Source organism: Gymnogyps californianus, chromosome 7, assembly GCF_018139145.2.
Source record: "Gymnogyps californianus isolate 813 chromosome 7, ASM1813914v2, whole genome shotgun sequence".
In the NCBI taxonomy this organism is placed as follows: Eukaryota; Metazoa; Chordata; class Aves; order Accipitriformes; family Cathartidae; genus Gymnogyps; species Gymnogyps californianus.
In genome coordinates, this window is record NC_059477.1 from 7,924,302 (window position 1) to 7,975,179 (window position 50,878).

The window sequence follows — 50,878 nt, forward strand, 5'->3', positions numbered from 1 at the left end:
ATGCTTACCTGAATCATTGTGTATTGGGGCTCAAATACTAAGGGCAAACAGTGAATTCTTACTGGTTTCCCAAATGGGTTTTTTTGTGGTTTGTTTGTTTTTTTTTTTTAAACAAGAAAAGTCTAGTATGTGTTTAGAAATATTGGGAACATAGAGGAAAGTACCTGCATGGAGACATTAAGTAGTTAGTTATTTTCATTATTTTAGTAAGATCATTGATTCTCATCGTGGGTTTGATGTCTGTTACTTTAGTCAGAAAGTTGAGATTGCTACAGACAGCTTATCTTTCAGATGTATGAAAAAACAGATCATATATGGGAGTAATGCCAAGAAAAGCAATCTAGTGCATTTTAGAGACGTAACCGTCATGAGCAGAACCTTCTTCATGACCAAAAGGCTGCCTGCTATAAAAATTGGAACAAGGTGCTGGGCATCATAGAAACACCTGCAAAAAGAAAACCCATCATAACAAACTAGTTCTCATCTCAAAGAAAACATAATCTAGGTGGACAGGATGAAGAGTTGGGGAAAAAATAAATGTTAACAGATGTGACAGTAGTTGTTCTGATATATAACAGATGTGTGATAATTATATATTTTTATTTTGTGATATTTAGAAATGGATTAAAGGTTAAAGGAAAACAGGTGAAAGATGTGTGGAGAATTCATTTTTATATTGATTGGTTCATTTTTCTTAGAAGACCTTCATTGTCCCTTTGCTCACCTTTGAAAAAGCACTTTGGTGGTTCTACTATTAAGTTGTAAATTGTTTGTGAGATAAAAACAAAATTATTCTTTTAAAGAAAAATCTGTATTGCTTTCTACGTTTTCTGGGCTACAGACATACCTGAATATCTTATTTTTTCAATTTGATATTCCTACAAATATTGTTTCACCACTGTACTGCCTGTCACTTTTTGGTATACTGATATGAATCAGGTTCTACTCTTTGCTGTGGGAATGTAATCCTGAATTGGATTTGAAAGCCATGTACACAGAACATCACGTAGCATGAAGGTCCTTTGCAAGATCATGTTTTTTAAAAGGATTAAGAGGAGGCGTTGTTTCTTTTTTTTGAGAAGTCAATGGCAAATGTCCCGTAAGGGAATGGAAGTTAAAGAAATTTGCTTATGCTATAATATCTGGAAGGTTAATTACTACATGTAATAAGGGATCAGAAACAACACTGTGAAGTCATTTAAGTGAAAAATCATGTTTGAGAACTGCATAGTTTAGCCATCATTTGCTCCATTTGCTCTGTATTAGAATAAGAAATGCTGGACAAACTCCTGGTATTACACCATTATTCTGGGTTTCCTAAGGCATCTGACAAATTAATATACCCAAAAGGAAAAAAAGGTGGAATGCATTGAAAGCTAGTGATGCTGCTAACTGTGGAAAACAACAAATGTAAAGTCTCATAGCAGCACTTAGCATCAAGTGAAGTGAAAAGACAAAGGAATAAAGAGGATGCAAAAGGCAAAAAATTTAAATACTTGCTGCATTTTTCTTCATGGTATTTTCACATTCAAAATATTTTGGATTTTTTATTTCATATCAGTTTGCTAAGGGTTTATTTTCTATAAAAGATTTGACTTTTAAGGGTAGCTTGCTGTAGGAATCATCTGTGGATGAGCCATAATGCTGACTGAATAGTAAAGTTAAACCCTTTCCATACCTCCCAGCTCCCTTGCTGGAGCAAATAAGTCATCTTCATGTGACATTTTGAGGAAGAATTGGAGGTGATGAACAGGGTTGCACTTTGATTACTTACAGTTCTTGTAGTGGCCACAGGAGCTCTAATTATCTAACCATGCTGAGATGCTCTGATTGTGGTGCTAAATTTCTCCTGCAACTGACCCATTGATAAAGGAGAAGTTAGGTGGTAGAAATCTATCTTAATTTCTGCTTCAAGCCTGCCTGAAGTAGGGTATTTCTCCTGAGAATCTGCGCTGTTCTTCCTGTGCTATTTCATTCTCATATGTTCTTCTTTAAGGTAGATTATGGCATCTACTGGGAAAGATAAAGTGCTGACAAGTAAGCCACAGTTATCATGCTATGATAAAAACGCAAACAGACTTCTGTTTGAGATAGAAATAGATGGAAAGAAAATAAATACACAGGACACTTGCAATTTAAGATATAGCTAGTTAGATTTGTGTGATACTTGCAGTAGCTTTGACCCTTCAGAGGTCATGTTTCTGGGAGAAAATATTAATACGTGATACTTTTAAGAGATCATACAGTAGTAAATAATTTAATTTGGAAACTGTTCTCATTTCTCATGTGCTATGATAACAGCATAACAAACACATGGAATCATTGTGGGTGAGAAATTGTAATATTCTCTGTTTAGCTTCTTTTTCTGTATTAGCTTAGGTTTTTGAATGACAGGAAAGCAATTCAGATCTGTGGTTTAGTGCCTATTCTCTTAAATTTAAAGCAGTAATGCCAGAGGTATACTGAAGGTTATTACATACAGCGTCTTGCACTTCCACAGTGAGTTAGGCAGACATTAACAAAAGCCAGTACAATTATGACTTTAATGAACTTTGTGAAGTAGCTTGAAATCCTTGAAAATTAATCTTGTGGTAAACTAATGTTGCAATATAGTGAACTGAGAGAACCTACTGAACTCAATGTTGCAGTTGTTAAACACTGATTAATTTCTACGGTAAATAGCAAATGGTCGGTTCTTTCTGTCTTCAGTTAAAACAGGCAAACCAAAGTATCCAGATATCTGTACGTCAAGGGACAGAGTCAGAAAATTGGGTTAGATTCATAGGTGAACTTTGTAAGTTGGGCCAACTTTGATATGAAAGAGAGAATCAAGTTGTTGTTTTTCCATAGTAAGTAATTATTGTTGTTGGAGTGGATTTGAAGCAGAGTCAATGTATGTTGTAAAGTACTCTGAAGTAAATAATGTTAGTTCGTATAAGTAACAAGGCACAGATGGAGATATTCACACCACTTATAGGCATATAATTTAAGTATGTAAATTAAGCAGCTAATCTGTCCAGGCTTCTAATATAGTCAATAGATAGAAAGAAAGGAATTGTAAATATGCCATCAGAGGGTCCAGCTCCAAAATCTCCGGCTTACAGTAACTTTACCTGTACCAGTGAATAATGACTTAACTGGGTCTCCGCTAGGTCTTCACTGCTGCTCTACAGACAGATCTGTCTAGCTTTATTCACAGGAAAGCTCCATTGAAATCAGTGAAACTGCAGTATCTGTGTACAGTCATTTCCTCAGTTTCTATTTCTTTGCTTGTCCACAGAGGATGGTGTAGATCTTGCCTTGCTAAATAGTCCTTTCATTTCAAACAACAATGATCTGTGCTTTTAGATGTATTCTGAAATTCAGATTCATATTTTGCTTCTGTCAAGATAGGAGCTGTCACACTCATAGAAGAATTTGTAGGGCTGGTGCAAGAGGGACATAGCAGAATTTATGCTTTAATGGATATTTTGTCTCTTTGCTTAGGTTGTTTGGGATTTTTACATTTTTTTAATTTTTTTTTTTTATTTCAGGAGAGATGATCACTGATGCAGTGACTAGGGTCACTAAGATTTCAGCTCTTATCTTTCATAGACCTAAAGCCAACATTTTCAAACATCTTCCCTCCATATAACATGCCTTTTTTTTTCAATTTTTATTCTCTGTTTTCAAAGAAAGCCACAGCAGTGTGTGATGGGAAGCAGACAGATGAAAATGCTATGATTTTTATTGTGGCCGAGAGCAGATCTTCACTGTCTTTTAAATGCAACACTGTATTCAAGTCTGATGCAATTCATAATGATGCTGTTATGAGCAAGTGTTTTACTATAATAGCACTGTGGTTTGGTACTAATAGGCTATATTATCAAATCTAGTCTTTCATTATATGCCTTGCTTCTGGTATGGAAAGAGATAAGAAAATCAAACTTTCTGAACAGTTGTATCAGAAAGAACCCTTTCTTCCTTCATGTAATATACCTTTCATTTCCTTCAAAGACTTGCCGGTGCTTACAGACTAACAAAGCATTGTCTTTTTTTATACTGGTTGATGGAAGCTTAATGAAACAAAAGTTGGAAATGATTGGGGTGAGGAGTGGTTTCAGTCTGTAGGTTACAGGAAAATAGAGAGTGCAGTCAAACTTGAAAAAATAACAATGTAGCAAATGAAGTTAGTGGGTATGGCAGTATTTTCTATTTTCTCTATCAAATCTCTGTAGCTGAAATCTTAGAGTGGAACAGCATTGACAGCACCAACATCAATTGCAATTGTTTCTCTAATTAAGAAATGCATTTCTCTGTGCAAAAGTTTAGTGGTATTATCTTTCACAGCTAAAATTTCTTACTATAGAATCCTAATTCAATTGTTTCTTCCACCACTGTAGCTAATGTTGCTATTGTAATTCAGGTATATTAGAGCACCGACAAGGATAAGTAGTTGGTAGCCTTATTCTGTGTCCACAACCGGAATGGTTACTCTTGTGTCTGGCCAGGAAAAAAGGGCTGTTGTTATACCAGTAAGTATTTAATAAAGACATAGAGCATTTTCATCTTGTCCTTTCAGCAGAGAAGATCAGCTACTTATCTTTACAGCTAATATCTAATAGAAGGTATATCTATGCAGTATTCTTAATTCCCTATTGTCATTCCTCTCGGACTTTGTGCTATATCTGCAACTAGGAGAGAATTTTACCAAGTGGCAATACGGGGCAGTGTCCAGCTATAACCCCTGCTGTGTTCCAGTTCCTGGGTATGGTATGTTACCCAGGAAAGTAATGTCAAGGAAGGTGAAAATTGATTTGTAAAAAAGATCATATACGCAGTTTACAAGACTTGAGAGCAACTCTGTTATCCGTTATGACATTTCAAATGTCATAGGAGAAGAGGCTTAGTAATGTTGAAAAGGAAGAACAGACAGCTTTGAATGTGGTTTGTACCTTTGCAAAAGGGGAAATGCTAACCCTGAGATTAGGGTTAGTGATAAAACTACAGACTCGACGTGTATAAAGAACTGATGTACAGAACTGGTGTTCTGTCTAATCGATCAGCTGTAAAACTTTTAGTTAAGCTTCTTTTCCCATAATCCTGACATCCTAGAAACACAGCATTTGGAGTTCTTTCTTAAGAACCACCTGACTTGGATTTGATTTTTTTTTTTTCCTGCTTCTCGTCAAGTGCATGAAGACCAGAAATAACATATTTTTTAAAGAAAAAGTAAAAGAAAGGAGAAAGCTGATTTTTTTTTTTTTTTTTTTTTTTAATTTGGGAGACTTCTTCATTGGAAAAACCCAAAGTGTTGAGGGATATGGAATATGGCTGCAAGAAATGCACCTGCTGGTTTACAGCATAGGATTTGCTTTGTGGAATGGTTTCTTGGGGGGGGAGGCGGGGCAGGGTCGGGAAAAGGTATCTCAGCTTTATTTTAGTTAGAGTTTACATCACTCGGAACCCATACCAATAGCTTTAACTATCTTGCAGAAAAGTTTGGAAGATGTTCAGTATTTGATGGAATACTAAATATGTTCTGTATTATTGCTTTCCTTTTGTATGGATAATTCATTTTGAATGACAGTGGAGTCTGCTTTTTCCCTTTTATTATGCCAAGTTGAAAGAGTCTACAGTACAAATAAAATTGGAACTTTGAAGGTCAAATATATTTTAAAATGTGGTCATTTTAGAACACTACAGATAATGTGCAGAGAGGAACATAATCTGTTAGACAGAAATCTAATATTCTGTTTGGGTAACTGTAATTTGCTGAAATTCCTGAGAGTCAAACACACTGCCTAAATCTCACTCACTGCAGAAAAAAAAAGTAAGGGAAATGCATTTGAGAACATTTTATTACAATTCTATGTGCTTTCAAAAATTATATTTGTCAAGGCTCATAGAATAATTGGAATATAGTTGAAGCCAGGCTTCTATTAGTAGTCTATGATTAGCATATATCCTCAGTGTCCTCAGTGAGTTTTAAAGCCACCGTAAATGTCTTTCTAAGTAGAAAAGATTTGAATTTTTAATGTAGGAAGCAAACTTTGCCTGAGAAAAATACTGTGGGATATTTTGTACATAATAATAACATCAGACTGATTTATTTTTTTCCTTCATGGTTGTCTTTCAGGGAGAAAATAGTCTGAAGGCAGAAGCCTCATCTACTTCTCCAAGAAAATAAATCAAAACTTTGTGAAAAAAATTCATAAACACCCTTGTAAGTGGAAACACGGTTTCCGGCCTCCTACCTGGATTGCTCCCAAATAGGGCAGAGAGCATCTTGGACACGGGAAAGGTAATTAACATTTCTGAGAAGACTATATGCTCCAATGAAAAACTCTTTGCTTTGCTAAGGTTCCTGACAAGGCTGTATCCTTTTCTGTCCCTCACCATCCTTGTTTGTTACCCCAAGGGTACATTTCCTCTTCTCTGCAAGCAGTAGATTTAATGCTTTGGAAAGATTTCTGTATTCCTGACCAGAGATTTAAAAGCAGGGCTTGTTAGAAGCTTTCCAGCTCATTAAACAAATTGAATTAACTTATTTAGTCCTCAGGCCTGGGGATGGCAAAATTCAATTCTGTGGAGGTGGCAGCCTGGTCAATCTTCAGCCTCCCCTTCCGTGTGTTTCCACTTCTTCTCCTTCTTTATGCCCAGCCCTTTTGGAGGGATGCCTGACAGCTGCATGGTCTTTTTCCCCTGAGCTTCTCACAAAGCCTCTGCTTTTATGGTGATTTTTGCTGTCCCGTTTGAGGCCTTAGGCAACTGCCTTCTTTGCTGACTGTTAAAACTGATGCACAGGATCAGCCCTGTTTAGAACAAAATTCTCCTACTAGAAAATGATTATTTGAGATACAAGGTGTGCTGGGAGAATATTTCTCAAGAGATGAAGGTGAATACCCAGCTTCCATGTAAATCTGTCTGATACCATGTGTTAATTAAATGTTTCTATTGAGAAGGAACATATGGTATTGTTTGGTAGCATGAATTAACTACTCAAATGAAACAAATAAAAGGAATTACTTTTCATTGCTGCATGTCTGCATGCATGCACATTTTAAAGATACATTTTAATCAAGGGTTTAAAATAAATGTAGATAACTGTGGCCTAGACAAAAGCTGACCCAGCCAAAAGCATTCTGTAGCTTGTCACAAGACAGTGACATCATTCACAGCATACAAATACATCCCTGCCAAAATTTTTCAAAACACAACAGCTGCAAGTTTTCTTTTAGATGAGAAAGTTATTGAAATAATATCTTAAGGAAATTTATAGCTAGGGGAGCTTCTATCACAAATCCTTTGATAAATCTTTAAAATAGAGAGTGAAACAAATTGCTCCATTAAACTATTTGTTAGTTTAAATATATAACAAATAACTAAGATGGTTTTAGCTAAACTATTTTACAAATCTATTTTTATTTAATTTGAGTACAAATAGAGGTTGCATGCTGGTGGAAATTCAAATCTTATTGCAAAGAAGGGGACTGACATTTTCTTTTAGGAGCACAGTAATTAAGATGTCCAAGACTTGATAATAAGGAATATTACTGCTCTATTGTTTCTCTAGATTTTTCACCTGGATGACCATTTCTTTTGGATTTTAAAATGCTAATTTCCCATGCCATTTAGATTTATTTCTTGGCTCAGCATACACATTTAAGTAAGACATCCATAGATAAATGGATTTTGCAGAAACTTCATAGATTTCATCAAAACTCTAAATAAGTATGTGTATCCAACTCACATTTGCTTCAGGTCATGGTTTTCAGTCAAAGGATCCTTGATGTATTTCATGGCTAACAGCATACTCAAAAACAAAAAAATGCCATACTGTGTAAAGCCAGTGGTCTGTCTAGCCCATCAATGCCTCCAACAGTGTAAAGGAGAGGCTAGTCAGGACGAACGTGAGATTGGACAGTTCCTGCTATCCCTGTGTATTCAGCATATTTGGCAGGAGTTCGGTAGCAGGGGGACTGCAGGGAGACCTCTATGCATGTAGGTCAGAGACTGTCCTGTGCCAGACACACCTGGCTCCGCAATGGACCCGCTGTGCACCAGAACTGAGCCAGCCAGGGGAGTTTGTGGTGCCTCTGCAAAAAAATATTTAAGAAAGGGCCGTAGCCACTAGGCAGAAGAAACGCAGGAGATGCAAGAGACAATGCCAGGGCAGGAGTGACACGTGAGCAGGGCCAAAGGAGAAACAAGAAGCACACCCGGGCAGGAAGAACAGGAGAGACAGAGAGAGAGAGAGAGAGAGAGATGCTGAAGGAAAGGAGGAGAAACAGGAGAGACTCCAGGGCTGGAGGGGTGCCTGATCAGGGGCAGGAATGAAAAGCTGCCTGAACAGGACTGCGGAGAAGGCATAGGAGAAGGTACAACCCCCAAAGGGACAGTGGCCAGTGGAGGAACCCACACCAGACCAGTGGAGTAAGAGTCGAGGAGCAGCAAAATAAAAGGAACCATTGTTAATTGGCAATCAATTAAATTGATTGGAATTCCCCAACTGTTTTGTTGCCTGTGACAGCATGCCCTTCCTTCTTCCTCAGCATCCAGAACTGTTGTTTTGGGCATCTTAGAGGGTACACCTCTGCCCTGCCTCTGTTTCTGTGTTTCAGATCATGAATTTGTCGAAGCTTTCTCTGAACCTTGATTATGTTGTCCCCTTTCAGCCTTCCCCTTTCCCCCTGAAGAGCCCAGCCTGTTTAGTCTGTCCTTACAAGGCAGCTATTCCATCCACTTGTTATTTTCAGTTGCCCTTCATGGGCCTTTTCTAAGTTGATTACATCCTTTTCGGAGACATCCATCCTTTCTGAGGTGACCAGACCTGCATTCAGCACTCAGGATGTGGATACAGTAAGATTTTATGAAGCACAACATGAAGCACTTTGTCTTGTTTTTCATACCCTTCCTGAATGACGTCTGATGATTTGTTGGCTTTTTTGGCTGCCACTGCCTGTTTGAGTCACTGATTTCAGAGAACAGCCAGTGATGATTCCAGTGTCCTTTTCTTAAGCTGTAACTGCCGGTCCCAATTTCAGTGTCATGTTGGCATGGTTTAGATTCTCCCCACCCCTCCCCCACCCTACAGTGCGTTCTCTTACACTTATCTACGTGGAAGTTCTTCTGCCATGTTTTTCCCTGCTCACAGTTTGGTGACTTGAGTTACTTGCTAGGGCATGGCATTTGACTACCTGAAAGAGCGTGATATCATCCACAGACTGGGAGATTTATTACTTTCTCCCTTCTCCAGGTCATTGATCAAGATGAATAAAACTGCCTTCTCTTGCCCACTCACTAGTGCACACTCCTGACCCTTCTCTGTCCTGAGAATTGTCCCTTAGTCTGTATACTTTGCTTGATGCCTTTGAAAAAGACCACAGAAGGGGACTCGAGGCCTGTGACTGCTTGACTTCTTTAATAAATTAACCACATAAAGCAAGATCTACGCAAATTACAGATATATGTTATTGTATCCACTTCTAGAGCTACAATTTAATGGATTACGCACTTATACAGCTAAGCTTCGTTTCTGATATTTGTAAGAAGAGGCAGCACACAGATATGATTAAAGAAGCAAAAACCCTGAAGACATAATATTTGAAGTTGAAGTACATAATGTATGCATTCCTAGAAGTATTTCTGACTAAAGTGGAATATGGCTGTGAGAGGATATCTTTAGAGGGTTTTTTTTTTTTCCTCTCATTAGAATTAATTTGTTAAACAGAAATAGTTATAGCATGGTATGGGGAATATAATTTCCTGTTACACTTGGAACAAACCTCAGTCAAGTAAAAACTTTATGATGATATACAGTAATTAATAAAGGGAGAGAACATTTGATGGAAGTATCTTTTATATAATATTTTTCATTCAGACACTTTTCTTGAATCACAAAAAACTGTAGTTTATAATTTATGTCCTATATCATGTGGGTGTCATGTATTATATGAACAACATACAGATAAGGTAAGAGATGAAAAGTTAGCCTGTTAAAGGTAAAAGAAGTTGGGCCATTGAGTGGAACAACCACCTTGATTGTCAGCGGTTGCAGAGACCGCTATCGTACACTCCCTGACTGAGGGATGGCAGCCAAGCTATAGAGATTTCTCTGAGGACAGTGATGTCTTTCCCCTTGTCCTATTGCTATTTTAGGTGAAGTAATATTCTAGCCAACAAGGATTATACTTAGTGAATATATTTTGCTTAGTGAATATATTTTCTGCTCCCTCTTGCTAGCCTTTCTATGTAGGCAGCACTCAAAATTATCTATTATTTGATTTTAAAGTTATCTGATTTATCAACCTACCACTTTAGAATCAAAATTTTAAAAATGTGAAGCTATTAGGACAAAACAATATTCAGCAAACTTTAAATCCCTTCTGTTACTGTAAAACAGCTACAAGTCCTACTGTAGCAGACCTAAACTCTTTAAATACTTGCACTTGTATTTACAGCTGAACACTTGTAGTATTGGGTTGCAAGATGGAAAGGATTGTTGCAAGAAAGTTGGACTTGTACTTTGCCACAGCCACAAACTAAACAGGTATCAGAATTATTTTATTTTATTTGTGAATTTTGTCAACAGGTATTAATCTTCAGAAGGATTCCAAGTTGTTATAGTGTGTGAACAGACACTAATTTCCAAGCTGTTTGCTATACACAGTAGCTGCTTGAATTTTCTTGTCTGCTATTTTGACTTTGTAATTGTCTGGCTTGCTGCTGTTTCATCTTTACCTGAATATTTGCATGTTTTCAGTACATGCTACATTGGAGCAACAGCTTACAAGGAAAGCTCTTGCTATCCTTGTAATATGGCAGAACTTATTATAAAATATAGTGGTTTTACTTGTTAAGGCAAATTGGCCGTCCTCTGTCTCATGCTTTCAGATATTTCTAAGTTCTCAGGATGCTTTTTGCCAAATTGTAAATAAATTTAGCATGACCATTTGTACAGATTTTCTTAAATATTTGACTGAAGTACTCTGCTTGTTAATCTGGTAGCTTTCTCTCTTGTTACGAATTTTCCTAGTTCAAGAACTTGTTAGATGTTAATGGCATAGGTCCAGTGTAATCAGTAGTATTATAATGATGCATACCAGCTGGGGAATGGATCTCATGAATTAAACTACTTGTACTCAGACATTCAAAGTAACCTACAAAAGAACTCTTAAAGCCAATGTGTTTTGTTTTGGTTTTAATTCATTCTGAGAAAGGAGAGTTAAATATGTGAAAAAAATGAGTCAGGAAAAATAAAAAAATATGATTAAAATTTGTTTAGAATAAAAACCAGAATGTTTTTGAAAAAATGGCAGAAATAAATATGTGATCTAGGTCTCTTTCCTCTTTTTTTGTCTGATGCTAATTCTGAAAATTGTGCTGCAAATTACATGTTATAGCATCTGCAGTCTGTATCTATGTTGACATAACCACAAAAAGAAAAATATGGTCATGCATGTGATTTAATTCATATGGAATTTTAAGTTTTATTGTGCAGTATAATTGAGATCAAGTTGTCAGTTATTTGCCACAATTTATAATAAAATCATATAAGAATTAAGTTACCCATACACACAAAAATCTTGCATGATGTTCCAGATGGCTTCAATTGCCATTTAAAAAGTAGACCAATCCTGGTGATAAGTGTAACCTGTAGGAAAAGCCAGGATGAAGAATTGTGTGTTTTTCCATTTTTTTGTTCATCCTTGTGCAGTGACATGTATATTAAAATACACTACTAATAAAACACACTTAAAAACACCTTTCAGATCTCAGTATTTCTCAAAGACTAGATATTTAAATGATTCTCTATAGTCCAGATAAATTAACAGTAATTACATCCCTCAAACCAAACTGAGTCTTTGGTATCACTGAGTAGCTGGTAAGAGTAGGTGACTTAGACCCAAGACTGAATCCTTTACAAGAATTGCCTCTCTACAGAAAGACATTAAAGAAAGCAGCAAACAGCCCTTATAATTTTGAAAATAAAACCTGAGAAAGTTGAGAGGTACATTCAGTACTCTCTGCAAAAGATGTACTGTTCTCTGGCAATTTTAGTTATAATATTGTGTAGAATAACCAGATGTTTTTTCTAGATATTGGCATTAAATTAAAACAAAAACAAAAAAAAAAGAAGAGAGTTTTGGCTTCCAACTTCTCAATAAATCTAGCAAGGGAACAAAGGCCAAGTATTGTGTTCAATTGTTTGTTTCTACACAAATGCTATTCTCTTCCTTAACTTGATTTTGTAATGTACTTAGTTTGAAGGGATTTGAATTTTTTTGATTAACGTTGATGCTGTTGTGCTGAGTGAAATCATAAGCTTGTCCAGATGAGCCATGTTGAGAAAGATGGGCTGTTTCTTTGTGCTAATACTGAAGAGATTTTGAATAAAAGAGTACAAGTCTGCAATTTAGCAGAATGCTTGTTTCCTACTTGTTCTAGCCATTGTATTCTTCAATATACAGGCTCTGTGCCTCAATTAATCCATGTATTATGAAAATTATCTGCTGATGCATTATTTATGAAAGTGTTATGTGACCTCGGAACAGTGGGTGCTAGTGTTGTTAGGATATGAAGCACAAAAATACAATAAATGAAAATGCATCTGAATGACAGGACCATTGTTTAAGTTGGAGGAATTAATAAAAGTAAGGCTCTAAAAACTTGTCAGTATATGAATGTCCTGCAGAAGCAACCAAAATTCAACAACCCAAACCAAGCATAAGGGAGCTTCACTTAAAAATAAAAATTGTCTTCCCAGTGGAACAAAGCAGTAAAGGAATAATTACTCCATGTACACGACAGACTTCATCTTGTCGTGTCTCTTCTCAAATATAAAAATTTCCAGTTGTATATTTTCTCTGTGGTACTCTTCCTCTTTTTACCTTGTCTGATGCTGTCTCAGGTGTTTTGGAGTTTTTTTTGTACACTGCCACTCCTCACAGCCGTGTCTGGATTTTTTGGTGTTTTCTTTAAATGATCTTTAAATGCAGAAAGGTTCTAAAAAGCTTTTTGTTTAACTTCTGTACTAATCTCCTGCAGGGAAAGCAAAAGCAAGAGAGCTGTTTAAAAAAAGAAGCAAAAACAACAGGAAAAAAACCCCACACCAACAACACCCCCCCACCCCCCCCGGCAAATAAACAGAAAACTAGCTTTTGAATCTTCAAGAACCACCAGAAAACAGCATACAAAGGATTTTTAGAACTGTAATTAGAAGGGCTTTCCTCCAGGTGGACTGCTACTGTTTTAAAGCATATCACCTCGATAGGATGGGTTAGTACGTTGTCAGTTATATCTTCTCTGCTGCAAAATCTATGTGGGGATCTGCTGACTGAGCAATTATGGCTGATGGAAGACTTTTCTCTGTTGAGGGAAGATCAGTTTCTGACCTGTGTTCCAGGGCTATGCTGACATGGAGTGTGTTCTACTCTGAACCATTGCCTGTTTCCAGAAAAATGGAGTCTGTGTTCAGGCTTGGGCTGGGACTAGCTCTCCCATCACCTCTCCACATCACAAATAATCAAGCTTTATTCAAATGGATTCCCTGGTAGGAAACGTGGGTGTTAATACCAGTGGTGCAATCTGGGGAGCTGGACAGCTAAGTCATTAGTAGGCCCTTCTAAGCTCTAGGAAATAGATGTTCTGCAAACATTTTATTGGCTTCTTAACCTAGATTGAATTTTCTTTATCCCGTACTTTGCCTGAGCACGTGACATAATGGCTTATGTGAAGAAAGTACTAGGATGAAGTCCAAGTTTGGCTGAAACTAAAACAAGTCAGTAATTAGTTGTACTTACATTCCCATATGGCTCTGTGCTTGCTTGCTTGCCCTGTTTATGAGCTAAACTGATAGACAGAAATCATTGAGTCACGGAGGGGAAGACAGCATGCAAAATGACAAACTCAGATGGTACTTATAAAGACGTGAGCAGCAGACAATGAAAACATCAATTAACTAGGAAATGATAAGTTCAAAGACAACGGAAACAACACTAAATCTCCTGAGACTTTTTTTTCTCCCTCAAAAAAAGAGTGCTATATTCCATGGAATTTCAGCTTTACATGAATTGGGTACTTCTAGAAACTATTTTCTTAATCTAAATTCACAAGTCAAATCCATCAGTCAGTAGTGATCATATCCTGTAAGCTGAAAATGTTTTTATGGATTTTTTTTTTTTTTGTCAGTGCTGAGGGAATTACATTGCTCAGTGGTTGAGAAATATTGAGATTAGGCAACATTTTGCCCATTTATACTAGATAAATGTTAAATATCTATAACATACCAGAACCCTCTTGCCAGTCAGTGAATAACGTTTAGCTCTACATAAAAATAACGAAGAATTCTGGCAAACACAACATAAGCTTGATGGTTCTTATCTGAAACTAAATAAGCTGTAACTGTCTGTCAGAGCAATGCTTGCAGTAAGCTCCAGATATTAACAGGGATTCTTTTGCTTTGTCTTTATTACTTTCCTCATCAGTGGGTTTGGGTTTGAATTTCTTGATACTTTCTGTTTATTAATTTCATAAAAGCCCTTTCTGCTTCATACTATGGTTCTGAAGTATACCACTTCATGGAGTCCAGCTGCATGAAAAAATACAGCAGCCAGGTTAGAAGATGAGAGCAAATTCTGACTTTATAAAGTGAAAATCCTGCTAAGTATCAAGCCCTGTTCATCTTATTTCAGGCAACTTGCTTAAGACGCTTGAAGCAACATTTGTTTTTCATTTGAAATATACGTAGAAGACTGTCTCTTGTAATTGAAAACATTACGCATTTATGAAAACTAGAATAGGTAAGTTTCTCTTTCATATTTAATAGTTCAGCATGATAATGCAGAATATACATTGCACTTGCCCGATCTGGGGAATTTCTTAAATAATAAAGAACGTATTAGATCACTTTGGTTACATCAACAGAGGGAAGTATTTTTCACATTTGTGTTGAATTAAGATGGATTAAAGGAAACAAAAAAGATTAAATCCCTTATCTTTCATGCTGCATATGACATAATTGTTTTAGCTTGCCATGTTCCATTATGAGTGCATGTTATCCTTGTCTATGAAAAAGTTTGCTTCAAGAAGATGCCACTGAAATGCAGTTCTAGGGGCTCTAAACTGGAATGCAAAAACTATTGAAGTTTCTGTTGTGGTTTCTTTCTTTCATTCAAGACAAAATTATCTTGAAATCATAGCTGAAAGAAGGACTCTTCATCTTAATTATGTTATAGGGTTAGATCTAATGGTAGTAATCAAAGAGCTTGTGCCCATGGATGAATTAAAATTGTGTAAATAATAAAGAGAACTAAGATGAATAAGTGATTAAATAAGTCCAGTAATGGTGGCTGGTTTAGTTATATGTTCTGTAATGAAGGCATAACTGTCCCCAAACTGTGAAATGGGAGTAGGACCTAATATTGTCTAATACTTTCACAGTAGGCAGCCTTGCTTAATACAGATGGCATATTCTTCTTTAGTAAGTGCCTAAAGTATCATTCACTTGCTAATGATTATTTTGCATTCTGTATCATTTTCATTTTTCTATATCTGTATGTAGAAAACCAGAAGATTAATAATTGATATGAGCTAGCAAATACAACTTGTTTTGCAGGAGTAAGAGTTTCCATTTTCTTATCTGTCAGATTTAGGTACGGCCTTCTGCAGCTGGTAAATCCTCCTTTCATTCAATCAGCCTGTGGCACTTGATGTTTATTTGATGTCTATTTTGAAACTTTGCTGCAGAGAGGTTATATGGAAGGCAGTAGGATTAACATTAAATATGTTCTTGGGTGCGTGGAACCTTTGCAAGAGCTGAAAATTATACTAATACTCAAGGGCTTGTGGGATAGGGAGGATGGTGTTATTGTTGACAGTTACAGCAAAACAGGAGGGAAGGAGTTGGGAGGAGAGAAGAGGAGCTGGTTTTGACATGCTGATTTTCATTTGGCAAGAGGACATCTGGAGAAGATTCTGTAGAAGCAGTTTGAATTATAAGTGTGAACAAAAGGGAAGTGAGTGAGGAGGAAAGAAATCTGGGAATCATTCACAAAGAGATTGTAATTCAAATCCTTGAGAATAGCTAAGGTTGCCCAAGGACAGCCTGGTTATGCTGTGTGCATACTACAGAGCCTGTTCCATTTTAAAAATATAAATCTTCTCAGTTACATACTAATTTTGTGAAAATTGAAATAAGAATAATCTTGAAACATGGATATCTATTGTTCAAACTTAAATTTACAATACTTATTTCTAGTAAAATTATGAATAATTGCAGAAAACCATAATTTGAAAATACCTTCTCATTGGACTGTAGCATGTCTTCAGAATTACAACGGTAAAAAATCAAGGTTACTTCATTATGTAAAATTTCCCTGAACACGCAGTGGGCAACATGATAAAACGTTTCTGTTTTTAGCAAGGAAGCATCAAAAGAATTCTCTTGCAATAATGGTTGATTTTATGCACTGCATTTTCCTTAAGGGGGAAAAAAAAAAAGCAATAATCTCCCATGTACAAATTACTTTTTAAATATGAGGAATTTTTGTTACTGTGATTGTCTGAGAAATGCACCTAATTCTGAGTTTCACACGCCTGGAAGTTACTGTTCACGCCCAGTGATAAAAGCCATGCAGAATACTGACATAACTGGGTGTACTGTAGTTCATCTCCTGCTGACGTGTCTTGCCTTTTGGATTCGGAAAACATCAGCTGTTCAGAACACTGCAGTTAATAAATGGAGAAAAATATCAAGAGAGTTAGTTTCTACAGACATTCAGGCTTGTGATAAGAGTCAGGTTATCTGCTTCTGGTTAAAACTTCGCTCGTCTCTTTTTCACAGAATTAAAAAAAAAAAGTCACATAGCTTCTCTTTCTTGCATAAATTATTTACTGATACACAGGGTGTCATTTTTTTCCCTTCTGTCTAGTTCTAACTGCGCTTTTAGTTGTTTTATCATCCATAATTTGTATACTTTGTTATTTGTCCTCTTTTTTTTTTTAGGAAAGGTACACAACCTGGTGTTCATAGCATATCTCACCTGGAGCATGGTTAATTTTCAGTGAATACAGGCCTTGCTTTAGAAACATAATGATTTTCTTAGTCTGTTGTTGATATATGGTTTACTATTTCAGGTTTGGGGTTTTTTTTGCTTGATGCTACTTCACTGTGCTGAAGAATAGTCTGATCAGGAAAATGAATGCTTTATTTTTAATTAACAGTGTTCAAAATATGCAGTGTTAAGAAATGAGTTGTAGAACTGATTCAGACAGTGTTCTGTTCTGACTTAATATCCCAGTTTACATGGAAATCGATGCAATTTCATGGAGAAATAATGTCTTAATGTTGGATTTCAGAAAAGGACATAAAGTATATTCACAGAATCATCATGTGGTTGCCATCCTTTGGCATAAATGTGAGTGAATATCCAGAGTTCTCTGCTAGTATTTAAAATCCATTGCTCTATTATGGGTTGTTAACTGAAGGTCTTTCTTATTCTGAGAAGTGATCTCAAGCTGCAAGATGTGAATCAGATAAAAAAAAAAAAAAAAAAATCCCCTAAGCTCTGGCATTCAAATTCAGACCTGCATCCCAACTTCCTCCAACTGTTGAAGGTCAACTTTTGTCTCCTGTTGGTTCAATTCTTGTGTCTCCTTTCTGAGTCTGGCAGAGGATTTGAAAGGAACGTTGGCTCAGAACTGGAGGCTTATAAATAGAATCCGCTCTGTCTATTTATATCCCTTCATAAAAGGTAGTTGTTGGTGGCTTCATTAAACAGCTGCTTGCAAGCCCCATAAAATGGATTAACTTTCTCCTTCAGTGTAAAGATTAAATTGAATAACTGTACTCTGAAGTGAGATTTATCTGACTGAGAAAAATGTAATACCTGATATTTTGGAAGAGCTATATGAAAACAAACTGTGGAGCATTATACTGTTGTTCTTGAATGGCAGAGGATGTGGTTACAATGTAAAAAGCACACAAGAGAGCAACCTGCTTTGTTCTTTATTATTTTTACTGAATAATTGGGAAGGCCTTACAGTACTCAATGCTTAAATAGAAATCCTGGTGACTCAGAAACTTCTTGGATGTTAGCGTATACACAGGTACTTTCCATTGTGGTTTCAGAGATTTTCATGCTAATGGTTGACATGTAGAACCCTGTAATTACCACCCAGGTGGTAGATGTCTGTATCTCGTGAAGTTTCTGGGTAAACTGCCCTCTTAATAGTAGTTTAGTGGCTCCCTTTGGCTAGAGTATTTGTATGTACCATTCCTAGTGTTTACAGAGAGCATACTGCTATAGTATTGAAAACTTTATTCCAAGAATTTATAGGCAGTAATGATTGTGCAAAGACTTAATGATGAAGCAGAAAACAAATGTGTTCCAATACCACCCAGCTCTTTTCCAAGATAGTTCTGACCATCCTTTACTACTTAGACTGCATAGGCACCACCCTGTCTGGTTTTGCATTATCCAATATCTAAGCATACAACAGGTGACAACCATCACCTTTTCTGTAGAGTGCAGTTCATTATTCTTGTTGGTTTGGCAGTAGCTGTTTCTGGCAGCAAAATAGTCCCACTTCTGTCTCTTAAACCTGAGGGAGTGGGATAACATGTTGGACAAATCCATCTACAACAATAATACTCTGTCTCTGATTCTTAGTTCCTTTTTAGTTTGGATCTGTTTTAATTTCCCACTGAGATAAGTCAGCTCTGGACCCAAATATCCCCAAACAGTCTGGTGTGATTGCTTGTCTATGAAAAAGAGACAAATGATGTAATGGCATAAAATTTTGTTTCTGATATCCTTCAGGTTTCACATTTTTTCTTTCATTTTCTCCTAGCTAATAATTTTCTTCAAATATCTTGGAAGCATAGCATGTTTTAAGGTTTTTGTAGTCTATCGTTTATGAGATACTAGCAGATCAGAAGCTTGGCAACCAAAATTAATGTGGAAATTCCATTCAGATTCTTTTTACACATAAGAAACTAATACAATATGGTAGGACAGAAGTAAAACGGTACTACTGTGTATGAAGTAACTGATGCTAATATGATTTTTTTTTTTAATTGAATCCTTAGTTAGTTAGCACTGCACCAAATAGCTCCTTTATTTCATCCTGAGGGTTTGTTCCTGCTGGGCTAAACTTGTTCCTTTTCTGGCCCTAGCATTAGTCATTAGATTAGAACAGGATCTGTGTTAGGCAGGAGAAAAAGGGAAAATCTGCAATTGAATTAGTCCCAGAGCTCTCCTCATGAGAGCAAAAAGGCAAAATTTCACTTCATTGCTCATAGCATGAAAAGGAGACAAATCTTGTCTGCAGATGTTTTTTCAGTATTCAGGGCCACACCTGGTGCAAGAGTTACACTATGTATGGCTATGAAGCTCTAGCTAAGGGCGGAGGGGGAAGCAATTCACTGGAGGAAAGAAACAGCCTGCATTTTGGGAAATGGTATGTAGCTGTAGCCACGTTTCGCAGGTGCCTTAGCATTGCTAATGGACTTGAAGAGTAATGTGCTACCCATATAGACGAATATGTGTAGCTGATGCCTCTTCTCTCTGCAGGAATATGAATGTTAGGAGTTCCACAGTAGAGTCCTTTTGCGTGTGTTTATTATGATGTGAAAAATTAAGGAGGTGAAAAAACTGCTGGATTATTGATACAATTTTAGTATTAACTATGTGGGAGGAACACTTTTGTCATTAAACATAAGCATAAGCTCGCGAAAATGTCTTCATGTTGTGGTCATTTTTCAGTTCCCTGTTGTTTACACATTAATAATGAACCAGTAGATGGTGAATCTTATTTTAAAGGCAGTTTATGGTTGGTTGCTGTTGAGACAATTCCTGTGGAACTAGCTGTTCTCAAGGAGCGGTGTGTTTAGGCTAAGGGGACTGAAAATCAGAGCTGTTGATCTCTGTTCCCAGTTCTTCTGTTAACTTAATGTGTGGCCTTGTCTATGACTTAAACCTCTGCATCTCAGCCTCAAGTTCTTTAGAATGAGCATAAAAATTAGATTTCCTCTGGGCTATTCTGGGTATGAGAGTGCATCCTGAGACTGGAATGAAAAAGTACTGCTAAAATGCAAAGTGACTTTATTGATAAAAACGCCAAATTTGCCAATGCCTTTGTGATTTTAAAAAAAACCCACAACATTACTAACCAAACTGAGCTTACCTGTTAATTGTCTGCAGCATATAAAACTGCGGTAGTCAAACAGTGACTTTGGTGCTGAGCATGACTGGGCTATATAAAAGCTTTCGAGAAGTGTTGCTGCTGACTCCCTGAAATTTATTGATGAGGTGGAACTCTACTATTCCATCTTTATTATCTGTTGCTGTTTCAAGAAGAATATTTCTGTATAAATTTAAGGAAGTGACTTGCTTTATTCTGCTTCATTTAGGGTGATCATATCAGGTTAAAAGTAACAGCACTGAAGGGCTGTGTGTCCCTTGTCCCCCCCATGTCCCTCAGGGCCACTTGTGAGCTTGAATGCAGAGGCATCTGTATGGTATAATTCTGTGCAACATTGAAGTTCCCCCTTACGTAACATGCGTCACAGCACTGCTGTGACGCTAACTTCTATCGTGAAGCCAAATCAGCATAGCACTGAGCCTGGGACAACTGAAGAGAACTAGTTAGCTGTATCGCTCCTGGATTTGGATTAGTTCATCTGACGTTAAATCAGGGTGCACTTAAGTCACGTTCAGGATACACACGTCCAAAATAGTCTCTGATTGCTTATTGTGGGCATAGTAGGTTGTCTGCACAGCAATGTCAGTCTCTGTAGTTTGGATAGGCAAAATATTAATATGAGGCGTGTAAAATCTTATTCTGGACCAGCGTAAGTTTAAAAAGAAAAAAAGAAAATATTCATATAGGTATTTAAAACAACTGTTTGAGAGGTAAAAAACATGCAGCTAAACTTCCAGGCTAAATTCAGAACTGGTATGTCTGGCTGAATGTGATTAAAGGAGGAAATCTAGTTTTGACCCAGAGATTTTATTTCTTTGAGCAGACATTTCAAACAGGAAGATGTGTAGAAATAGATGCAAAATGTCTGTGCTGTAGCCTGGCAAGTGCCAATACCATATGTAATCTGTTATAAGATGAATGGCATGTTGAGAAATGATTCAAGCTGGCTAATTTACAGAGCTCTCATTCTGCAGCAATGTCCTGGAGAATGCCAACTGAAACAGCAAGTCCCCTGTTAAAATACCATAGACGTGTGTGCATGAGTGTGTGTACATATTTAATTGTCATATTACAATAGCAATAATGATTGAGGTTCAAAACTTTTCCTGGGACTTAGAGATCAGCTGGGATTCAGAGTCTAAAGCTCAGCCAGGTGCCATTAGCTCTCACTAGCCAGTCATTAATCCCCAGGAAATGCCTTGCACTTCAATCTCTATTCCTTATCTGAAAGTTCTCTCGCTAAGATTTCAACTGTGTCTTAAGATCTTGTTAATAATTAATTTTCCATAGGAACTAATGGCTTCAATAAAATATAGTATTTTCCTCCTGTGTCTTTAGTGCTTAATGAGCTTTCAGTTATATATGATTTGTGAAGTTGAGGGGCTGTGTTAACTCCAAAGAGTTTGGCCCCACACTGGGGTTTTCAGTTTTTGCAACATCAGACAGTGAGCTTGTTAGGAGTTCAGCTGACTTTCATGAACGATGTCTTATCTATCTCCCTTCAAAGTGTGTTCTTCCTGTATTTATAGCATTTCAATGCAAGAGCTGTTAGCTGTTACACTGAATGCGTTTAGAGGAACAGGATTTTTGGGTGCCTTTTTTAGTGTTCACATACCAAATTTTCTGTGGAATACCGGGAGAGGGTTAATAGGGAAGGGCACAGGAAATGTTAGAGGAAGGTGCATCCGGGGAGTGTATTTGCCCATCCCTTTTAGGAAGTGACAATCTAGTTCTATGTCATGTCAGTCAGCTTAAATCCACTTGATGCAGCCAGTTTCCTCCAATTCATGGTTGTGTAAGTAGAGCACTGATAGGCGTTTCTTTTCGAAGTTTCAAAGTCCCCTTCTAGGGGGAAAAAAAAAAAAAGCTATAATTCCACCGTTTCCTGCAATTGTTCTACCTTAAGCTGAAGAAGATATGTGTATAGCTGGGAAAAGGCAGGATTCTGGAACTCTTAATTGCCTTTGTTACCTGATTTGTTGCCAGAGGGAGAGGGGATATGATAAGCTGTGACATCTTCATTGATAATGGAATTTTACAGCAGCATATTAAACTGGACAGCCAACTGAGCAACAAGAATTTGAATATATCTCTCCATTCATAGACATGTAGAAAGCAGAATCTTACTGGCATTCTCCTGCAAACCCGTTCTGTAACTTTTACTTTGACGGCCACATGGTAAGATTTAAATTTCCTATAGCTGCCACCTTGTCAAGATGGATATCTGATGCCCAGCCATTCCTTATCCCAGTTCTGCTTAGCAGCTTGAAAACACTGCTGAACTGTTATGCAGTTGGTAGCCTGTGTGTATGTCCAAAACATACTGTAAGAGAAATATCTGCTGTCATATTGCATGGACTAAAACACAACTCAAATCCTTTCAGCTGTATACCATTGAAAACAGCAAATAAAGAACAATTCTGTTTTACTATGGAGGATGTATCTCCAGATAACTAAACTGTTAGTGTATAGTTTAGAATAGAATGTGCATGTTTTTAGGGCTTAGAGTTATTTGATAGTGTAAATTTAATGCAAAGAGATAAACCTAGATTCTGGATGGCAGTGAAAATTTAGCCCAGAGTTCACAGATCAGAGTTTTTGCAAAAACCAAAAGATCTACAGTCAGAAGCAGGTCAGAAACAAAGAGAAAAATCCACCCTCCTATCTGTGCAGACAGGGAAAAATCAGGCCTTACTTAGAGTTCCAGAGGTAAGAGGCCTTTCCAAGCCAGACATCTAAAATGTCTCAAGCCTGGTTTGGGTAACTGTTCAGAAGTTCTGATTTTTTCCAAAATCTAAATCAATATAGAGTCTATTTAAGGAAATAGCACAAAATTCTTAATGAAAGGCTGATATTTCTTACTAGCTTCTTAGCAGTGATTAAGTACGAGCATTTTCATGTGGTTGAATGCCAGCACCTTTCAAAATTATTTCAACTAAACCACGAAATTACCCATTTACCTCTCAGTAAGTGACCTTGTGAGAAGTTAGCAGAGAATAGCAATTAGGCTTAAGATTGACATTCCAGCTTGTTTTGCATTTCCCTGGCTAGATAAGCCCTTATGTGAGATTGTTTTGATGTGCTGGAATCAAGGTATGGATCTTGTTAGGTTTTGCAAACTGTCAAGTCCATGAAGTTGTTGTTGTTGTTTTTCTATCCAATGCCTTTGAAATATAGTCGAATCAGCGCTAATGCGCAGTGGCAGTATTCCAGGTTTCCACTTTCAGATCTCAGTTGAAAGTAGGGAGGGTAGTGAAATGTTACATGTAGCCGAAGCTGCCAGCTTAAAAATAAGTAAAATAATTCTAGCTATTGCTAAGAATTTAGGTATCCTTCCTCTTGAACAGTAATTATTAGTATATCCTAGCTAGTTTGTTTATTTGTATATGGTTTGGGGTTTTTTTAATTTTCCCTTTATAAAGCTTAGAGGTAAAGAAGAAGAATTACTTTGGAGATATTTGGCATTTTCCTCACTTAATTTTCCTTTAGAAAATATAACAGTTTGTGTGCTTAATCTAATCAACTTCTTTTTTAATAAATGTCTGACTACTGATTTTTGGATATTTGTTTTATAGTTCAAAACTGTAGTTTATCTGTGGAAAAAATATTTGTTACTTTGAGAAATATGAAGGGAAAATGCTCTCTGTTCTTATCTAGATGAACCAGTAGGGAGCAGTATCTTTCTTGGCATTAATTTTTATATTCTCAGTATTTGCTGGCTGCACCTAGCTCACTTTTTCTCTGTCCGACTGTGAACACTTGGAAGCAGACATCCTCATAAACAAATTGCCATTATGAGAAGCGGATTCCATATTGGCACATCAGCAGAACAGATGGAGATTCAAAACAAAACAATTTTTTGGAAAAGTTGACATGGCATTACTTTTTATTAGTGAGTTTACTCCCTACCTAGCTATCTGGAGGAGGTGATAATTTTATTACGTTAGCTATGAAGTGTGTAGTTAGGTAAAATCCAGCATGCAGATAATCTAATGGGATCCCTTGATTAAAATAGTCACTCACAGTTGTAAATGCCTTCATGAATGAAGCATAAATGAAAAGCTGCTGCTGTTAGTTTCTGTGAAATCTGAGGCAGGTTTCCCTATTTATAGATTTAATCTCAGTAGAAATAGGACAGTAGGGATAAGAAATTAATTTGGAAGCAGAATTTAAAAAAAAAAAGTTCATATTTTTACTTGAGTTTGGTTTTTTTCTTCTTTTTCTCTGACTGGGTTCACGCCTTCATCAATATTAACAGAATGAAAATTTGAAATTATGTCTTCTCTCCTCAAACTTTTACATTAACTTATTACTTTAATAAGTAACAATACTATAAAAGAACTAAAGGTAGTAATAATTAAAGAAACCTAAAGATCCTCACTCACCATTTGCTTACTTTTTGTCTCTGACACCACTTTTGTATATGCTGCCATATCTTTTTCAATGCTAGGTAATTTTAACTATTTCATTTTGACAGTTTTGAAGATGTATCACATTGTAGCACATCAGTGAGAGAGTATTTATTTTTGCTTGGAAAAAAAAATGCATGATAAAACCAGATGGGGAAGATGCAGTAACTGAAGAACCTTTAATTCAGTTTTGTATGGAAAATAACTTTTTCTGGATTAAAGCAGTTGTTTTTGAAATATGTTAAGTTATTTTTACTAGTTTAGGGTTCAAATTTAGATATTTAGATTGCACGTATTATTTAGTTTGTATTTGTATACTAGGCTTTACTGATGAGCACGGAAGGGATTCCCCCCTCTCTTTTCTAGACCTGTGGTACTTCATTTAGTACTCCTGCATCCGTTTGTTTCTCTTCCTATGTATTCTTCTGTTTGCTTCTTTCATTTACTCTTACTCACTTTTCTTTATTGACTACTCTCCTATATTTTTCTTGGCTTTCCACCTCCCTTTGTTATTTTCACTCTCATCTCTTTTTGTACTCCTGTTTTTCCTTTGCCAGTAATTTTTTTGTTGCCTGTCATTCTTTTTCCCACCTCTCCAATCAATGCTACACCTCCTGTTGCCTTATTTTCATGACAACTTTCAAATCACATATTTGATTACTCCTTTCTGCGAAGAAGTCACAGTAGGGAGCAAAGGCAATTCTTTCACCTTTCGAAAAACTACAGGTAACTATCCCAAAGGTGGAAGAATTTTGTTTGGCTTCTTTCTGTTCAAGGAGGTGGCACACATCAGAAGTAGGAAAAGAGATGCTAATGGCTAATTCTGAGAATTTGTAGGAAAGGGAATTTTCTAGTGCTATTTCCACTTTGCTTTTGTGCTCCCACCTCTACCTTTTCCTGCCTTATTACAAGCAATACTGTGGTACTGAGTGAGATCACTCTGCCTGCAAAGTAGCAGACAGGGAGGAGCCCAGCAGGCATTAACACTGTTTTAGGCCACATTAAGTCCTGATAAGATGTTCTCTTGAATAACCACTTGATCAGCTGCAATGCAGAACAATTGGTACGTGGATCAACCCACCTCCCCGATTCCAGAATAAACACTGAAGGAAGACCTTGGTGAACCCTTCGAGATGAATTTAAGCTGGTTCCCAGGGAGGTGAGGAAAAGCTATGAAACTGCGGCTTCTTTACTTGGATACCTTTTCTAAAAGAACTGTTGGATATCAGTTCCATAAAAGCAGAAGGACCATGATGTCAAGACACTATAGCAGGATTGTTAAATGGTTTGCCTCAGTTTGGAGCTTCTTGGTCGTGTGTGTGTGTAGCTTTATTTTTATTTAATAGAGTCTTAAGAAAACAATACCTTGAGTCTCCTAAAACTGCTGTAGACCTGGTCTTAAGCCAAATCTTTAATTACCTTCCTGTCTTTTGATTGTTGACTCTGCCTTGTAATAGCAAAACAGAGCCTCTATTTTGGATTCAGTAGTGCTAGTTAGATCATCACCTTGCTACTGAAATACTTTCTTCTACTGTTTCAAAACCAAGTAATCCTTAGAAATATAGGTTAATAAAGGCAGCACCTTTTTCATATTAGTCTACAGATGTCAAAATATAGAACAAACTTCTCATGTGAAGATTGTCCAAACTTGCTATTTTGTGTTTTCATTCAAATAAAAGCCAAGGCTTTGTCCTCTGGTTTGCAAGAATACAGTTTCTTCCACAGATTGTCAGCAGAGTTAAATCTTGAAATATTTAGGTATGATGTTGTTTCCCTTTTGCAATTTGGTATTTTAACATTATGACTGATAGTTTTCTTGGTACCAAATAACTGACCTCTACCATTTGACGTAAAAGATACTCTCCTAAATTGGCACCACACTTGGCAATTGCATTGCATGTACCTTATGTTAAATGGTAGCTCCGCATTTAGCTCCACAGGTTTAACTACATATTAAATTCATCCCAAAGCTGCTTCCCAATTGCTTAGGGTAAAGGGGGGTATCTAGTATAGTAATTAGGAATCTAGAGCTTACTTGGTGATATGATTAGGAATTTGGATAATGAAAATATCAGAGTAACTCTGAAGGAGTATGTGTAGAGGCAATTAGCTACATTAAGAAGTTCTTACCAAGGAGAAGCTTGCAAATAATGGTGATGACAGGTGAGCTGAGAGCTGTTGAGATGGAAAATATTAGAGGATTTGAACAAGTGATTATGTGTAGGACAAATGGGTACGGTTTTCACTTGACAGAGCAGAAGTGGGTCTCTGTGTAACCTCAGGGGGAGACTGTTGTGAAATGATAATAGTAGAAGAATAAAGGAAGAAGTAGGTTGGAAAGGAATCACCAGAGTGAGAAAGGGTGTAAAGTCCTAGTATGAACAAAAACAAAATCGCATACATTGTACTAAATAGTTTATAGCCTGAAACTTTCATGTTTGTGAATATACAGTCAGATCATATAATTCTGAAATCATTCTGTTATACTGTATAAAATTACGCCTCAAAGTCCTTTCTTGATTCTCTGGAGAAATAGGATAAAATTGTTTCATAGAGTAAATGAAAATGGGCCCTGATAAGTTCATGTAGCTGCCTCTGCTTATCTCAGGCCTGATTTTTGCCCACAGACTACACCAAGACCTTTGAAATTTCAGTAGAGCTCCTGTAGAGAAAAATTAACAGAAACATCTTATTATAATAGGAATTATAAGATTTCTATTAGCAAACACAGATGCATTATTATTATTATTATTGCCTTGAAAGATAATTTAAACAGAAATAAGTGCCAGATGTTCCCCCAAAAGAACTTGGTTTCTAAAATAAAAAAGCAGTTGCCATTTTCTGAAAGATTTATTCACTGTTCATTGTGTTGTCTGAAATTGCAGTTAAATGTAACGAAAGACAGTATTTCCAAATTTAAAGGAAATGAAGCTTATTTGTATCATTTGGACAGTTGTCTGGGTTTCTAGAGCACAATACCAGTCCGTTAAACTGAGAGGACAAAAATTAAAGTGCATAGGTAATTGTAAAATTAAAACCTGTTTTTATGGTGTGTTATAAACTATAAAAATCAGATGAAACATAACAGATGAACGTATTTGAATTTCAAGTGGTTTAAATAAGTGTGAAATGTGTATGATATTCCCAATTTACTTCAATGAAAAATGTAATAAAAATCTATTGTAGGCCAGACAATTGTTGCTAATCAGCAAAGAGAAATCTATGTCTCTGTTCACTTAAAGCAATGACAAGGAGTTGGTACTTTCTGATGGTTCCCTACCATTGGGAGTAATCATAACTTTTGTTATGGTGTTGTATTTGTTTTCTATAGTAAAGAGCTGTTTTCAAAAGGCCTGAAAAACTTGGTCCAAGGAATCTATTACCTGGTAAATATCTGATATATAATGTTTTGCAGATAAGTACTTATTTGTATTACAAAATCAGAAGATTTCCATATCGTGACTAGTTGAGTATTTGCTCACGCAAGGAAAATAAGCCCTGAGCTAGTATTGTAGCAAAACTTTTAAAAAATATCTTTAGCTTTACTGAGAAGCAGAAAAGGTCTTTGCCGTATCAGCCAGGTGTCTGTACAGGCAGTGTAAAATAAATTGACCACTAGTCAGTCTCTTAAAAAAGCCTTGACTATTACTCTGTAAGGTAACCTAGTTACCACGGTAGTGATAGAAGAACATAATACAGAATCAGTTTTTCCTAAAGGTAATAATTTGATGTCCCCAATGATATAAAACATCAGCATGTTCCTTTAAATTTTATTTAGTTACAAGTGAAAACAGAAAAAAAAAACAGTGATCCTTGCCTCTTGTGGCTTTATCGAAAAGAACGAAGTGGTTTCAAAAGGAAAGGGGCACATAGGCCTTCATTTTAGCCGGCAGAGCTGGTTGTACCCAAACGGGAGGCCTGCTGTACCGCTGCAATTGTGTACAGGCACAAAGACCTTTATAATTTGAGAGCTCCTTGAGTGAAAGCAAAAGGGCTTTTTTCTTGAAGAATACAAATGTTGAGGAGCTTTTTAACCCTGGCTAGTGAATAGTTAAAATCGTGACTGGTTTATGTTTCATGACCTATTATATATTTTGTTCCTGCAATTCTTTTGTGGCAGAATGTTTGGTGATGAATTTTTCGGCTGAATTGTGGCTATACACCTCTGAATAAAAAAGTGTTCAAATCATGATTCATTGCTGTCCCTATGTCCGGATCTGTATTCAGAATTTAAAGACGGCACGTGCATGGCCTTTAGGATTGAAACCTTTTTTTTCAGTGTGATAGCAATGCACATATGTAGTTGGCAGGGACATTGGGGAATTAATATGCAGTGATTCTTTGGCGAGAAGTAGAAATAGTATGTTGTTTAGCATCAGTTGCTCTTAGAGGACATTACTGATTGCTTACACATTGAATCCTATTCTGCTGCTCCTAACTGGGAAGAGAGAGTATACTCTCTCAGTATACTGGAAATCTCAGTTTTAAGATTTGAAAAGAGGAGTGTTTGGACATGGAAGCAAGGCATAGGAAAAATCTAAAGTCTGGGAATGAAGAAAGATTATTTTTTATGAATGGAATGTGGTTTAGTCTGACAGATGTGAGACAGAACAAAAGACCTTTTAAAAATGTCATTAATCTGTTGGAACAGTTAACATGAGAAGTCACACACAGTTTCTGCTTGACAGTTACATTAATCCAGTGTAATAGTAGATTAGAATGGTTCAAACTGAAAAGTGATGTGACAGTCCAGCATTCCCGTTTGCAAAGACAGTGAAAGCAATACTGCACCCCTATTTTAGTCGAGCCATTATATTCCTGGGAAGGGTGTCTGATATATCAGGTAGGTTTTCTTGTTGCTCCTCTGATTTTGGGAGGAGGCAGTGGTGAGGGACGGGAATTTTTTCAGTTTTGCACTGTGTTCAAGGGCAGGCTTGATGTCCAGCAGGATTTGTTACAGGACTGATAGGCTCCAGTGGAGATTTTTCCTCCCATTGCTCAAAGCAGACAGCAGTTTTACCAGTAAAGCTTTAAGCTAATTTTGCAGCATAACTGCAAACCATTGTGTTGACATTCCCAGCAGATGAGAAAAAAATGTCTATTTCGTGGGAAATCCCACAGAGCTTAATACTAAAATTTTAAACCTCCTTATTAGATTTTTGTTTGCTTGTGGATACACTGTAGAATTTAATACACAATGATACCATACCTTCAGGGCAGGGAAAAAAATATAGAGAGATATTTACGATAAAAATTAAAACCAGCTTTAGAGAAATTTCTCCAGAATGCTATCAAATTACAAATAAGATTCATCTGTATGGGTCTATATACTTTCCTTATACTTACAGAAGCTTTTAAGATGAAGAGCGCTGAATTGCAGAGACCTTAGAGCAGGCTTTCTGCGATTACATCAAGCCAAAGATTCATGACTGTTTAATGTATAGTGCTTGCAGAATATTATTTCAGTTAGTTTTAAGAATTCCAATGAATTTTGGTTATACCTCTATGTGCTGCTTAAAGGGAACGCTTAGAATATATTTAATGCAGAAGTCACGTTAGCCCTCTCACTCATTGATCCAAAATTGTCTATTTGATAGCCTGGAGTATTAGTTCACTGTGCATTACTGAGCTCAGTAAACTAAGGCTTGAAGGTCTCGTTTCTGCAAATAGGAATATTTGAATTTGACTGATGTAAAAAGTCCGGGCTGTATATTCTGTGGGTAAAAATGTTTCTGGGGACTGGAACCGCTTCTGTCATCAGAGAAATTAGTCCTCCATATTTATTAGAGGAAGCCCTTCCTCCACTAGTTGCATTTTACTCTTACAGATTTTGGTGTTTCCCACCCTTTAGATTGCTACTCAGGTTTTTAGGTCATATATTTCATATCTTCACACCATGTGATAGCATTACTAATTTTTAAATGGGTTTGACAAATTGATTTAAGGGTTTGGTTTTATGGTGTCTGCTATTTTTTAGCTTACAAAGGGAGACCAACAAAGCTTAAACCTAGAAAAAAAATGCATGTTGAGGTTTCTCTTTCTCTGTTACTCTACATCTCTTTCTCCCTTCATGTAGCTATTGAGAGTAGTATTATCTAAGCTAAATTACATGTTGGTACAAACTCAAATAAATGTATGAATTTGCCATGAATAAATTTAGGCTCTAAATTAGAAGGTTTCTAACCATCCATTTTTTGGAGAGAAAAACTCCCAACTTGCTTTTAAGATGGACCATGAAAACTTTGTGAATAGGAATATATTCATGATTGTTTACATGAGGTAAGACTCACTGACCTGATGAATCTCTGTATAGTCCCCCTCCCGATCTTGCTAAATGCAGAGCTTTAACTTTGATCTTTCATGATACTTATCAATAATATTAGATTAAATATTGCAGATGGATAGATTGTATCAATTTAAATCAATGGCATATTTTGATGTGTGGTCAGTCACTGGAAATGATCTTTTTTCACCTTTGTTTTCAGTCTGCATTTCTGCTCTTGTCTTTTTCATATTTGAATCAGATAGAAACTAAATCTGGAAGTGGCATGAATCTGACAGTCCAAAAATAGTTTCTGGAAAACCTAATTAAAGAATTGGAAAAATGTTGCTTGGTATCATAGTGAGTTCAGAGCCTGGTTAAAAGAAATTTGAAGAATCTCAGCCTCCACTAGTGAAGTTGTTATGGATATTAGAGACAAAGTCAAGAATACAGTGTGATAATTATCAAAGGGAAATACGAAAAACAGTATTAAAGAATTAACTAATATGATGCAAATTACTAAAGTCTTCCCTAGGTGAATATCTACTCATATTTCTTGAACTTTTAAGTTGTTTGTAATACAGTAGAAGATCATGCTAGAGGGCTGTTTTACGTAAGAAGGCAAAGTCTTGCTCAGGTTTGATAATTCTTTCATATTGGCTGTCCTGGAAAATGTTGCAGAGTATTTCTTCACATTGAGTATAATTTCCTTGAGTAACTACCAGATGCTTGGTAAGGTAGGGAGAAACTGGAGTGTTTGACAAAGTAAACAGAAATACATACAGGGCTAATCCAAAGCCCAAGATGTCAATAAAAAGATTTCTACTGATTTAAATAAGCTGTAGGTCAGGCCAGTGTTACAGAAGTCATCTGAGTAATGGACTCCCCCAGCACACAGTACAAAGGAGACTTTTTATATGTATGTCCAAACAGTGTGTTTGGAATGCTTCCAGCAGAGTTTGGCTCTGATTTTAACGTTAATTTATTTCAGCTTGTTAAGCCACTACTATATGATTTAAATAAATGTCATTTTAATGGATGCTGATAAAAAGAGATGGACTTTATGACATGTAGTTCAATTTGTGAGCCTGACTGCTTAAATACCTCAGTTTTGCGAGCACATAAGTAACTTTTCATTAACAAAAAAACCCACAGATAGCTTGTAAACATCTAAAAAGCCTAGGAGTGTATGTTGGGGGGAAAAAAAAAAAATGTTCAGTTTAGAGTTTGTACTGTTTGTTGAGTGAATTTCACATGACTGTTTCTTATAGAAACCATTTGGGAAAGTTTATTAGTGAAACTCTTGAATGTTGTGTTTCAATTGCAATTTCGATCTCCAGAGAATGAATAGAATCAAACTGTATAGTAGCTGTTTACATGAAGGAAGAAGGTTACATTTTAAACACGTAAATACAGAAGTAACTAACAGTCCTATTCTCACCAAAAATCTAGGTAGCCACAGTAAATTGTAAAATAATATTTAGAAATTACCTATTCCAATTTTGGTGTTTTTTTCTAAAACCATTTAGGATTTTGTTAAGAACAAGAGTTGGAACAAGATAAAGGCTTTCTATAGGGTGCAGCTTGAATTGAAGGGATTCCTCCACTTTTCTGTGCAATCTATTGCAATGTTGAATTCTTCTCATGATGAGGAATTTTTTTCTTATACCCGCATGGATTTCCTCCTGAAGTTACTTGTGTCCATTTCCTCTTGTCCTGTCACCATTTATCCATGTGAAGAGAGTATGTCTATTTTCTCCGTAACTACCTGTGTTGGGTTTGTGTGGCAGGGTTTTGGGTAGCAGGAGAGGGGCTACGGGGTGGCTCCTGTGAGAAGCTGCTAGAAGCTTCTCTGGCTCCGAGTCGGACCTGCCTCTGCCCAAGGCCGAGCCAATCAGCAATGGTGATAGCACCTCTGTGACAGCATATTTAAGAAGGGGAAAGACTGCTAAAAAGAAGAGCTGCAGCAAAGAGAGGAGTGGGATGTGAGAGAAACAACCATGCAGACACCGAGGTCAGTGAAGAAGGAGATGGAAGGAGGTGCACCAGAGCAGAGATTCCCCTGCAGCCTGTGGAGGACCCCGCGCCGGAGCAGGTGGCTGGGCCTGGAGAAGGCTGTGACTCTGTGGGAAAGCCCACGCTGGCACAGTTCGTGGAGGACTGCAGTGTGTGGAAAGGACTTGAGTTGGAGAAACTCATGGAGGGCTGACCCCTGTGAGAGGGACCCCACGCTGCAGCAGGGGAAGAATGTGAGGAGTCTTCCGCCCAGAGGAGGAAGGAGCAGCAGAAATAGCGTGTGATGAACTGACCGCAACCCCCATTCCTGTCCCCCTGCGCCGCTGGGGAGGGGAGGAGGTAGAGGAATTGGGAGCAAAGCTGAGCCCAGGAAGAAGGGAGTGGTGGGGGGAAGGTGTGTTTTTAAGATATGGTTCTATTTCTCATTATCCTACTCTGATTTGATTGGTAACAAGTTAAACTGATTTCTTTTTTCCCCAGGTCGAGTCTGGTTTGCCTGTGACCATAACTGGTGAGTGATACCTCCCTGTCCTTGTCTTGACTCACGAGCCTTTTGTTGTATTTTCTCCTCCCCATTCTGCCAGGGGGAGGAGGAGTGAGCGAGCAGCTGCGTGGTGCTTTGTTGCTGGCTGTGCCTAAACCACAACACTACCTGTTAAGTATTGCAAGGCTGATTAGATCCCCCAAACCTTCTCTTCTTTTGGCTGAGCAAACCCAGTTCCTTCAGCCTTTCTTCATGCCTCAAGTTCTCCAACAGTCTTATCATCTTGGTGGCCCTCTATGGGCCTCTTCAGTTTGTCAATGTCTCTCTTGAAATGGGGGAACTCAAATGGGACACAGTGTTCCAGGTGTGGCAGAGTGAAATCATGACATCCCTTGATCTGCTGACTATACTTTTACTGATGCAGCCCAGGACATGGTTTGCCTTCATTGTTGCAATGGGACAATTGCCGACTCATGTTCAGCTTACTGTCCACCAGTACTTCCAAAGCCACAGTCTAGCTAATGAGATCCCAGCCTGTGTTGCTGCTTGGGTTTATTCCATCCCACATGCAAGGCTTTACATTTATCTTTGTTAAACCTCACGCATTTCTTGTTAGTCCAGTCTTCTAGCCTGCTAAGCTCTCTCTTCCTAAGGTGGCTCTTGTCTCTGCTGTATCTACCTCTCCTTCTAGCTCGGTGTCATCCCCAGACTTGATGAGTGTGCATTCAATTCCATCCTCCCAATCATTTATAAAGATATTGAATACTATTGGACCCCGATAATGACCACCGAGGAACTCCACTTGTGACCACCTGCTGTTTTGACTTTGAACCATTAAGCACCACCCATATGCATTTGCCTTTCCTGATTGACATCTCCAACAGTCTTCCACATGCATTTACTTTGGATATCTAGCCTGGAGGTGGCAATCTTCTGAGCATAAAAAAATGCACCTACTTTGTAGAGATTTACAGCGTTTATAAAATCATAGATGGCTGTGACATGTGAAAGATGAATGCGCATAGGTATACATACCACCCATCTGGCACCTGTTTCCTAGACAGTGACTTACATAAGGTTCAGGCATTTCAGAACATTTTGAATACTCTAGAGACCTGTAGTAAAATGTAAATTGTGCTTTGAAGCAATGCATGTCTGTCAGTATATTTTATTCATGCGCTTATTTTTTTGATTCAATAATTTCTGAATTATCATCTTTTGCTATTTTTTGTCCATACAGTCTCATGAGATGTATCATTAGCAATAAAATGAATACAAATAATATTCCTAGAGTCATAGAAGTAGAGGTGAATGGTCATTAGAGTGTCAAAAAAAGATGATGCTAATTAATTTACATGCTTCATGGCACAATGTGCTTGGTAGCTTGGTTCTTATTAGGTTGTTTCAGCATAGAATTGACTAACTTGTTCAGTCTTGAATTGTATGTTGTGTTAAAAAGTTGTGTTATTTTTTAATGCTCTTAGTATATTTCAGGAGTCTTAGGAAAACAGAAGAATATTGTGACAGCCTGATGTTCAAGATGGGCCTGTATCAAAGTTTTTTATCTAATTTTGAGAAAAAAGAAGTGGTATTAGAGGGCTTGAAATCTAAGTCTAGATTTTAGATTTACAGCTTTGGTCATCGTAAGTGGAAAGAAGCTTCTCTGGCATAGAGAAGTCTTCAATTACAAATTACAAATAAACTTTAAAGTTAAAAAAAGACAAAGGAAAATCTCTCCCAAGTAGCATACCCACAGCACTTCTCTCTTTTGAGATAAAGAACACAATAAGATTATTAAAGTCTTGGCCATGAGAGTTATACTGTAGCTGGCATCTCTCTCTCCTCTTTCTTCTCTCTCTCCTCTCCTTTTTCTTAAGTGTTTCTCATTTGTTTATTCCCCATTCCAGGTGAAATCTCTGTGGAACTGAACGTTCATTCTTTCCCCATTTAAGTCACTAGGAAATCTTAGTTTGGCTTTGGGATGGGACTTTGTTCTCCTTGTGTGGCAGCTGAGCACTGATGATTCCTGGGATAAATTTCAAATGACAAAAGCATGTCACTTGGTCTTTGATCTTTAGTTTCAAGCACTGATGGAAAAGATGTAATCATCTGCTGTTTTTTCTAAGTACAAACCCATTAAAAGTAAGAATTAAATTGCACAAGGGTAAAACTGCTAATGCCGTAACTGAACATCATTTTGTAAAACTGGACAAACATCCTGCCTGTATCTTATGAAGAATTTTTTTCACTTTTCTGTTCAGCTGATTTATTACAATCAGTCATGTTGGAGGGTGCCTGAACTTGCTTCCTCTTTCCTTTTCAGCTTCCTTATTTTAGCTCAGATGGTACTTTACTTTAAATCACATAATATGGTAAAAGGTCTGTTATTTGACCTGGGACTAGGGTCACACGACCAATCTTAGCTAGTCTAAAATTAAATGTAAACAATGCTAAAATATACCGAATAATTCTCAACTTAAACTTGGGAGCTGCCAAGTAGAACAGTACTTTATTATTGCAGAATAAAGCACAATTAGAATGATGACTGTTAATGATTTAAGGTGTTTGTAAAATGAATATACCAAACCTTCCATTCCACAATACTATTATTGCAGCTGTACCCTATTTGTTGAGGACTTGAGGAGACGTTTCCTATTTTGTTTGATTTATAGACTTATAACCTCACAAATAGGAATTTTCCACTGGTGACCAGACAATGTATGGAAAGGATAAAATTATTTTAAAAATTGATCATGTTTCACAAATTGCCACTTCTACTCTATACTGAAGTATTTCCTACTTCTGCAGAGCTTTTTTCCCCTCTTAACCATGATGAATGTATTTACAGAGTTAGCTTTCCAATTATACTTGTATTGTAGTATACCAACAGGATAATTTTTACCATGGAATTCATTGTCTAGGAAAGCTGAACTTAAAAAATAAAATCATAGACTATGGGTTTAGAGACACAAGCTATAAAAAGTTTAATATCAAGATGAAATTGTTTATTTGTGGGTTTGGTGGGTTTTTTGTTGTTTTGTCTTTACTCGATTCAATTCTATAGCTGCAGCAGCTCGAGCAGTTTCCTGATAAATTGTCGTGAAAGGATAAGAAAGACTAGGAAATGTTGTATGGCTTGACAAATACTCCATGGAGGCACTGTGGATTCTTTAAGAGAACAAATCCACAATTGCTGTGAATTAATCCAGCTTCCTTGGTGAAGCCTCATGAGCTGCCTCAGTAATATGTTCACTTCTGTTCCAGAATGCTTCCAAATATCTCTGATACTAGACAGGTATCCAGACATTTTGTTTATTGTATTGTGTGTCCTAGGAACATCTGTGGTTGTTTTTCTGCTAATCCAGCATGGGATTAATTCACATTCAGATTTTACTTTGATGGATGTGTGTGGTGAGCAAGATGGTTTAAGATGGCCAATTTTATTTAGTTACTGTAATTCACTTGGGGCAAACAGAAAAAAGACTTTTTTCCCTCAGTCAGAGAAAGCAAATTAACAATACTAAAAAAGGTGAAATTATGTGAGAAGATGCGGAGCCTCTTTGTTAAGCTGTTAGGTTTTTTTAAGCATGCTGCCTTACAGCTAGGAAAACTTCAAGCTATTTTGCCAATATTTTGTATTGGCCATGGAGTGCAGACAAGTCTTGTTTTCCATCACAGATACAAACAGGCATGAAATGCTTCTTTTACAGTTTAGTGTTACTCTTTTGGTTGGCCTACTTAATACAGCATTGCTCTGAGAGACTCATGAGTAAGAAAAGCCAAAACTGGAGCTATTGTTGGTTGGGAGGCTGCATGTGCCAGAAATGGTGCTTTTCTTAAAACAATCTTCATGTGACTGTGATTCACAGAAATTTCTGGTGTTTTTAAAAAAACTGTTGAAGATCACAAACTACTCACCTTCATGTATTAGCTCTGCTGTGTGAAGGGAGTAACTCGCTGATGATCAGCATGTTCTCATTGTTTCCAACACATTTTAAAGGGAAATCTGTGGATTCAGTATAATGGTATGACCTCAGTCTTGCAGCCTAACACGGACAAAGCTTTCATAACGTTCACTCACTTATTGCATAAACTGAGAAGGGGAGTGTCACTTGTAGCGGGGCCAAAGAATCAAGACCCTATCTCAGTTTTCATTTAAAACAAATAAATGAAAAAATGTATTGTATGTCATCGTCATCATCTTTGTCATTGTTTTTACATGTTTCATTAGAAGCTTCCTTAACAAGTTCAGATGAAGGTCGTTGCACGTGTGTGTCCCTGTGCCTGTGTTCTCCAAGTATTTCTTTTTCATTTGCTGTGGTTTATAGTAAAATAAAGCTCGGAGTAAAGTGGTGAAAGCTTGGACAGCAGTTTTAAAAGTGTCTGTTGAGTTCCAGGAACTTGACTATTGTGAATTATTATTCTGAAAAAAGACGAGTTTCTGTCATTTAAAAAGAAAAGGCAATTTCTACACAAAGTATTAAGTTTTTAAAATCCTAAAAAAAGTTTTTAAAATGGGTGGGATTTAAGCATTGAGCTTAAAACTGAATTATTCTGGTTAGCTTTTTCATCTAAAATATTTGCATTACAGTGCTGATCTTTTGTTTAGAGACTAAAAATACACTGCAATTAGATTCTCTTTTTAATGGAAAATCAATACACTTTGAACAGAAAACCAAACAACTTAAATTTGGGGGGGTTAATTTTTAGAATAAAAGCTGAAGTTTCGATGAAATAAGTTTTCCAAGCCACTAGAAATTTTCATTGTATAATACTTAAAAGATACACTGGTAATCTAACTTTTTTTTTACAAAGAGCATCAAGAAACAGTAACTTTATTGATGATAATCAGTTACTTTGATTTTTAAGTTTATGATAGGCACAACAGTATTAGAAGAACCTTGTTTTGTGTTGAAGATAATGAAAGCTGAATTTTCATTTGGCTGAAACTTATAGTACTGCACCTGGAAAAATGAATGTGAATCCATGTTTGTTCTTGCAGAGAAAGGGTGGTTGAGCAATCCAGCATCTGTTAGTTAAATATGTGTACTTGTGCCTGAAGGCAAGTACAAAATCAGAAGTTCTGCTTAATATCGTCTGCTCTATTCAAGAAACCTTGTCTGTATTGCTCAGTCTTGCAACACTGGCTACAATCTTTTGTGAATTGAGATTTTTGGATCAAATTTAACTAATAAGAAAAAAAAAAGTCTCAGCATGTGAGATGCATGATGCAAAGCCTCTGAGAAAACTATGAACACAGTCAAAGTAATCCAAGAAGTCTTTTCAGACAGGACACAACCTTTAACTTACCAAGTTTTAGTTTATTACATTAACTATGAAATTAGCTAAAACTCAGATGGTTGTTAGAAACAGAGATGAATATGCTTAATTTTAAAATGGATTGGTTGATCTATTCCTTAAGATTACATAGAAAATCCTTGTCTTTAAATATCAGGGAAACAGAATAATAATTTCATTGTGCAGAAGAGAAGCAATACAAAGAGATTGCACTGCAGAAAAACAAATGTTGGTATATGCTGACAGAAATAGAGGAAGCTTTCCCAGGACATGAAAACATAGTACAGTTGGAGGTGATGATAGGATCTGACTGCTTGTGTTTGGAAGATCTTAACTTTAAAATTAATGCATATTACTTTAGGTGGCAGATTGTTTTACTTCCCACTGATAAAGGATTTTTACCCTGGCCATAGTAAAATAATGTCAGTAATTTAGAAATTCAGCAGAATTAACAAGAATTTAAAGTGTGAAATCTTAATATAGTTAAGTGTTGTAAATGGCTTAACGGTCTATTTAAGTTGTGTTTTTAAGGAATAAGGTTTGTTACCAATTTATCCACACTTTAAGACTAGAGAATGAACTATGGAATCTTTGATTTAATGATGTAAAATGTACCTAAGTCTCACTAAATGTAAAGTGCGTATTTGCAGTTTCATTGCTAACAATTAGTCAGACTTATAAACTCAGTCACCCACAAAACTTACAGTAAATATCACCAGGTCTTTGAAATACCAAAAGATGTGTACTTTGCTGCTATTTAGCTTCTTGTTTTGGTCCACGTCATAAAAATAGATCATTATTTTATCTGTTGTATATTGTAAAAATAGAATCTCGGTGTTTTGATCAGTTGACAGGAGTTTCACAAGTGCCTAGAAATATAAAACTATGCTCAGGAAAGAGGAGAATGTTGTACTTCAAATAAAGTAAAGCAAACATTTATTGTGGAAAGGTAGGATTTTACCTCTCTCTGCCTATATCCCTATTTTTAAATCACTAGTTGCTACCATGCTCTGCTCCCTTCCTGCAGTGAGGATGTCCCTGACTTAGGCATGTGGTGGTCTTGGAGATTTCTTTGAAGGGCTATCTCCAGAAAAGGGTTTAAACTGGCTGTCTGGCTGGTCTGTGGACTGAATGAGAGCCCATATCTTTTGTGTTTTTCACTTTTGCTGAATATTCAAGTGAAATTCCAGATATAGTCTCAACTAACAGGAAAACTTGGTATAAGTATTTAAATCTCTGTAATATGATACAAAACCAGTGCATCTTCACTAGGTCTTTGCTTTAGATCAGGAGAGCAGTTTTGAAGTGAATTTCCCTGTTGTTCACCCTTACTGTGCAATGGCTCACATTGCAGAGCAGCCAATGGCTAACAAACAGAATTAAAATGGAAAGCGTGCTCCAGAAGTGCACTAGAAAAAATTGCTATTGTGTTTACATTTGTGTAACCATTTGAGGCCAACGTGTGAGCCCAAGGAGGGGCTGAGAATTTTTCAAGTTGCCTGCTGATTCTGGGTTGCTTTGAAACTTGCTGAATAGATAGCCCTGGAAGTTTGCCAAAGTTGCAGCAAATGGCTCAGAATATTTTGCTGGAGAGGTATGTGTTTCTTACTGGAAAAACCAAGAGCATATTCAAAGAAAATAGCACAGAGACAGTATGCTCTGATTTTGTGGAACAGCTGGCAACTTTTCAGGTAATTCATAGGCTGAAAAGATGGTGTGAACATTGAGTAATAACTTCTCTATCTTCTGTTGTTTATTTTCAGGGGAACAATCTTTGTAGATAGGATTTTATTAAGGAAGTATGAAACACTTTTAGCAGTTTCTCCTCCTAGTAGTAGTACTATTTTTCCTCTGCCCATAGAACTATGAATATGGGTCAAAGAAGCATATGTGGCCCCAGTCTGAATTGCTTCTCTGTGTAGATTCACGCACATATCGTGGGACCAGTCCCTTGTTGAGGGTATTTTGTGGTAAGGAGGCCCTGTTAGCCTCTGACTGTGGCACCTCCAAACAATCTGACTGGTCTTTTGCCTTTCCCCTTTTCGTTTTTATTCTAGTCTGCCAAAGCAGCAGTTTTGAAACCATAAGGCATCTTTTTGACTCAGTTGGCAAATAATAAGTCACAGAAACCAAGTGTTGGGCCATGCTTCCTTGCTTTTACTTTACCTCACATGGTGGTCTTCCAAGACCAAGACTCTGTATAATTAGATATGTAAGTACGAAGTTCGGATGTCTCTTGTATTCAGTGTTTCATAGGGACGTGAAATCTGCTATAGTTCGTTGCCTAATAGCATGTTCTGAATTTTTGCTGTAGGAATGGGCATGGGGTTGTACAATTGTGTTAGTGCACTCCAGTATTCTGGCCACGCATGAGTGCATGGCACTGCACAGTGCTTGTGGAGGAGAACTGCAGTCTTCTGTGCCCCCTATGCTAAGTCAGCTCCTAGATGTACTTTTATACAGAACCTACTGAACAATGCTTGATAAATCAAATAACAGCTTGCTGGTAACCATTTTTCTGTGTATCTTCTGGTATCTGTGCATTCAGCTCCTATTGGTAAATCTGTGTTTTGTTAAAAATATCCTTTGTGAGATAAAAGCCTTCAAAGTTTTACTCTTCGCTGCTGCTAAAGAGTTAGTGATTTAACTGTTTATGATGGGGAGCATATGTTGCCTTTTGGCCACTGACAAGAAGAATTGCATTAAGAAATTACAATGCAACTGATTTACTTTCAGCACGTTGCTTTGAATTAATGTGAGACAGGAAAACAAAGAACTGACTACTGTAATTGCTTTTGAAACATCACTTTGGATTTAGAACAATCAACATGCCAGAGGATTTCTTGAATACAACAATTTCATTAACAGAATTTATTGGTTTTTTGTTGGCTGTGCAATCTGCACTTAATTACTCATTTCATGTTGGGACCATTCATTAGAAAGAATAATGTCATATTTATGTGATGCTATTTTTAAATCCTGTATAACCTGTCAAGTAATAGATCTTATCTTAGTTCCAAGATTAGATTTCTTCTGTTTTACTACATTATAAAACTCCTACAAAACTTGATATCAAAATTAAATTAGTTAAATGTTACTACTGTTTCTTCTTTCCTGAAAGAGAATTGTGGACTGGCTCTTTCAGTTGTAAACTTCTGTCTTGGAGAAAGTTAATTTCATTACAACAGTTCTGATGCATCTTTTGGCTGATAAGTGATGATATCACTTTGAATCTCAGGGGAGAAATCCTTAATATCAACCAAAAACTAAACAAGCGTTCTGTTTAATACCAGATTTACAAGGGGATATTTCTAAATACCTTACAAATTCTATGCATTTGCTGCAGGGTCCTTTGCAATTAGTTCTCCTAAAGAATCTTTCAAAAATAGTCTGTTCAAACTTTTATTGCCGTTTGTTTTATTGTAATAACATCTATGTTTGTGAATGGGTACTACATATTCACTTTGATAGTCAGTGTAATCACGTAATAAAAGGACAGCTTCTATTCTCAGAGAATTCTTCCTAGATCTTAGCTATAGTGCTGCATGTGCAGTATGTGCCAAAACTACCCCTCTTCTAGTACAGTCTTCAACCTATTGGGAAACTGAATAGGCATTATTTATGAAATCTTTTTTATTTAATTTCTGTTTCATACTTGAATGTTTGTTTTTAATAATAACAAATACGTTTCAGTCCCTGTGCAGTCACTAGGGCTCTGATCCTAAGAAATGTTAGATGTAGTGATCTCAGGATCAACAATAACAGCAATTAGCAAGAATCACATATGAGTTGAATGTTGTCTTTCAAAGCTTCCAACTCTATCCATAGGATTGGTTTCTTTCATGATTTGCAAAAACAAAGAGAGAAGCTGGGTATGATTATATGGATTTTTTAGTCATAGGCAAGTTAAGCTAATTACATTTACCATGGAAAACGTGAAAAATGAAAAACAGAAAGAAAATGATAATGTAAGAGATGAATCCCTGGTGGAAACTGATGGCATTTAAGAATCATTTAATTTCTGATAGAAATATTAGCTACTCTTTAAGTAATTTTGCGTATTTTAAGTATTTAATGAAACTGTATAAAAGTTTTTAAATAACTTCTGTTTGATTACACCAACTCTTTGTTCTCTTTTCACTGAGCCAGAGCATGCTATGTTTATCATACGCTCACCCATATAAGCAAATTGTATTAAAGAGACTTCTTTGTGCTATACTTGCAAAAATTCTGCAAGCAGCCCCAGCTCTGAATGCACTTCCTACCGTTGTCATAAATCACTAGCTAGATGTTTTGCCTTACTTGGGAAATTCTTTTGTAAATCAATGGCTGCACTAAAATCTGTTGTTTATGAAAGTATGGTGAGAGCTATGCTCTGAGGTTTTTAGTTTTTCTGGAAGTCAAGCAAAATTTTTTTTTCTTCCTCTCCACACACTTTGTGTGATATTCGAGTTTCAAAGGAAATTTTAAATACTCTAAACCCCATAATTATTGGTGTTTCAGTAATGAGCTTGGAACAGGTTAATGGTGTGTTCATTTTGTGATAAAAGGCTCTAACTGATTTTTTTTTTTTAAACTCTTACCACTGCTTCTGTCTATTTTGAAATGCAGACTGTTCTGCTGTGAAATAGCTCTTAATTACAAAGTTAGACAGATGTCTTATTTTGAGTTTAAATCTCCCATTTCTTTGTTAGGTGACTTTTTTTTTAATTCACCCACTGTGTCTAAATCCTAGGTAGTAAGCATTCTTCGCAGGGATTATCATTGTACAAATGAAGTTTGTTATTTGTTCATATAGTATTTAGCTTTGTTGGGAGGGGGTTGTAGAAATCACATATATTAGAAACAATTAATCACAGTTGATCATATTTTCTGGAGAAAAGTTCCTATAAGTCCAGCTATTTGTCTTGCTGTATTTCTTTTGAAATAATCCTAAATCATATGGAGTCTTTATTGCTATTTTAGTGAAATCCAAATAGTAACAGTATTATTGAAATTATTTAAATGAAAGTAAGAATACTATTTTAAAGTAAGGCTTTTGGCAGTTATTAATAGATGTAATTGACATTGGAAATCCTCACTGGTACATTTTTAAATGTGACAAATTCTGTTCTCAGTTATATGTTTGCACTTCCCAGCACATATTTAACAAATATAAAAAATGTGGCATTACAGAGTTTAGCTATGGTACACATTGCTTTTTTTTTTTGAGGCAAACTCAGTTTAAAGGATAATCTTATAACATTCTCAGCACTTGTTCCTGATCATTTTATTCCCCTCTTCTGAGATGGAGGTCATAGTCCCTTCAGTTCTGCAAACTTGAGTGTTAGCATGAAAATGCTCTGAAACCAATTAGTGAAGTGAGTCTTAAATGAGGTTAAAAAAACCTCTTTCTAAAAACTCTTTCTAAAAAACATTTGCTTGGGTGTTTAATTTATTTGGTTTTTAAACAGGACCATTTGCATATTCGGTTTAGAGTGCAGCTGCACAAACTGTTGAATCAATGCAACTGAGGAGGCAGTAACATCCGGAAAGGTTGAGTCAGCAAGACGGAAGGTCTTGAAACATGCTTAGTTCAGAATAAAGTTTTATGGGCATAAAAAAAGCCCTTTATAATAACTCGGTTTGTTGTAATTACTCTTTGGATTTATACTGATCAGTACGAGCAAATTTTCCTTAGGGCTTTATCCTGTTTTCGTTGAGATAACAGCAATTTCCATTTATCTCAAGCTTTTCCCAGTCTGTTTTCACAGTGCATTCAGGGATATTATTGTGGCATAATAAGACAAGTTGTTTTCCATAGAGAAGAACGTGTTTTAATCTGTGACTTCATAAATTGAAGCGTTTTCATGATGTATTTGTAGATTCATTGAGAGTAAGAATTGACCAAAAAGAGGCAAAAGATTCAGGCCATTAGAATATAATTCACAGAGCTTCAAATAGTTGAACTCTGGTCCTGATGGTAATTTCAGGAGCTGTCAAACTGACTGTTCTCTGTGGTTACGTGTACTAAGCAGTTTAAATAATTACACAGTATTTCTTAAGAAGGCCCTCTTCACAGGGCAAAATAACACTATCTGAAAACACTGTAAATCTTACAATGTTCTGACAGGCACTATTTTCAAAATGTTTATTTCAAATAAAACTCAGAAAAATAAAACAGTAACCTATGGACCCTCCATAACCTGAATATGTAAGGTATAAGGTTTACATGTTGTATATGATAACATTTACTCCAAATTAATACAGATCTTAAGATATTCTCAGTAAGAATATACAAAGTGCTATTTTGTCAGACCAAAGGTACTGCATTAGACAGAATGCAGTACCTTTCTCTGAAGGTAGTTATTAGCAGATGCTTGGGAGGGTAGTAGAAAAACACAACATTGGAGTGATTCTATCCAGTGGACTCGAGAGTGTTTGTAATCCTTTTCAAAGATTACTCATCAAACCAAAATAGCACGTCAAGTATATGGTATCTTGGTATACATACAATATTTTTACAATCAGAACACAAGAGGTAGAGGTCTGTTATGATGGGCCCAAACCCTTTTGTGTTAGGCACTGTACAAGCACATACCAAGAAAACCTTTGCTCCCCTTCCTCCTTTTGTTGAGCGTGAAAGCTTTGACATTAACAGCATAACTCCACTGCCAAGGTAACTTATTTTATCAGTAACAATTTTGGAAAACAAATGTGGATAGTAAAGTTTTTAAAACCCCACCTGTTACTGCAGCTTCTGAAAATTTTCTTTTATTCCTCATTGTCCTTCTAGGCAGAAATTGAATGTGTAATGAAAGAATATAGAAGACTTTTCCAGAAGAGAGGTAATCGAGATGAGCCTTAAAATTCATTATTTTCTTCATTACCACTGCTTCACATTACTTTGAAAATTGATAGCTGAAAAACATTTTTCAAGTCACTGCTGTGAACTCTAATGCCTCTCACACTAATATAAATATGAAATGGTGCATCTAGCAAAAAGCGTCTATCCAAATCCTCCACTGAATTGAAATAATCAGATTGTGCCATGCCATTTTATTGTGTCAGAGCACAGCTAGTAATAAAACTTAGAATATAGAATGTCAAATGTAAAGCTTTGCTGGCAGAGTAAGCCTGAGGCTTATTGATGAAATCTTCCTTTTCATTCAACTCCGTGAGGCTGATTACAGGATGAGAAAGGGCAGAAATTTTCTGTTCCTAAGAAAATACATGTATTTGTAAAATGCTTCTTCTGAAATATTTATTCTGAAACTGGAAACATTTTCTTCCCAAGTTTGCATTGTTCCCTCTCATTCAAAATCCATCAGTAAGGTAAGCACTTTTTCTTACAGCCAGCCTTAAGATTAATCAAAGGGAAAGCACACTTCTGTAAACTCACCTGAGTCGCATTTGTTCATTTCACGCCAGACCTGCAGCACTACTTTGCCTTATGCTTCATTTTATCAGAAAAATCTGTCAAAAAATATTCACTTACAGTCTTTCTTTTCTGCATCAAATGAAAACAGAAGTCTTCATGGGATGGATGAAAAAAGGCAATGTTTCTTAAACTGCTTCTTAATTAATTATTTTAATGGGAATCTTTACAACAGACAGTACGGGGAAACTGGATTCTTTGGTCTGCCTTTTTCCTAGAGCATTCCCCTATATACGTGCAAGTTGTTAATACTGAAGTACTTTATTTCTCCATCCTATAGGCCAAACATGAACAGTGATGCTAAGAGTCCTTTTTGGTAGTACTACTGTTTTTTAGCAGAGCTTTTTTTGCTTTAAATTTGAGAAGAGGAATACAAATTTCACTGAGAAGACAGGGTAGGTTTGATAAAACTGCTTTATGATGTATTAACTGTGGTTGTTAAGACATCTTGTTTTATACCCATTCTGACTGTGGGTTTGGAAATACATATCTCTGTTACCTGTTATACTGAGGTCACTGGCTCATTTTGTATTGTCTGATGGCTGTCAATGTGCTGACCTAAAGCTTTATTCAAGGCTGTAGTGAAAGACTAAATGTTGCATGTTTGTCTGTGGTCTGTCTTAATGTATGTTTCTGTAGCGATGGAAATTGTTCTGTTGTGATGAGGCTTCTAGATACCTTAGTAGTCAGCTAGGTCACCTGTGGCTGCACCGTTGTTGACAATACAATGTCTGCATGCAAATGTACTCTGAAGCAGTTTCATGATGTGACTCTTGCATTATTGTTATTAGCAGAAGTAAAACAAACAAACGTTTTACAACTATGGAGTTCTTGAATGAATGTCAAAGGCATATTTAATCACAGGTTAACATCCAAGGATACAACTACTTATTGAGAACCTGTGGTTCTGTAGATTCGGTTGGGAATTCAGCAGGATTTTTAGAATTTCTTTTTTCTGGCAAAATCAAACATACACTGAAGAACACCTTTCTCAAGACATTGCACTGCTGATACTATTTGGATTCAGCAAGTAGAAAAAATACAGTAAAGTAACACTTAGTGGCACTTCCCCACCTTTCTGACTTTCGTGAAGTCCTCTGTCTCACTCAGACAGAACTGGTTTCTATAGATAAAGAAAATTATTAGCAGCACAAAAGGATGAGATATAGATGTATTTTTCTGTGCCCCAAAACTTAGTCTTACAGGAATTTGGCGTGGCTATTTATTCTTAGTCCTCTTGGCTTGGTTGTGTTCTCTGTGAAGTTGAACTTGCAGTTGATAAATCCTTCAGAGATCGAAACAAAGACGTAAAGTTTCAATCAACTTAGCATCTAATTTAGCCGTTACAATCTTGAAAAACAAAACAAAGTATTAAGGATTTCTCTTTCAGACTACAGCTCTAGAATACCCTGACCAGAGGGTTCAACAGCTAATTAAAAAAAAAGTTAAAAATTGCCATAGGCATTATCTTTCTGAAGCTGATTTCTGACGAGAAGTTTCGTTATTAATGCTCTGTTTAGAGAATTTTCTGTTACATCAGTTTGACTTGGATTTGAACTTAGTTCCAGAGGTGAATATTCAGTGCTGCAAAGTGAGTGCTCCACCCAATGTACTGATTATTCAGGTTCAAGGGATTTCTTTTCCAAATTTTCCACCCAATGTGTAGGGACAGAACACTTGGGATGACACAACTACTTTCTATATTTGTGGGAACTGTTGCTATGAGCAGATCCTAATCCCATATGTAATGTTTCATTTGCAGAAAACAAAAAACCTAACAACTCCTCACACACTACCCAAATAACAAAGAATTATTTATGACTGTTCTTAAATCATTTGAGTTTGTCCAGAGCACTTGATTACTTGATAACCTCGAAGCAACTTGAAGATGTTAACTTATTATTTGATAACCTGTGCAAATGGTCTTGTCTCAGACTGAGTCCTCACAGCAAAGAAATCTGGACCAGTAAACTCATGTAATTGCTGCTTTAACTGAAGGATTGAGTAGCCATAGTAATAGAAAGTTCCTTTTTGTCTTCAGTACTTTCTCCTCAGACTGTGGTTGCGAAGCTGTGCCGTTGTCATAACTTCGAACTTCTCTGAGCAAAATGCTGACTATAAGAAGCTTAAATCAAAAATTATGGCAAGTGCAGGTCAGTTTAGCTGAGTAAGGTAAAAGCTTGAAGCTGTAGAGTATGCATCCTTGGAGACAGTCAAAACCCAACTGGACAAGGCCCTGGATCAACCTACTCTAGCTGATGCTGCTTTTACAGGAGGATTGGATTAATTGATCTCCACGGGTCCCTTCCAACCTCAACCATTCTGTGCATCTGGGATTTTTTGCTGTATAATTGAATTAATTCTTCTCCCTGTGTGGGAACATGCGAAATTAGACATGTGATCTTTGCAGTGTGGCTGGTGTTATACATAAAGGAAATGTGATGAAGACATAGAAGTAAAAAGAATGTAGATCATTAATAAAGCATGATTACATTTTATTGTCCAACTTCTTTACCCTTGCTGGTTTTCAAAGTCCAACATATTTAAGGTAAGAAGTCAATGTTATCCTCTCAGAGTGGCCTTCTGCATACACAGATTATAGACTGTTTAACACAGTCATATTTGCATGAAGCCCACAACACCTATTTGACATACAGCCTATTTTAACATACTCATCCTTGAATCTAAAATACTGCCCTAAACTTACAGCATAATCAGTGAGTTACCATTGTACAGTAAAGGCACAGTTATTAGGAGAGCCTGTAGAAATGACCTGGGAAACTACAATAATGGATAAGTCTCAGTAATGTTTTGGAAAGCAAAAGTGTGCTAGTAGTGGGAGTTATTTATTAATTTTCATAATTGGTGTCATTTTGTTCAGTAGATAATGCTAAAAAGAAGAGAAATGTGACTAAAGAGGTTGATGCATGTAATTTATGGAACAGAACCCAAGTGTTTAAGTTGTCTGAATATAATGTTTTAATGTGACGTCTTGATGTTAGTCCATTAGGTTTTTTTCTTGAGGAGTTCTGTAACTGCAAGTTTGACAGTTACCTTGCGAGTTGTATAAATGTCTCAGTGGAAACAGCATGACCTGTATAAACACAATTGAAAGAGGGAAATGACAGATTCTGGCTAGTCACTAATCACAATCATTTTAACATTCCTTCACAGTGTAAATTAGTCTTCCGGGCCACTGGTGTAATTTTTACTCTCGGGCAATTCTTCTTTCTCCAGGATTCTCGGGGGTATTTTAAATGATCTCTTTAGTTAATGTTCAGTTTATCAGTGTGTGTCAATTATGTGGGCATTAAAAGGAAGACTTACACCGTGTCATGTAAATTTAGGCAAAAAGGAGAATGGTTCTGACAGTGTTTTGCTGTTTCAAGAATTCAAAAAAGTTGCATTTTTAGACAATTTCTCATATTGAGTTCCAGTATTATACTTTCAAAAAAATTAGAATAGTTATAATTTTTTAAAACAATGCTTGCCTGACTTGAGTTTCAACTATATTTTACTTACTGTTCGTGATTCCAGTTCTAGAGGTGTCATTGAAATAAGAAATAGACACTTCATGTGTTTTTTCTTTTTCCTGATGTTAAAAGTCTCCCATTCCAAACTTTCCTATCTTTAGTACGAGACTGAGGGCAAAATGGGAGGTTACAACAGCACTCATGGGGAAAGAAAAATACACTGTTCAGATGTGTTTTGAATTTATTTTTGATGCTTGGAGTTACAGGATTCATACTTATTGTAACCATCTTGCTTCTGGATCTTGTGTGGGTTTCTAGGTTGAGCTTTGTGTGAGAGGTTTGCACCTCTAAAGGGTGAGGATTTGCACTTGATTCTTAGATAAAGAGCATGTTTCTGGCCTAAGCTTAAGTTGCTACAACCATGGACCAGCTGGTGTGGTATAGGGCTAGTGTGGGATTACAAATTATTAGAAATGTCTCTTCTAATTAGAATGAGAAAGGTCTAGGGAGCTGAAATATGGAAGCTAGGAAGAGGTGCCTTTCTTTCTTCTCTCTCTCAACGGTTTCTGAATTTTCTGTTATATTTCTATCAGAATGACTCATTAACTATGAAACCTGGAGATATATTTAAATAAAGTTACTACAGAATTTCCAGCCTGTTGCAACAGAATAAGCTCAGACCTTTGCCTGAGAAGGTCTGCCAAGGAGTGCCCAAGGCTTTGCTCAGTGAAAGGTTAGCTATTGCCAGCAATAGTAGAGTGGTAGGAGGCAAAAGTTAAAGAGAGTCGGGGAAACACAAGCCATTCCTGCAATACCTCTAACAATAACATCTTTTTACAGATCAGCCTCCCCCAGCGGAGCCTGGAACTCTGAGTGCATCCTCTTGGTATCCTTATTATACAAAATGAGTATACTGAGGCAAATGGAGATACTTGGAGCGAAGGGGTTATAGGGAAATATATAGCCAGATGGAGTGGGTTCCTCTATGTTTGATACCAATTGTTGAAACCTGACAAGAATTGTGAAATAAAAATTAACAGAGCTGGTTTCTTTCTGTCCCTTAACTGCAAAGAAAATGGAATGGCTGGCAGCTTGAGGTTTCACTTTGCTACCCTTCTGTGTTGCTTAAAATAGCAACACTTTTTGCTGATTTCTAGATAATAGAGTTTTCAAATGCACTTATCCTATCTCTTTCCCTTTTTCGAGTATATTAGAGAAAGTGGGCAGTCAAGGAAGGAATGAACTGTGCAAAGTATCCAATGCCTGTAGAACAGAAACTCAGAGTAGAAATACATACACTTTGAGGAATATAAAATACCTACATTTCAAAAT

General features: G+C 36.6%; 1 long non-coding RNA gene across 1 annotated transcript; it reads left to right on the forward strand.

Annotated features, from left to right (window-relative positions):
• Positions 1-6,134: 6,134 nt before the first annotated feature.
• Positions 6,135-33,386, forward strand: LOC127018676 (uncharacterized). The gene is made up of 3 exons (XR_007766802.1): positions 6,135-6,283; positions 10,443-10,531; positions 33,355-33,386. It is a non-coding gene; the product is annotated as an uncharacterized LOC127018676 (long non-coding RNA).
• The last annotated feature ends 17,492 nt before the right edge of the window (positions 33,387-50,878 follow it).